The sequence below is a fragment of the Chenopodium quinoa genome, unplaced genomic scaffold (assembly GCF_001683475.1).
Source record: "Chenopodium quinoa cultivar QQ74 unplaced genomic scaffold, ASM168347v1, whole genome shotgun sequence".
In the NCBI taxonomy this organism is placed as follows: Eukaryota; Viridiplantae; Streptophyta; class Magnoliopsida; order Caryophyllales; family Amaranthaceae; genus Chenopodium; species Chenopodium quinoa.
The window spans coordinates 3,005,742-3,077,022 of NW_018745080.1; the positions used below are offsets into that span (position 1 = coordinate 3,005,742).

Consider the following 71,281-nt stretch of genomic DNA (forward strand, 5'->3'; position numbering starts at 1 on the left):
CCTTATGTGTAGAACATTACTACAAAGTACAGAGCATTCTCAATCAATAATTTCTTAGTATAGGTATTTAGAAATGTATATCCCAAATTCCCAATGATGTTTACTTGTATAGTTGTATCAGCCACGAAAATGCCATCGACCTGAACTAGTGGCCTAGTGGGGCTGTGGTTTAGATCTTTAATACTTCTTCCCAAAAAATCTGTTACAAATAATTCATCAAACTTAACAGCAGTATAGTACTATTTCATCCAGACTATATACAAAAATGTATCAGGATATTATATTCAATGTTTCACAGTAAAAGAAAAATGAGTATCCGACGAATCGACAATGCTCAAAATTTATGCTCAAAATCTATTGCAGAGTCATAATTCGTTATGATTCCCCATTTTTGTCAAGAGCTTTGCTAAAATACTGAGGTAAGTTGTAACAAACTAGTCCTAACATCAAAATTGCACTTCCAAGGACGAAGTATGAGCCCAAGCTTGAACTTTCAGGGAGATATGGCAATGGGAGGGAAAGAATATAAATGGAAATTGGCACTGCAAATTAAGATAAAAAAAAACCACTTAAAAAATGTAAAGTATGAAGTATAAAATCAAAGAATCGAATTTGTGGAGGGAGAAAAGAAGCACTTGAGAGTGAAAAGACAACCTGATAACATGGTAACAAGTGAAGACACAACGGCACTTGAAATTTTTAGTAGATTGAGGACTGATATGTTGAATGCTATGTTGCTGACCACATACAGAAGGGGTAGCAGCGGAGCTCCATCACATCCTGAAAGAAACATCCATAGCATTCTAAATTATTTCAAATAAAATAAACACTGTATTGGCTATATTAGGTTCTGAATTCGACCTTCCCCCCTCCCCCTTTACCAAAATTGTGCTGGTGTTTGTGCCTTGACAGACCTCCTCTCAGTCTCTCATTAATCCAAAAAGAAAGAAGAATGTAAGCATTTGTTGATTGTGAGCACAAAATTAAATTACCAGATCAGCCCGTCATAAAACAGAGATTATTCTACAGCTGATAAGTACACTAACTTGAAAAATGGAATACAAACATAAGACTAGTCGGTTGAATCCTTGAAAACTTTTTTCAGGTCATTTATTCGTCTCTTTCATAAATCGGGGTCAGAGCAGTTTGCTCACAGCCCAGTAGATTTACCCCAAAATGGGCATTCCTCCAAGTCTAAGTGCCTTACCTTCTCCTTGCCCCATCATCCAATGGTCGGAGTTTGCAATTTTGCATATATTTTTTCTTTTTAAAAAGTAAATAAAGACAATTCCTTGCTTCCTTTATGTGGATACACACAAGGAATATCACATTACAGCCTCTATATAAAGTGACTACAGACTAAGTCAAGAATCTAGATGAACAAGGAAGAAAAACTTCTAGAAAACTGTGAATGGTCACAACATCACCTTTTTTTATCAACCAATTCCATTGTTTCTTTACTTCTACTTTAACTAATGTTGACTACCAGAACCCTTTTTACACAGCAACTAGTTCAATAACCTCCAAATTAGATCGATGCTCGGACAGGTATGATATTCTATTCAGTCAAGAGAACTTGCCTGTGTTATTGGCTCCAATGTTCAAAAAGCAACCAGCTCCACTTTTTAGATACTGAGGCAGTTGATCAAATGGAATACCTTTCAAATTTGATAACAATGGGAGCAAAACAAGAACAAAAAGAGCCTAGAATACCCAAAAATAAAAAGAAATCGTCAATTTCTAATTTTCAAAGAAAAGAATGGACAAGGTATGTGACAAGTATTACCTGACAGCCAGATCCAAAGGAGTTGACAACAAATATGTCAAGAGACTTCTCCTGCATGATCAGAAAATCTTAAGGTTAATAAACCATGACTAAAAGGATTATAATATTAAAGAAAAAAGACAAAAGAGCATCCAGAAGTCTTCATCGTCTGAAGAATGATGCAGGACAAGAAGAGTATGAAATCGTAATGACCAATAATACCTTGAGCCGCGTTGCAGCATCAACAAATATAAATTCCTGTCCATAAAAATTGTGTTGTTAGTTTGAAGAACTATTATTGTCACACGTATGGACGTATCACGAGCTGTAGAAACTAACAAAATGAAAAAAAAAATATGACCTTCAAGATAGATGCGGCAGCATGGAAAGCACCTGAAGCAATCATGAGAGCTGGCCACGCAAATGCAATTCCAGAAAGGATTCGGTGACCATCAGACCCACTGCAGACAAAAAAAAAAAAAAAAAAAAAAAACAAACAGTAAATACAGGGATAAGTGGCTGCAAATGGTCATTTAGGACACCTGAAACACATAAAATTGACATCAGAATTGCTTTCTCGCAAACATGAATTCTGCAGTTAGCATGCATAAGAGAACTCATTCACAACTTCCATGATTCCAATGCCCCCCATCTCCATCTCCAATAAAAAAAATAAAGGAGACGAAGAAAAGAAAAGAAAAAATAAAATTGGCTGTCCTTCCAGACCAAACATACTTTTCAAATGCTAGCATTATAGGATAAAAAATATCTGTATTACTGGCAAGTTGCCTCTCATATAGTCAAGAGTTACTGGCGCACAAAAGGCAGGACATAAAATTTTACTACATTCAATTACCTATGGAATTATGAAAGTTGTGTGTGTGCATTACACCTTCAGGAGTGCTGTATGAGAAGTGCAAAGAGTCAAGGACCGAAAAGATAGCTTATTGAAAACAATAGTGGTGCATCAAATTAATTAGTTCATGATCTGGAAATATAGTTGAGAGCTTGAACATGCCTAGAAACTGCAACGACGACACCAGCAGCCACAAGTAAGCAGCCAACTATTTGCATAAATGAATAACGCCTGCCCAAGATGATATAAGAGAGACACAGTTGCCACACCAGAAAAGTCTGTGAGAGGGCACAAGATGAGGTAATATCAGAGATCAGATTCAACTGATTTTAAGGTCTTATGTTGCTTAAAAGTTAAAACATTTTCAACAGTTATGACAGGTAAATTTTGCATTAGATGTTAAAAACTCTGTTTCAGATCAGTATCACACCAGATATACATATAACCTAGCTCCTAGCAAAAAGATAATTGTTCAGATATCAGTCCATAAACATTGCAATACAAATCTCAGTAAGTACTGGGGATCCAACACTGAAGTTATAGTGCACAACTTCAATAGTGTCAAGGCTGTTATAGTAAGAGCTGGATAACTAATCAGTTGTGCCCAAACTGTGACAAAAGAATATCAGAATAAAGCCAAAGGGAGGAGTAGCCAGTAATTAAAGCTCACAGATTAAGGCACAACCTCTGCTAAGCCCAAATACAGATCCGTACCGTCAGCTGGGAGAAATCTGTATGGTTCCATACAGTATTGAGTAGAGATAAGTAAGACAGTTACTATAGGTACAATACTTACTATTGCCTCTTTAGGGTCAGTAAACATGACTTCCATTAATAACAGCTCACAGAAGCACATATGCTAACTACTTTCATCTGATTTCACGATAATTAATAAAGTTAATCCATTTGGTATAAATTTACTGATGGCAGCAGTTTGCAAATCTTGTTGGGTCATAGAGGAATTATAATTCAGTACGAGAACAAAGCCATAACCAGATAAATTATAGTAGTACAATCATGAAACCGAACATCTATTTCACTTGCAACTACTCAATTTACCTGATGCAAAATTGGTATCACTGGGCCAGGAATCATGGCTGCAAAAAAAATGGTACTGGTATAAGAAAAATGGTGACTAAGGAAAGATCTTTGGCAGAACCAGAGGGCAAAGACTGAGAGGGAGTAAACCATGTTTGTTTTTCAATAAGTTAATCTAACAATTTGATCACAATACAAAGGCGTGACCGGCATTCTAGATTGCAGTTTTCAATAGACATAATGAGAAACGAGAACAAGATGAATAAGGTGAAATACTATATATACTGAATATTTTTCGATCCCATTGCCACAAAATGCTTTTAAAGAGGTTTCCACCTAGGGAAGATTAGAGAGCAATAGAGTCAAAACCGTAAAAGGATGCAGCTTTATCCTGATTGCAATGAGGTTGTTTAAAATGGATCATAATATTAGAATTTAAGGAACATCTGTAACCGATTCTCATACAAACCCATGAAAACTAATGCATTACAAGTATCTAGTGAATAAGTCAATCAGTCAGCTGTACCTGCAGATGCCATGCCACCAGCAAGACCAAGTGCTTCAAGAAGACCAATGAGCACAAAACGAGATTTCGGAATAGCTAGCATTTCATCAGTCACTATGCCTGCACGGTGTCGAATGAACAATATAGCAAAGTAAATAGCCACATACCTGTGTTGCATAAATCAGAAATTCAGAACCTCTTGTAAGACCTGACGACTTACAAGTTACAACAACACTCAATCACAATGAAAGGATCTACTGTACACAAGAAACAACATTCATAACATAACCAATTTTTATAGTCGTTCATTCAATACAATTAAGGAAATCCTAGTCGTTCATACAGAGTAGCTGAAAATTAAAATTTAACAGTAAAAATAACAAGCGGAAAATGCATAAATCACTCAATAAATGCTTTAATTTACTTAGCTAAGAGAAATTAAAAACACATCAGAAAATCATTTACAACAACAAAGTCAGTGGATCAACCTCGTGGGGGCGATCCCCTTAATCCCGTCTACATCATAACCTTTGTGACTCTAGGCACCCTTCTCTATACACCATATATAACAATACCAAAATTACCAAAACCAGCTATTAAACCTTAATTCTATCATCACATTGAAGTTCATGATCAGCAATCACCATAATTATAGTACCCATCAAAAGTATTGAAAACATAAAAATCAGTAAAACTGACAATTAATTAAGTCTGATAAAATTAGCGATTACCCATAATCCAAAAGAAAGCAAATAAAAAAGGGGTGCAAAAAATGTTACCCAAAAGTGATGAATTGAGCCAAGAAAAAGGGGTAATTCTGAAGAGGAACAAGAGCAAGCTTGTAAAAAACCCTGTTAGAAACCGCTAAAATGGCGGTAACAATTGCCCAGAAAACAATTGATTTTGTACTGCTACTTTTTGAAGAAGAAGAAGATACAGGTTTACTAGAAGAAGCATTGACTCTAAATTTGAACTGGGTATTTGAGAAAGAAGGTGAAAAGGGGGGTTTGATTGGGGGACGATTTCTAAGAAGATGGTGATTTCGGAGGAGAGAGAAAGTGGGCATTTTAGTGGAAGATGGGGTTATGGAGGAGAGAGAAAGTGAGTTTTTAGGAGGTGTTGAACTTGAAATGGAGGAGAGTTTAGGGTGATGGAAGAAATGTAATGATAGCGCCATTGAAATTGGTAAGAGTATGGTTTCAGGAACGAAGAGTGGGGAAAGTTGGTTTTGCTTACACAACACAAGTGCTGTGGACACTGTGCTGCTGTTTCGTTGGAATGTATCGATCCATTAACAAAAAGTCACGTGACATCTATAAAAAGAACGGAAAAAAAAAAAAAAAAAAGGAATTTTAGTGGAAAGCCAAACGATACTCATATTTTATCAGGTAATATCCACATAACATGAATGTATGAACATACCCTCACCTATATTTCATGTTTTTCTTCCCTTTAACTCAATCTAACATTTTCCTTCCAACAAACCACCATCGAACGAAGGTAATATCATCTCCGGAGTTTAAGTCGTGTTTTTTTTTTTTTTTTTTTTTTTTAATGTTTAGGAGGAGGCCAAACGCCTGATTTTTTCGAAAATCCGGTAGTGGAATTTTCGAAATTTCAAGGGAGAAGCAAAAATTCTAGGCGTTTCTCCTTCTAGAATTTCAAAATTTCTAGGCATTTCTTTTTCAGTTTTTTTTACGATTTTTGTTTTTATCATAATTTTTGATTCTATACTCGGATTAAGACAAATAATATATCATTGGAAAGATCTAAATGTCTACTTTCTAACCCAATTGCAATCAGGTCAATACCATTTCTAGATCTTAAGATATGGTCGAAATAGTGCAAGGGTGTTGGTTTTGGACCAAATTTAGTATTTCGACCATATCTTAAAATCACGAAAATGTCATTAATAACACGGGAAACGTGTGAGTTGTCTGATTAAGATGATTAGAGGGTCCATTAGATGTAGTAGGTGTACTACTTGACGAGAATAAAAGTTAATGAATACACTAGGTTGATAATCATTCCCATAATTTAGATTTGGGTTTTTCTTTGTTAAACACGAATGAATCATTACTATAATTGTCATAAAAAAAAAAAAAAAAAAAAAAAAAACTTTAATTTAATCTTTGCTTATCCTATGTGAAAATTATGATTTCATGATTTATCTCGCGAAGACTTATGAATTAAATAGTTGAAGCTCTTTGTGTAGAACATTATTAATGATTAGTTAATGCTTAATATTTCTACTTTAACTCGTTAATAATGGATAAAAGTTAATGGATACTTTGATGTCTTCTTAATACATCGTATTAGAAATTTTCATTCATAAAAAGAATTTCAAGTCATTTAGGCATTTATATAACCCAACAAGACAATGGAACATGCTTTTTAAACTCCTTGGGTACATGTATCATGTATGGTTTTTTGAAGGCCAAAAAAAAAAAAAGGACAACTTGGTTTTATTATTAGTTGTAAAACCAATTAGCTGATTAATTGATTAACGCTTCCCCTTTACTAATGGAAGCTTTTTCTTAAAATAAGTCTTTTTTCGCACTCTCAAAGCTATTAGCTATGGAAAAATAAGATTTAACTTTATATAATACCTTCAGACTAAATGCAAATTGGCAAGACCAAAAACTGCCATGTATCAATTATATAGGTGGACAAATTAATAGAACTGTACATTATATTAACAATTTTACCAACTCAAAAGTCCACATTCCAACTTGCCCTCCCAATTACAGCTCAATGATAACTAAGGAAACAATTTTTATCTACAGTAACTCTCTCGTTCCCACTACCCAAAATAAATCAAGATTCTTAGCCAAATCCGAATCCCTCGCTAGCTTCATGGGTCGCGAGCAGTAACCTCTCCTGCAGATGTTCTTTAGAAGGATACTCGGGTAGATCTAACTGGTTGAAGCTGTTTGAGATTAAAAATCAAAGTTTAGTCATTTATAAAAAATCTAAGCACATCTTACAATGGGACAACTGACGAAGTTTGACCAAGAGATTTTTTTTTACCATGTATGCGCAGATGGTAAATGATCTGGACTTCCGTATGCTTTGTGTATTTGAAACTTTTGTGCGCCTGAAATGCCTTGAAGGGCACTGAAACCTTCAAGGGGAACCTGAAAGAATAACAGAAGGTATCAAAATTAGATCAAAAACCATTGTAAGAAGACAAGGTCTAAAATGAAATAACAAAAGGAATCACCCCATAACTTTTGGGCTAATCCAAACAAAATGCCAAAACTAAATCATATAAATATATTTATTAGAAAAAAAAATAAAAAAATCACCTTGGAAGTGCCAGTAACAAATTGCAGTAAGCGTGCCTTATCTTCCTTGCTAAATCCCTGGACCACCTCCCAGAACCACTGAATAACCGGAGATGCAGGACTGTACCCAGAATATTCGGTATTCGCTCTCATATCCTCCACTGCAAAACAAATATGGATGGTCAGAGACCAGAAAGAAAGGCACTAAAGAGAATTTCTTTGGGCCTAGGATGCGTGGTTAAAGAACACAATACTTACAATCAATATCCGGAAGCCCACTTATCAATAATTCAAGTTCTTTGTCATTGAAAATGGATATGAGGTCTCGAGCAATCAGCTCAGTGAATCCATCCAAGAAAGCATTAATTTGAGGACGAATTGCAGTTGTCAATCTGTGTTCCGCAACTAAATCTACATATTGATGCTTATTCTCCTCTGTGACTTTAATGTTTCGTCCACCAGGAATTAGCTCATAATCCGTCACCTGTATTTATTCAGCCAAGTGTAAATGTTAAAACCTTACCTTTGAGGGGGAAAACACACACACACACACACACACACACATGGTAAATAGAGAGAATTCATACCTGTGTCCTTTCATATAATATCAGTTTCTCTTCATCAGCATCAATGCTGAAAGTAAGATCTAGCACATCACTTATATCATGCTGCAGAAACATAGAGATGGTAAGAAAGGACATTCTAAAGAGGCAAAAAAAAATATGAAGGGGATAAAAGAAGCAAAGAAAAGTTTCACATATGACTTATAAAGAGGACACAGCAAAACAAGATACATACCTCAAGCATCCATTTAAGATTTTTGTAGTAGTCTGGATCAATGGCTTCTATGTCATGATAAGTCACTTTTACACCAAGGATATGCTTGTAAAATGAGCGAGTAAAATGAACATCCAAAAGCTGGCCATCGAAAAGGGCTTTGCCAACCTGTAATGTTTCATGTAGCTCAGCACCAGTAACTAAGTAAATGACACAAATTTGCATGGATGAAGATAGTATACTTACAACTCGCCCAACAAATTTGAAGTACGATAGATGCTCAGTCTGATACACAGAATTTGGGTTCGGCTGAAAGGTAGAATCATTGCCCACGGTAGTGAACAATAAGGCACCTTTGTCAAAGATAACCCGGGACAATGACTGATACCATTCCCTAGTTAGCCCTCCGGCATCAATACCTTCCTCTCCCTGGAAATGCACAGTCAACCTTCCCTTCAATTCTTGGGTAGACCTCATTCGCAGTTGATTGTATGAATCTTCAAGAATGTATGCTCTTCTCACTGAAATCCTCAAAGGACTGTGATGATGGTCATGTTGATGCTTTATCTTTGATCTAAAGTGAGCACGTTTGTTATCAAAATCAATGAAACGAGGAACCTTTATCATCAAGGAAAAGGACTTTTCAAGCAGCCCAGGGTTTTGCCGTATAAAAGCATTCAACAACTTCCGATGCTTCTCAGTGAACTTCACAAAAGCAGCACGCTTCTCATCAACACAGGAGACAGGGCCTGATACCTGCTGCTTGCTGGCAGAAGTACTGGCATCATCTACTTCTGGAACAGCAGCAACAGTGAAGTCCTGACTTGCACCAGGCTGTCCAGGATATATTTTCTCACATGTCACAAAGAAAGACTCGATGTAAGGTAGAACATTTTGGCTGCCAGCAGGAAGAGGTGGGCTTGCAGTGGAAGGTTTAGATTTGACAGCTAGAGATGGAGGTAGTTCAAGGCCAGACTCCGAATAAACCTCTATTCTGCTTATGCAACTGCTCAGCTCCAGCCATAAGGGTTCCAAAACAGAGTTGATTTTGCTAACAAGAGAAAGGGCAACATTGTGATCCTTTCCAACAACATTTTGCTGATCTTCTTGCTTCTCGTTCACAGAGGAAACAAGAGAGCTAAGAGCCTGTAACACCCTCAGTATCGCTGCTCCGTCAGAAGAAGTAGAATGTAGGAGTGCTCCTTCAGCCTCTCCAAAGGAATGCAACTCTTCCATGGCAGATTGACTTAAATTTTGCACCGAGTTTGCAAGCTCAGTTATGAATAAATGACAATGAGATGGAGTAAAAGCCACCAACTTCTTCAGCACATCAGCAACAAGTGCATAAGCATTATCTGACAAACTGAATAAAACCTTACGTTATTTTTAAAAAGCAAAAAGGCAACACAAATGAGCTCAGTAGAAATGCAGAACAACAAAAGATAATAAGACAAAGATATGGTGCAAAGTGACCATTCTCTGAAAGCCAACAAGGAATAGTGAAGTATGTTAAGCATACAATTTTGGAGAGCAATGGAACACACAAGTGACGCAACCCTATGAATAAAACAAGAGGAAATTTATGACATTAACAAATGATTTGAAGAACTTTACCCCTCAGTTGCAAGTAAAGAACATAACAGCCTAAGATCAGATTGAGGAAGGCTAAGCAGCGCAGTCTGAGCATCATAAGCCTCACTTGAACCAGATACTGAAGGTACCATAGATTCATCAACTTTAGATTCCACATTGACTTCAGAAGAAATAGCTCCTGAATCAGTAGGTTGCATCTCAGCATCGGTTGTAGGTACCTCAGAAGAGCCAGACGGCTGTTCTGGAGCAGGTAATCCAGGTTTATTTTGGCTAGATTTGCTTCCAGCATTGTCAATTATAACATCCAATAGACTTAAGAGCTGGCATGAAATAGAAAACATCATTATCGAACCAGAGCAAAAGATACAAATGAAACTAAGACAGAAACGCCATCAACATAATATCTTCACCTGTTCTAAGTGTGCATTGCTCCTCAAATAAAGAGGTTGATTCAAAAGTCCCAATAACAGAGCAACAGAATGCAACTCTTCATGCGCCTCAGAATTTTGAGCATCAACAATCATCAACGCTTTACCACGAACTTTATCTGAATTCTCAGATGCACAATGAGACTCAAGTGGCAATCTCAGTTCGAGCAGAATCTTAGCAACAAAGGGATGATTTCGAGCCAGGTAGGTTAGAGTTTCAAGAACTCGCCGAGAAACCAAAGGAGGGACTCCTAATCACCACATGAAAGACCATACAATAAGAGGAATAAAAGGAAGAAGTAAGAAAAATGCATTTCAAAATGTTGAACTTCATATCAAAACAAAAATGGAATAAAGTGAACATTCATATGTAAAGGAATTTGAACAGTCTACAAATTCAAGTTCCAAAGAAGCCTTGATTACAATTATACAGTGGATCTTCTCGTGAACACATCCACATAGAATCAAATCAAACAGAAGCAAGCAAAGCTCCATTAGTAAATAATAAATTCCATGAGTAAAATTACAATAAGTCTTACCATCAACAAACTGAGGGCGTGAATACATCACATGGCTTTGGCAAGCATACAACCGATATGAAGGCTCAGCATCATTTTGCTGACTGCCCAGCTTATGCTCATCAAGCATCAGCATCTCCATCAAAATTTTAACTAATGCAGTCCTGGTCTCGGAATGAGCACACAGATTCAAAAGAAGTCTCTGAAATGAGCCTTTATAGACTTGCTGCAAAGAAATAAACATAAGAATCTTTCAAAAACTAACAAATCAATAATTTCAGCAATCTTCAATGAAGCATTACACACCTGAACAACACGCAGCAGCCGTATCATTCCCTTAAGAGCATCCGTATCAACTAAGGGAGCACCATCAGCTTCAAGTAGTCTACCTCCAACTGAACGACGTGAAGCAATGGTACCAACAGCTCTGTCCAGGCCAGTTCCTTCACCTCTTCTGGAAGACTCACCTCTTCGGCTTCTTGGGTACATACCAAAGAGAGTGCGACTGTGATAACGATGAGCAAATCTTTCACGTAACATGTTTGCCTCAGCAACAAGAGCAGGAGTTAAATTTGCCAGCACAGCATCAGAAGATGTTAAAAGGACCTGGCAAAAATGTGAATTAATAAAGATGAATACATGAAAATCAGCACTTAAATTAATCTTTTAAAGATGTCTGCTACTTCACCTCTTCTCTAAGTTCTGAAGGAAAGGTAGCAATTATTGACACAGTATCCATCTCAACAGGTTGCCCTTCCAGCTCCTGAGATTGATGAAGCCTCTGTGCCTGCTGCTGCGCAAGAACTTCAGCTCGAATATCTGCCGGCAGTGCCGCAAGAAATTCAGGATCAATATCTCCGGTGTTCTGCTGCTCAGCATTAGCAGGCTGGGTAACTTGACCTTGCTGAGCAGATAAAACTTCAGCTCGCAACTCTTCTGGAAGTGCATCAAGGAATGCAGGATCGATTGAACCAGACTCACCATCACCCGTCGTTTGCCCCCCATCACCAGGAACACCTTCCTCAGCCTCCTGATTAGGGTTTTCTGCAACTTCACTTAAACTATGAAGTGGTGTATCCCTGCAACCAGCAGGGGTAGTCGCACCAAACGAAACAGTGTTTCTCCTGGTCCGAGTTCCCAGTGACTCACCCAACGGCATTCTGTCAGCAGAACCTTGCCTGTCTGCTCCATCATCATGACCATCAGCGCTCCCGATTTCAACATCAAGGCTTCGGAGACTTTCTCCCAAAGTTGCCCCACTGCCACCACTTTCTTGGCTCACTGCCTCAACATCTCGAACTGCCGCATCATTATGTTCAAATTGCAAATCAACAGACTGAGACTGTGCAACATCAGTTCCTTGATGAGGTGTAGACCCCAATCTATTATCAGAATTAGAGCTGTCCATTGCTTCAGATGATGGTACGGGAGGATAAGAACTTTGGCCATTTGCATTACTCTCAACTGGAGTATCTTCCCTCATACTTGTTTCAGATGGCTGCAGCTCACCAGCATCAATCTTTCTCTCAGAGTCAACACTGGTCCTGTTTTCATCAGAAGGCTTCTCCGTCTCTGGCCTCCTCAGCTGCGACACAATAAACTCCTCTAAGCCTTGTGGTATAGCAGATGAACTTGAACCACCACCTTGCTCATTATCATCAAGCCACAAATTAAACCTGTGACTTTGACGTCCATTTCGCGCAGAACGAAATATAGTCTCTAGCCGAGAAGAAGCACTTTCCAAGTTTCTATCAGAAAACAACAGATCACTTGTATTTTCTGAAAGTCAAAGCATGTGTTAAAAAGTCTACACTAAGAATAATAAGATAAGCAACCAACTGTAGAAAAAAAAAAAAAAAATCAAATGCAACACCAATCTACCTGAAGCCCTAGAAGTCGTCGAAGTTGAAGAAGGGTGTGACTCAACGAGCAGTGGATGTTGAGACGGCGCAGTGTTTTCACTTCGTCCAAGAAGATTGTATATGGAAGTAGAACGCCCTTGGCGCCTAGAGCCAAATAATTCTACAGGCATCACTTGCAGAGTTTCATTAGCAAAACTGTGATCTCTACCAAAAACCTCTATATGATCAAGTACATTGATCCCATTGATGCCTTCCTCCAGCCGAAGTATGAGTCCATCCTCATCATCCTCATCCTCCTCATCCTCTTCCTCCAAAACTTCTTCATCAAACTCATCTTCATCCATCTCATGGTCATCCTGATCAGTATCTGGATGGGGAAGGTGGTGATCTTCATCTTCTTCCAAATCATTATGCTCATCTTCATCTTCATCTTCATCATCATCTCCATCATCCGCATCATCTACAGACATCTCATCATCGTCGTCGTCATCTAGAGTTTCTTGCCCATCCGGTTGAATTCCAATTCTGATTCCTACATTAGCGACCCCATTCTCAAGGTCCCTTCCATCACCTGGTGTGTCATGCATGTAATCATCTTCGTTTGGAGCAAAGCCTCCATCGAGATCCTGATCATGCTCCATATCATCTGTTACAGCCTCAGAGCCACCATACATATGCCCAACACTAAAAGAATCGCCTCGAACATCAGTAACAGAATTATCATTCTCTTGAGAAGCAGCTGCTATAGCTTGCACACCCTCGCTACTATTTTCAGTTCTCTCATGCAAATTAATATCAGAGGGTTTGGCAGAACCCTCAATCTTACCTGCATGAGAATCAGCAGAATGTATATATTCCTTTGTTACCAATTCTAATGCTTTGGTGAGTCCAGTAACAACTGTTAATGAGTCACCCAAGTCAAGGTCCAACACTTGTAGGGTACGAGTCAATGATCTGACTAAACCAACATCAATGAAAGTAGCAGAAGCTTCTGACGAGATATATGAACCAGTTGGGGATCGAGCACCAAGCACATCATTAAGAAGTTCAATAAAGGCCAAAATTTCAGTGCCTGGTGAATTGAAACCCTCAGCAGATTCCACAAAGTCACTGAAAACTGAATTAATCTCTGTAAATATTCTCTTCCTTGCCTCAGCAGAACGCACACATGCAGCTACCAAAAATTGACTAGCCCTGGTTGCAAGCTTGTGCTTCCAGTCACCATCTAATTTCTTTTCTTTTTTGGGTCTTTTAGAGTAGGGGACAAATTTGTGAAGAACATGGAAAAATAATCCCCCAGAGGTGCAACCAGAAGAGCCATGCTGTGGCAGGTTCTTGCAGCTACTAATTTCAACATCCTTCCGCAACAAAACATGCACAGAAGCAGAATATGTGACAAGAATCTCTGTGAGAAGCTTTAACATAAACACAATTTTGGCCAGTGAAGCAGAAACATCCTGGTTTTGTGCTTCATTTTCTTCAGATTCACTCACAGGAGCCTTTCCTTTTCCTTTGTATGTAGCGACATCGATGTCCATTTTAGTTGTTGACTGCGTACCCAAAGCTCCAGGTAAGGAATCATCTTTCTTAGGGGGTTCAAACGTTACAACTGTATCCAGGAGAAGTTCGATTACATTGATGAAGCTTTGGGGAGGTTTCCTGTGAGCCTTAAAACTCTTGGATTCCTGAAGCTTCCCTTGCCCACCCCCTAACACCAAAGGTGAAAGACCACCAGGAGCAGGCTTCGCATCAATACCCAATGGTTTATCCTTCTCAGATGTTTTTTCCTTTTCTTTCTCCTTGTCCTTAGATTTATCCTTCTCACGATCTTTCAGTAAGACAATATATGGCCTGTCACCAACCATCTCAACTTGACAAACAGACTGTGCAGACCTCATGAACACCACCGGGTCTCTAGATATCACGGATGTCAAATTTGACAGAAAGTTGCGGACAGTAAGCCTTCCACTAGATTGTCTGTTTGTTGCAGTAACAATATTGTGCCTTATCTCAGACTCCATTGCCTGCTGAAGAGTCTGAGGATCTTCAAGAATATGACGGATGACAGTAGATGCAATATTGTCAAACCCAGAGAACAGGCTGCTCGTCGGTAGATTGAGAAGCAACGGAAGACCCCCAGCATCAAGAAAATGAACAGCAACAGAGTGGGTTCGTGTCAGTGTCGCACATAGCTGGAGAACAGCATGCATTGTCTCTGAGGGCATTTGCTTCCTAATACAGCTACAAGCAACCTCAACAAGCCTCTTCTGCTGATCAGAATCAACACGCTGTTGTAATGATTCCAGCGGCTTGTTTTGCTTATCCTCATCAATAACGACTGATTTCTGCTGGCCACTCTCAGTGTTCCTCTTCAACAATTCAATAACCTCTGGACTCAGCTTCTGATCCACTTGTAACAAACGATCAACAGCAAGAAATGCAGCAGTTACCCATTTAGGAACATGTGCATCTATCCCACCAGTTGATCCCACATCCCATTGCCACAATACATCAGAGACAAGCTCTACCAAGCCATTTTTCAGACAAGTTTCCCGGGACACAGCATCTTCATGAAGAATCAAAGCAAGAACATGAAACAACGCAGACAGCATAGAGCTATTCCCACCATCTGTTACAGAGTTACATTGCTTTATCTGGTCAACAATAAAGGAGATAACATTAGGTCTGTATTGACCATCGTTCTGGGAGCACATTGTCATAAGCAAGTCTCGAACTGGAAATGCTAGGGATTCCTTTGACTGCAAAAGCTTAACACAAGTCAACAACAATTTATCAATTGGTGGAAGCTGTGCCATCTCCTCTTCAAAATGCTGATTGCTTTCAATCACAGCATCTTCTTTTGATTCTGACTCCGGGTTTCCCAGAGACATAGCAAGTGCACGAGCAAGCTCGTCATCTTCTTGGACTTCCTCTGGATGATTGAACAGCCACTCCATTGCCAACTCAACACTGTTGGCTCCAACTTGTCTCAGAGCTTCTTCAGCTCTGGCCCTTGTAAACCCCATTTCTAAAATTGTTGTAATAGCTGCTTCATTTAGAGGTGGACCAGTTACACGGTTGCTGCTGCTGCTACTACTACTAACATTTTTCACTTCAACTCCAGAATATATATGCCTAATAATAGAGATAATTGAAGTGATGAATTCATAGCTGCAATCAACAAATTGTGGATCATTCCATACTGGAAGCACAGCCTTCAGGACCATAGACTGTAGAACCTTGACAAATGTCTCAGCATCCCGCGGAAATGGAATATTACCATTAGATAAAGGCTGAACAAGCAAGTGTTTAGTAAAGGGAGACAGTATATATGATGAGGTGACCAGGTGATCCATCAGCTTCCCATAGCTAGCAAGAGGTCCATAGAGCCATGAATGTGCAGACTCTTCCTTTTTCTCGTGTTTCAGATTTCCATCATCTGTCTCCATAGGTGATGCAGGGACCGTAAACAGCAATTTGCTTGTAGCTTCAAATGTAGTCAACACAGACTGAATGACGCCTTGCCCATACAAGCAATTTAACAGCACAGGATTACAGGAATCATGCCTGTCCATTAAGATGCCATCAATGAAATCCACAACCTTGCCAAAGTATCGGCACTTGCTATTTACTGATGCTTCAGATCCAGAAGGGCTCATATGACCCCCAAAATTCATATGTTCCAGGCAGATAGAGGAAAAGGTAGATACTACAGCTTTAGAAGAAGGTGATATATTAACAGCATCCTCACGTCGACGAGAAGGCAACATCATGGACTTTCCCAACTCTTGAAGTAGATGCATAATGTGTAACACGAGTGATCTAACCATATCGCAACAAGATGAAAAATAAATTTTTTGCTTATCCTCCTCCCTTCTAGAAGCACTATCAGTATCTGAACCACCTGACTCACGTGATTGCTGGCTGCTTCCCAGACGTAAGTTTGAGCCATCAGAAGTACTTCTCTGAATCCCACTTGCTCTACCAAGATCTCTATAGAGATTAATAAGATCAAAAAATTGGGACTCAACGCTCCAACCGGACATCCTTCTTCTGAATAGTGGATCAAGCAACTGCCTAAAAGAAGTGACTCTCTGTTCATCAGTCCCGCCAGAACTAGATACCTGCTGTGATTCTGGTGCAGAAACAGAATCAGCACCTTCTTGTACATCTACTTTAGCATCCTCAAGAAGTGCAAGCTGCCATAAACACTCACGATGCACTCTCCCAATATCCTCCAATACATCCTTGTTATCACCGCCAAATTCTGTAAGCAATGCAGATATCCACCGATTTTCTTTTGCAGCAGCGAGAAATAAAAGAAATTCAACAAGAAACAATGAAGAGAAAACTCCATGGTCAAGTTTAGTCTTAGAATCCAACAAGAATGACCCTCCAACCAGACTAAATCCAGTCAAAGCCTTCCTCAAATGATCCCTCAAAAATGAACAAAAAGTACGAGCTAGCGGAGTAGAGTGATGCTGGGTGAAGCCCTTGAAAACCATGGTGCTATGCAAAGCAATAGCCATCCCCTCAGAGGATTGGGCGATACTAGGCCGGAGTAAAAGCTTCAACAAAGCGTCAATACCAGACTTCTCTACAAACAACCTACAAGTTTCTGAATTCTCCATTGTCCTGTGAATCAGCACCATTACATGGAAGACGCTCAAGTTGATGAATTGATCGTCAGTAATTCCCTCCCCAGCAGAATCAGGAGTGACAATACTGGAAGAGCTTTCACTTCCACTTGCTTTCTCTCCAGAATCCATTTCCATAGAATTGCCCTCGTTGACCTTTTCAGAGGAGCCTGATGAGCTGCCCTCCCCAAAAGAAGAGATTTTGTTAATAATCTCAATAATAATATCAACCCCGGTGCTTCTGAGTGAAGATACATGACGCAGCAGCTCTTCCACACCATTTGCCAAAGGAACAATAGCTTCATTCATAGCAACAACATATTTCTTGCATGTGAAAATATCCAGAAGAAAACGCAATGCAGAACTTTCTTTAACTGCCTCCAAACCTTTGGTATTAAGGCAAATAGCACCCAAGCCACTAGGCACGCACGTGAGAGCCTTCGAAGAAGGTAGTACACCAGCAACAACTGAAGATAAAAATGCATCTGGCAGACCAAATTCATGTAAAATAGGGAAACAAGTGGGGTCTTTATGGAGGATTTCGCTCATAACGGTAACAGCTGAGCAATAAATATCACCACCAAATTTCCCAACATTACCAAATATCAAAGCCAAAGTGGATGGCAAGGTACTATCGTGAGAACTCTGGGAGCTGGATGCGTTTGTAGGAGCATAGGTCGCAGACCCAAGAGCCTTCAACAAAGCCCTAATGAGCCTCTTCTGACCATATAAATGATCCTCGCAAGAGCTTGAACCCTCGCCCAAAACCATCACATTATCATCTGAACCTGCTGTACCAATTACTCTTTGAACCTCTATATGCAGTCTCTGGGCTAAAAGTTCAACCCCTCCTGAATCTTTCAAAAGGGTAACAGCTGCATTACTGTAATCCATCAGCTTCTGAAGAGTTTTCACAGCGTAACAGACAAGGTGCATATGCGCAGGATCTGAATCCTCCAAAAGAGGCAAAAATGTTGGAACCATTCCTGAACCACGGATGATGCTCCCCGAACTTGAAGTAGATATAACATGAAGCAGATAGAATTGCAGAAGTGCCTCGACAAAAGCAAGAGATGAAGGATCATTAGAATTCTTCAGCGACAAAATTGCCTTCTGAAGTACATTCAGAAGAATCATTCGGTTTCCCCCAGCAAAATTAATGCTTGAACCACTCAGCATCCTGGCTCGATCATGAGATGATGAATATGCAGCCAATTGAGCTCCCAATGCAAGCATAGCAAGTGTTCTGACAGTTCCAGAAATAGTTTCCTCAGATCGAACTATCTTTATTAGCTCGTTAGTATATTCCGGCTCGTTAGCAAAAAAGGACACAAGCTCATCATTTGCATCGTTAGACTGCACAAGCACAATAAAAGCAAGAAGGCAAATTCTACTGTACAATCTGCCTGATCGGGGAGAACGAAAAGCATTTGCATATCTGATTCTTGTGAGCAGCGAGAATCTCTGCTCATATGGTACATTATACTGCTCAATGCATTGCTTAAGGAGCAAAAGATCATCCTCTTTCCTTAAATGCAGATCTGGCATATGTATCATGGTTGAACTAGAAGATTTTACATCACTACTGCTTTCTCCACTTCTTTGAGGACTAACCCCGTGCAATTCAAAGTACAAGGTTGAGCCTAGACGAGTTTGAGACTTTTCATCTTTGTCCTGTGCGTCAGAGGGAAATAAAGATAATCCCTCTTCTCGACTCTTCTCGTTTGCCACAACACACGAATACAAACCCAGGCCTTCTTCCTTGCTCCCCCATCCCTGGGCTAGTGACAATAGGCAACTATTGATAGAGCCAAGTCCAATCATCTTTCCACTTACATGCAACTTAGAGGGAGGTATTTTCACTAGTGCAGAAAGAGTCTCTAATGTGGCCAAAAGAACCTCAGGATCTGTTGATGCAAGAAGGAACTTGAAATGCTGTCCAGAAAGCAATAACAGTAAACAAGATTAGTTGGGCAAAGTTGCATGCATCAATTCAATTGTAATGAAGACTACTGATATAAACAGATAAACTAAAAAACTTCAGAGTACCTCTAGACCATCAAATGAACCCTTATTGTGACAGTTCTCAAGGATGATTTGCATCACCCTCAAGATCTGCAAAACAGCATGCTTCGGACATGGGGCCTCGTCCTCTGTAATAGTATCTGACAGGAGGAGGTCATTCCTTTGAATTAGATACGCCTTGAAGTATGTATCAAAGTGATGAAACAGTGGTCTCCAATGATGAAAATTCCCCTAAAAAGACCGGAAAAGATAAGTTGAGGCAAGCATCATACACAAATGTAAAAACGTCATTTCAAATAGTACCAAGAACCACCTTGTTGTACTCCCAGCGAAAACCAGACAATGGAATTGCCAGGTCTTGCAGTGGACTCTGAATAACCTTGTCAATAAATGCTTTGATTTTAGGAGGCTGCAAGGGAAAAAAAAAAAAAAAATCAACAAAACCCACCATTGAGATCAATTAACTGATTTGAGAATACAACAGTATCAAATCATAGTTGGTAAAAAGTCTCTGCCTAGAGCCCTGGACAATAAGCATTAATGATCCACAATATTACCCAATCCCTCTAATATCAACAGTTTCGAGTTTCGAGAAAGCCTTGACTAGTTCAAAGTGAATGAGAATGTGACACAATGAGAAAACAGAAAAAACCAGATTATCATTTAAATTACGGCAAGAAATTAAACAGAAAGATAGAATTCATCATACAACTATTGTACACAGAAGGAATGAGCTGATACTGGTATTGATCATACCAAAATAAAGCCTTATATATGAATTTCATAAGCAGAATAATAGAGCTGCTAATAGGCACTGATCATACATCTTTCATGTAAAAACACCAAGATAAAAAAAAACATTACTACGTGGAAACAAATTCGTCCAATTTATTTAGTATAAGATCTCAATCTATTCAAATGTATCCTCATCCTTATAATGACTCCATATTACAAAAACCAGAGAAACACAAGGTCCTATCAATCTAATCAATTATTAAACAAGATTCAGAATCTTCACCTTCACCCATTGATCACGATGCAAAAAAAAAAAATGGTAAAAAAATATCTTCCTCCTCTCATAAGATCTTGACACACATGGAAAACTTTATCACATAGCTGCAATTAATCTGATCCATAAGTTTAGTCAATTGCCTCAGCCATATTCACCTACTATTGTGGGGTGCACTAAAATCTAATTTACAGGTTTAATAATCTAATCAAGACAATTTTCACACCATTTCGTTTTACAATTACAATACCCAAATCACTCAAAAACCAAACATATATAGCTATCTTGCGGCGCTATTTCAAATCCAGGCACCATTTTAAATTTGCACAAATAGATAGACTTGCAAGTCACCAATAAGAAGATTCTTCCACAGTATTTTGAATGTTAATTCAACAAGCAAAGCATTTTTATTTACACAAGACTGACATGAAGCAAAATTATATTTAATTACAAAGTCACATACACAAACCCAATAAAGTTTCAAAACTTGTTAAAATTTTGATAAAAGCACAATCAACCCAATAACAAAACGTACATTAAACTGCTAATTAATCAAATAATATCCAAAACCCTTACAATTAACTATTTAGTAAACCCTAACAAACAACCCAATCAAAAATCCATCCCCACAATTAAAGAAAAAAAAAAACCCTAAATCAGCAATCAATGCCAAAAAACCCTAGTACAAAAACAAATCAAAAATTCAAAAAAACAACAACAAAATCAAATAAACTAACCGTCTCAGAATCAAGTTGAACAGAAGGACCAAAAGATCCTTCATTAGAAAAGAGCTGCCGAAGCCGCGACGGCAAACTCGATCTTAAGGTAGCCATTTCTGAAAAAATCCAAACTTTCCTTGATTAATTTCTCTGATATCTACCAAAAAAACAACCCAGAAATCAAAAATTAAAATCACAATCACACTTCATAAATTAATCATAAATTCCAAAAATTAAAACCCATAGATAAAAAAACCCTAAACACGAGGAGAGAGAAAATTAAAGAGTCAAAAGAAGAGTACCAAAGATTATGAAGAAGATGAAGATGCATACACATCCGAAATTTGTTCTTGGATTTTCGACTATACAAGAAGAGAGAGAAAAAGAGGAGAGAGAAAGAGAAGAGGCGGAACCCCAAAGCAAAAAATGGAGGAGAGAGAAAGAGAAAACTGGTGTTCCTTTTGTTTCTTTTCTTTTTCTTTTCTTTTTCTTTTTCTTTTTTTTTTTTTGGAGTTTTTTTTAAAGAGAGTTTATTTGAAAATGAATGACATTTTAGGTTTTTATTTTATTCATATAGTGTTATGAAAAAAAATGAAGAGTTAAGAAAATGGTAAGAGTATAAGTCGGTTTAAATGGTTACCTTTTTTTTTTTTTTCACTAGTTTAAATGGTTAATTAGGGTTAATATATGAGTTGTAAATTTTTAGTATACTTTTTAAGGTTTTTCTAAAAGTTGCTTGAAGTTAGGTCATAAATTTGTGTTTGTATGTTTTCTAGATGGAGGGTAGAGTTTAGAGGGTGTTTTTTACTAGATTGAAGCATGATTTGTAAGCAGATACAAAGTACGAGTGACTTATGTATTACGAGTAGATTAGTTGATAAAGTGTGCATTTCAGATGAAGTAGATTTATAAATATCAAATAATTATCTACTGCATAATATAGATTTGAAGTTTGCAGGGAGATTCATCTCGACATAATGTAATTTATTCCTTATTTAAATCTAATACATTATAAATGTAAAAACTATAATACGTAAATGACTTTATTTTGGTGGGATAGGTTGTTCAGTGTTTTCGATTTGCTTTGGATAGCATTCCAAAAAATATTGAAGTGAAGACCAAATTAGTAGAATAATGGTGTTGGATTGAAATAGAAGTTTTATTAAAGGGAAAGATATTGTGTGAGACCGGACTCACCGTGAGTCCAATATGTCTGACAGTAATTTTCTAATATCTGACAATAATATTCAAATATATGACATTAATATTCTAATATCCGACAATACTATTCTAATATATGACATTAATAATCTAATATCTGACATTAATAATTTAATAATCTAATATTCTAATATATGACAATAATATTCTAATATCTGACAATAATATTTTAGGGGCTTATTCATTTTCACAACTCTCTTCCTCTCTCCTTTGATTAGTTCTTCTCCATTCATCTCCCCTTATCTCCATTTTCTCTCTCATTTATCTCTGCAATGGTTTGCTTGCTCAACTCTCAGAGAAAATCTCAAACAGAAATCGAGATAATCTTCTAGAAATTTGACAAAAATGGCGATGGAAAGATCTCGGCATCGGAACTCATGTCGCTGTTACACGCCCTAGGATCGGCAACATCGCCGGAAGAAGTGAAGTGAAGATGGTGATGGATGAGATGGACAAAAACGGCGATGGTTATGTCGATCTAATCCTTATTTTCCTTCAATTATTGATTTTGAAATCCATGTCATCTTTTGTGGATTGCTATTGCGGTCATCTATTGTTCAACTGACTTCAAACCACCAAATTTGTCCAGAAAGTCATCATTTGCTTCCCCATTATATTATCGTCTGAGCTCTCTGTCGTACTACTATACACCGGATTTGGAGGCAATGCCGGCTCCACTAAGGAACTTCAAGAAGCTTTCTAGTAAACCCGGACTCACGGTGAATCCGTTCTACACAAATTTTTTCCTTATTAAAGATGTGGTTGGAAATGATAAAGCGTTGAAACTTCTTATTTTGTTAATATGTTGACGATAATATAAATTGCCTACACATAGTAATAATATAATAAATTTAAAATTACTATCAAGATGATGGAGACGTTTAGAGTAAAAGTCTTTTATCTATTAATACATATATATATATATAAATGAGAAGTTAAAAAGTTTTAGAAATTTTATGGAAATTTTGATAATAATCGTACTTCCATGTAAGAACTAGATAATGTAATTTATTTTTTCAACATCTTCATTTACATTTATTTAAATTCGTCAAAGTGAGAGTAGTAAATGATAAGTTTTCCAAATATTAATACTTATTAATTGTAAAATAAGTGAGAGACAATACTAAGGCCTTGTTTGGTTTATAAATAAAAACACGTGAAGTTGAAATTCCTAGGAATTGAAATTCTTTGGAGTTGTTTGGTTGACAAATTCATAGGAAGTAGAAATTCCCATGAATTTCCACTTCCCACGAAATGGAGGCATTTAATTACCTAGGGAGACCTAGGTAAGTGAAACTTCCCATAGGAATTTCCACTTCCTATGGTTTACCAAACACAATTTAGCATTTTCTAAGAATTCCAATTACATAGGAATATAATTTTTCAAGGAATTTGCATTTCCCACATTCAACCAAACGAGGCCTAAAAGAAACGATTGGACCAAACCAGGAGAAATTTAATTAGATTGGACTAGAGAGGTTTATTCTTAGAGTTAGAAAAATACTTTTCATGCCGAGTTATTATAAAATTCTAATTATCAGTACACAACCCATGCATATCTTAATTTTGAATATATGTAAATGAAGATGCTGAAAATGTATTCATTTATATTTAGTGACCTAATTATTCTATTGAGTTGAGTTTAATTTGAGAGCAAGGTATATATGAAAATATCAAATTATTACATAGGCCAAAGTAAAGTCCAAATTGGTAATACTATGTATAATGCATGTCTTCAACTAAAATTGAAAAAAAAATATACAAGACGTGATCGAAAATGAAATATTTTGCATTGTATTTTAATTCATATTTGAAATTTCTTATTTTGTTAAGTATTGGCGCGCATTGTAATTTGCTATTGCCATTTTTAATCTGTTATTAAATGACAAAATAAAATTGATTTTTTTTACAAGTAGATTTTTTCACTTTTACTAAAAAATTTATTTATCACCATCACAAGCGCACTTCCAAAATTTCAATCCTAACAAAATATCCCACCTTTAACCGTACCAGCAATATGTTTTATACATTTAAAAATAAATCGATGAAAACATTTTCTAAATTATGAGTTCCTTGGTCGGAGCGTAGACGGGCGAGCAGAGCCAGTTTTTAAGACCTCACTAATAAGTCTTAGTTAACTTAGTGAAAAATGATAGTTTTCAAATCAACTCCTTATTACATCAATTTAGCTCAGCTAATCCAAATGAACAAAATTTATAAATTTCGGTAGTTTATAATTTATCATCACCGGTTGTACTAAGCATGGTACAACCAATTGCTGGCGCAAAAGCTGACATTATGTCAATTTATGCGTTTTATTATCTAAACTTATTTTGTATAAACTTATGTTATCGTATCTTACTTTTTTTCTAAACAAATCAAAATAAGCTATGGAAAGCAAGTTCACAATACTTAATGTCGAGTTCCATTAATTCCAAGCTTTTGTTATAGACAAAGGTCATAGTTGCGTCGGTTCGCTCTATTTCAACTAATTATTATGCGTAGTATTTTTTTTTATTGCTTGCATAATCATACGAAATTAAACTAGACCAACAACATTAAACTTACCAATTGACTGTTGATGAAGTGGTGATTGGGACTACACTTGGTAGGAAGGATCGCGTGTTCGATCCCCACAACAATAATTGGGAGGGGATTGGAATCTAACCGCCCAAAACTGATCTCTGAATCTAGATCAGCTAAAACGGTGAATCAGGTGGAACACCAAAAAAAAAAATCTATTTAACTTGTTTTCATTTGTTTTTGATTAATGCAACAATTTTTATATGGTAACAACTCACTACAATTTTATTACTTATTTGTCTCACTAACAATTAAATATACCCTACTACTTATTAGAGTTGATAAACGTGTCGTGTCGTGTTCGAAGTTAAACAGGTTGAAGGACCTCAACACTAACTTGACTCATTTAATAAACCTGTCGTGTTGACCCTTTTAACTAATCGTGTTGAAATGTCTTAACACTAACCCGCTTTATTCGTATCCGGTACATGTCGTGTTTCTTCTTATTATAAGTAAAAATATTAGCCTCATTCAAAATATTTATCATAAATTCCATAAAATATTGATTATTTTTTTAAGCAGGTTGATTCGTGTTAGTTTTGTGTTGGAATTCTTAACCTTAAACCAACCTGGTTAATTAAACGTGTTATGTCGTGTTGACCCGTTTAATCAATTGTATCATAAATCCTTGACACTAACACTTTTTTCGTGTCCAACTGTGTCGTGTCAATTTTTGCTAAACTCTACGTAATACCTATACTTTATATTTCAAAATTCTTAATTTAATTCTCACTTTATAATTTTCCTAAAATCATGTGTCAAATCTAATGTTATAATTAATAAGTAACGGAGGAAGAATAATTGCAAAAAGAGAAAACATGAGGGCAATAATACAATGTATTGTAGGAGTGTAGGACACATTAGAAAATAGAGCATATAAATGTGGGGTTGCCACGTATATTACACCTCAAATAACACGCGGCAAACTACCTTCCCAAAAGCCCCAAAACACTGAAAAAATGAAGGAAATTCAATGCCTTTATATTTGAAAAAAATACATTGATAATTTGAGAGAACTTTCAAATTCATTTTGGGTGAAAAATTATGGAAGAAACCAATTTAAGCAGAAGAAATAGTAGGATGGAAGAACAACATAAATCTTGTTTCTCAAATATGAAAAATAGTTGCCTCACCTTTTGTGTTTCCGTCCAAGAATGTCTTGGCTATTGCAAAGCCTTTGTTGTTGGCCAGGTACCTTCTTTTTAATCTTACCTTTTTTTTTTAATTTACAATGGAAGTTATTAAACGATATTTCAATTGTATTTTGTTCACCTTATTTTTACTTATATATTGAAAAATACTCAGTAAATTTTGTTTACAAAGTGTGTGAGTTCCTCTATCTTATTTTTACTTATTTTAGGAAAATGAGTTCAAATAAATAAGTTATGATAGGTTAGTTCTATTGGGTTTGAGAGTGGAGAACGGTTTCAAGAAGGCTAAGGGGGTGCATAGCTTAGGAGATTAAGCTATGGGCTATTGCTTGGTGTAAAGCAATGGTGGATGTCAAAGGGCTGACTTCAAATGGGCATATCTCAAGATCTAGAAGTGATATCGAGATGATTCAAGTTGCAGGTGATAGCTCGTCTCAAGAGCTTTCCAACGCCTGGTCATAAGCTCGATTTAGTTAAGAATCAAGGGAGTTATGACCATTTTACGAAGACCTGTCTGAACAGTGCGGGAGTTCGACCGAACTTCTGAAAGGTTCGGTCGAACCTGTTGTAGATTTTCATTTGCAAAAGCTACTGACTCGAAGTTCGAACGAACCTCTGGAGGTTTGACCGAACCACACTTGGTTCGGTCGAACATGGGGTAGGTTTGGTCGAACCTCGTGTATGCCCTGTTTCCTACGGTTTTGCGACTTAAGCGATGTGGGTTATTTAAGACCGTAGGATTGTTTTATTTAGCCTAGCACTATATATACTCATGTATTTGTCATTGTAGAGTGAGAATGATATGAAGGGAAAGATGTAGAGATAGAGAGAGCCTCATGTAAACCCAAACACTTAGGGTTTAAGTGTTTGAGAGGGTGAGCTTGGGGTGGGAGCTTTAATGGTGATTGAAGCTTGTAATCTACATTGTTTTTCATCAAATTGTTACTCCATAGTGGATTGGTGGGTTTTTCTCCCGGTTCTCGGGTTTCCCACGGTAAATTCTCCTTGTCTTGTTTATTACTTGTTTTTCCGTCTTCATGGTTGTTAATTGTCGTTAATCGCAAACTTAGCTAGCACATTCGTAATCCCTTTCAAGTTCAAATTAGGGAAAATTTGGGAATAATTAGTATACTTAATCTCAGTTTTGGCTTCTAACATCTTAGTTATCAAACTATCAATCAATCAATGTCTCTATACACATGACTACATGAGTAGTAATGTAGTATAAACTTACCTCAAATATAAATTACTTGTGGTTATGACAAACAATAATGGGGTATATCCCCGTTACCGTAAGCAATTACCATATACTCCGTATTAATAGTGAAAGATACCAATGATGTCTTGGCCTAGTGATTAAGAATGCGGGTCTGTGTACAATTGTACGCTAAGTTGCAGGTTCAAATTCCTCACCTCTATTTGTAATTTGTATTGCCCTTGACCCTTGTGCGGCTCCTTGAGTAAAAATCAGATGAAAAGGACCTGACTTGCATCGAAGGTTAGCTAGGAATCACTTCATTTGCATCCATTGTTCGTATTCCACACGTTTGATCATATTGACTAACAATGGTGTGGTGTCTTCAACTTATTTTTGGTAAATTGATTTAAATTAAACTTTACTGCATTTTTTACATACTTCTGTTCAACTACATTGAACAAATTTGGGCTGGAAGTACTGACTTTGTTTTATCAGTTGAATTGAGTTGGAACTTTCGTACATCGTTAATCATGTGGAGTAGTGTCCCTAGTTAATCCCTGTGATTCCAATCTCATGTCTTTTTTCCCAATTACCTCTGCATAAACCCTGAATATATATCCAAAAAGTCCCGAAATTAGACTAAACAGTCCGGTCCTTGGTAATATTTTAGTGTACAATGTTCTCATGTTGCTCACTTTCTATGGGGTGTGTGTGCGTGTCTGCAGGGGAAAACATTGACGGCAAGAAACGAGAAGGAAGCAACAATAGCTGATTTACAAACAGCTAAGATGCAAGTAAACGCGACAGATGCTGCAGAGAAGAAGAAAAGGGAGATTCAAAATTCTAACTAAATTACTCGTGCAATCTTACTGCAGGTTAAAGGTATTGTGGTGCTAATTAATAGTTATTCCATATCATTTTGTATTGTTATTTGTTAATTGTGATTTATTTTTGAGTTTCAAATGTAATGTGTTTTCAAAAGGATATTGAAATACCTTGCTTGCATAATTATTGCATTATCAGATTTTTTACCGCCATGTTCACCTTTATTCATTTTATTGTTTCCATAAGACTAAGACGTACTACGTGTCTGCATATGGTTTTGAGGGAAACATTTTCAACTGATAATTATTTTCCAAAAGTTAATTACTCATATAAACAACTGTAAAGTTAAATGGTGTCAAACAAAAAAAAAAAAAAACTATTGAAGTTAAATAAGCCTAACTTTTTAATCCAAATCTGTGTGATTTTGAGATACAATCACCTAACTGTTAGAGATAGGGGGTACTACATATCATGGAACACGTGCATATAGAGCTAGCAAAAGTAAGATATATGTAGATAACCAAGAAATATATGGCAAAAATCACCTCATCTTTCTACACTAAAAAGAAAAATACATATACACATCAATGGTTAGTTGGTAACTCAATAATACTAATTAGACGAAAAAAAGTTTTAAAAAAGTGTCCTCTCCTAAAAGTAAATTGGTAGAAATAATTAAACAAGTAACAACAAAAAGGGTTAGAGAAATCAGCTCCCAAAATGTCACCAAAAAACAGCCCCCTAATAGTATTAGGATTGACCATAGTATATCAGGATTCAGGAGTATAAATTTGTGCAAGATGCATCATTGTTATTTTCATTGATTTGATCGAGGATTGAATCAATTTTAGACTTTTTAATTAGTGGGTTAGCTTTTTTTTTCTTTCTTTTATTACCCATGTCTTCACTTAGGACTGGTTGGAGGGCCTTCGAGCCGAAGATAATCATACATGATCCCTTGGAAAGGACTTACTCCCTTTGATTGAGTCAAAAATAGAGTATTGCTGCCTTTGTTGAGTTCACTTCCTTTGACATCTACGTTGTAAAGCCAATAAAGTCCATGAATACCATGCCTTGCAATTGAGTTATCATTACCTATTTTCCCAGTTGTAAAGATTGGAGGACTTGGTTTTGGCTTGTTGAATCGTATCTAGTAGACATGAATGACAAAAAAGCTACATTAGCATGCATCTAAGTAGTATACAATAGTACTATACAACTCTCATTAGCACGCAATTTTTGACAATTTTTCAGTCAAAGTTAGAAATCAAGCTAAAGTCGAAACATGTGATCAAGAAATGTTTATGACCCACTTTAAGTTAGATTTAGCCATTCAGGGTACGTTCTCTTCACCTAAACTTATTTGAACTTAACTTTGTAGATCTAATTAAACCCGACTAGCCTGATTTTCACCCTATGTTTACACGGTTACACCTAATGAGCCCTGAAACTTATCTTTTAAGGTGAACAGATTGCATCCTTATTATTTTTTTTCCCCTATATAAAAGGCTAAAAGGGAATGCATTTGTACCTGCAAGTCGGAATTGGTGGCAGAGGCTATAGCCAACCTGAGTTTGTAGGTTGCATCTAATGCAACATCATCCAGATTGAATTTGACTGACCATGTGGTTCCATTATACCTTCCACCTAATGGCCTGTAACTCCGTAGGAAACACATCCATTGAAGTTTGAGAAAACATGGTACAAGAATTATTTTTAAAAAATGGCATGAAAAATGTCCAAAATGAGAGGAAGTATTAACCTTGTGACTTGAGCATAGAACCAATCCTTTGAGTAATCACTTGCATTAACATCATAGACTAAGTCATCCTTTGGATATAATTCTGCATATCTTTCCCACAAACCGTATTGCCTAAACCTGTTCATAATCATAAGAAATCGGATTAAGTTGTAAAAACAATTCACTAACCTTATTGCCTATATTTCAAGAAAACAATACGAAGCATATATATATATACGTAGTATGAATATTAGTTGTCTCCAAAATTAGAGTTTAAGAGAAGTGCGAATATACCTATCAGGGTGATTAACATATAGCTTATTGACGTATTTTGGATTAGGATCAGGGATGAAGAATTCCCTTGCAAGACGATCAGGAACGCCTATTTCCCATAAGGTTGGTCCATCCCTCGGTGGCTCAAACACAACCTCACCCACATCTACATTCTGTCCTGAATTACCAATTAGTAGTAATTTAGCATTAATAGGCTGCTTATATCAAGTACTCCCTCCATCCAAAAATGCAAAGATAACACATATGGAGTTCCAATCGTAAACCAAGACTGTTTTAAAAAACGTGACAATTTTTTTTTGGAAATATATGGTTCTGTTGATTCCAAACAGAATGTTATATAACTTGTCATGTCACTAAGATGCAAATGAAACAGATTGATTAAGACTTTCATAATTGAAGATGATCAAAGAAAATTTACCTACTGTTATGTTGATAGGCACATTGTGTTTAAAGTCTCCAATAAAGCCATCAACCCAACCATGAAGGTTGTAGCTGCCAACTCGTACAAATGAAATTGTGAAATTCCCATGCTGATCTGTTCGTGTCCAGAATTGGTAAGTCTGTTGAAGCAGCACAAAAAGGTTTTACCACAATATATTTTCTAAGCAAGTTGTTAACGAGAGGATATATTATATAGGTATATACTCTGTACTTTGTACTTGATTTGAGATCAAAGTGAGTGATCAGTTTGTGATTCTAAATTGGTTTCAATGTGTCTAAGGACAACAATCTTAGTTTATCCAATTCTTATATATTGGATTGTTTTCTACTTCTAGAGTATTCAATGTGATCGTGCACGTTCATCCTTCATTATATTAATTACTATGTAGTGTCAAAGAGTTTTTAATTTTTTTTTTAATTTTTTTATCAACCCACTCCTCGTTTACGACATGAACCTCGTTATTTAAGGTTGTTGTGGATCAACATAGGTGAGGTCGAGACACTTTCGAAAGCATTGAGACAACAATGTTAGCTGATATAGGTTGAATATGAGAGTATTAGACAATATCTTTCAAGTAGCGGATAATGTTTTGACTTAACCAACGAACAATATAAAGTTAAAATGTAGTGTTCGAATGAAAGGGTAACGATTAATACAAAGATTAATATAACTGAGGAGCATAAAGCCCATATTAGTACCTTGCTATCCCTTTGCCAAGATCCTGCTTCTCCTGGTGGACCTAGTCCAATGAATGCATTTCTTGCTGGCCCCTTTTCTTTGCTCAGATATCTGAAACATTCATTTTGGTTCAACTTATGAGGAGGCTAACTGGGATATTAATTTTTTTCGGAGTAATAAGGTGTAAAAATACGGATTACCACCCTTGATTCTAAGAAAAATTTACATAAAGTAAAATAACATATTTAGGAATGCCTAAAATTATTTCTAAGAACATTTGGAGAGTTTTATAAAACTATTGTATCGAAAAAGTATAAGGTTACCCATTTATAAACGGTATGTTTTATGGGAATTTAATAGGAGATGTTTTCTTTGCTAGTTGGTTATATATTGTAGCCCTTGTAGGGTGATTTATGCATTACCATCTCTTGGTAGGATCAGAGTCAGTCCCTCACAAGGGAAGAATGTCGTTCTTATTAGTGGTATGTGGTACTCGATTCTGGTAGGATGTGTAACATGTGTTGATTGTGTTCATTGATTGATTTTCATTGCTATACACGAATAAGCCTATACAATGGGTATTGATTATATTCTTCCACTCCTTTCACCCAAATGTGATAAATCTCTACTGAAAATAATTGTGTTACAACATCAGTATGTATGTCACATTGCTCACATTTTTATTCACCACACTATATTATTTCATATAGGAGTGTAAAATAGAGACTTACCTGTCATGAACGAAAAATCGTCCAGTAACATTAACTCGTTCATTGGCTTTAGGGAAATCTTCTGATGTTGGGAAGCTGTATGGCCATTGTTTGACTTCAGATAACATCTTCAGAGATGAGATGAATAGAAATGTTAATTATGTAATTCAAGATCAAGCTAATTGCAGGAATTAATTTAATTTAAGTTTATTTTTGAGAATTATATGGAATGAAAAAAATTGCACCCTTTCTTTAGCATCATCCCAAAGCAAAGGAAGATCTTGTCCGGTGGTCACATTATTCATATACATAAACATAGGGCCATATATATGATTCCATGGTTCTCCTTCAGCAAATCTCGGTATTAGGTCTTCTCCTGAGTAGTGTGCACTTACAAACATCTGTTCATAATATTCAAATCAGTATCAATGTATTGTATACTATTTTAAAATGTTTGGAAAGTCGGGATATTTTCTAAATTGTACCTAGACATTATGGCCACACACCCACTGTGTCTATCATACACTAATAAGTATCTAAAAATACATACATCCACACCAATTCTAGATAGATGTAATGTGCATTTGCGCACTATCTACAATCGTTTAATTCCCTAATCATCGATTTATTGGTATGGTGTACTTATTTTTAGGTTTTTTTGTGCTTACTAGATATGAGGAAATCAATAAGTGCTTTAGTTATATCGCGGTGAAAGTATCCTTAATTATGTAGAATTGGGACAATGTGACGATTCATTCTAGAGTGAAAGTATACACTCAGAGAAGAAACTTACAGCAAGAGTGGATGGGCCGACGTGAGAGGTGAGGAATTGTTTGTTGGGCCCGCCCGAACGGAACTCATAGCTGGGAGTAATTTGCCAGAATCCAGTAGGCGGGTCTTTACTGATCCACCCATGTACTCGTATGTCTTGGCTTTCCATTGAATACTGGTACTTGTCATCCACCTGCCATAAAAGCCAAGCTTAAACCGATCTCAGGACTAGTCATGAAATTCAATCTGTCCGGTATTAGTTATCACGTACCGTTTAAATTACTCCCAATACAACGTGTTTCATATTTAAACTTTTGAATATGTCAATATGTTATCGGTTGTATTTTCTTGTACACGACTAACTTATGGGTGTGTTTTATATAACAATCTTGTTAATAGTCCAGTTTCTAATATCGAATACATATCATATGGAAGCATCGTATGCTACCGAACATACCTCTCCTTTAAATTGTGGATCGGTAGGATTCTTCAATATCACTGCTTCAGGATAAATAAGCTCTTCAGCTCTATTCTTCATACGATCCTCGGGTGCAGGCATTTCTCTTTGCCTATTATCTGCAATCACCATGTACTTAAACCTGGCCAAAATCACCATATAGGCATATAACATGAAAATCGGTTAAATTATACTAGTATATGACTACGTTGCATTCAATTTACAAATTCATACACCATTTAAAAAAATTGCAAAGGTTTCAAGCATACTTACTGCTGTCTTTGAAGCTTGAAAGCAAGCCTAGCATTAGGCATACCAAAAGCAGGCCAAGCTGCCCTCTCAAAGATACCGTAGGCATATATACCAGATACTCCACGAAGCATCACATACCTATACCAATTGTTCATATTACACTCGTTAGTTTCTGTTTGGAAATAGAGCAACAAATGAACACAATAACAGGAAGAACTCAATTGGTATGTAACATTTGAGAAATCTACTCACATTATTTACATACCCGTGGCATTAATCAAAGGCAAAACCATGTACGAAATGGATTTATGGTAACTTATTATGTAACTTGTCGTGCTAGCTATAGTTATTTTTCTTCATTTTACGTGTGACATTTTACTTTCTTGGAGAATACATTCCATTTTTACGATAACTGTGTGTGAGATAGGCTAACTTAAGACTCAATGTGTGACAATAGCAAGTGTAGCCATAAACCAGTTGGAAAACTAAAATGTTTTAGTTTGAGCAAAGCCGTAAAGGAAATAAGAAATGGTTCTTAGAAATTGAGATTTTATTTGAATAAGACACACAGTCTAATGAAGGTGTTTGAGTAATTTGACACAAGTTTCATTAAATCATAACCCTCTTATAAATACACAACACAAATGTCTTGAAGTTAAATCATACCTTTGATCTATTTCCATTGGAGCAACCTTTTTACCACCAGTAGCAGGATCGTATGATATCTTAAACGATAATTCTAATTGTTCTTCTTTTTCAAGAATAACTCGAAAGTCAGTACCGATTATCCTGTTGATTGAAATTTTAAAAAATAATTTGGGCACAATTCTAATATATACTACAGTAGTACTAAAATTGAATATGACCAAATGGTCCAAATCCTTGATTTGTGTAGAAATACCTAGTATATATACCGATTTTTCCTTGTTTTTTTTTTTCTCCAATTTATTTAAAGTAAACACGAAATGTAGATAATATACTACCTTTGGAAATTTCCTTTGGTTCCTTTTGTACCAGGTGGAGCCCAAACAACATCCCAATACCTAAATAGAACATTAACATTTACTCGTATATTAGAGGTAGTGAAAATTAAAACTCCGTAATACTTCGAATTAGTGATGTTAAACATTAACTTTTGTGTAAGCAATGTTGAGAAGTGTCTAACTAGTGCCAATAGTTGGTGACAACTTAATTGTTCTCGTGTAACTTTGTAATAAAAAAAAAAAGTTACAATGACAAAAAAAGCTTTCTTTTATATTAGTATTGAACATTAATAAGTATACCCTCTATCATCTTCTGGATTGACTGTATCAAGAATGTTATCAACTCCATTGTATTTGATGCCAGTGACAAATCCACCAGGTTTGGCTATTGTAGCTTGCAGAAATCCGTTATCCATAATTACCTACAACAAAACACACAACTTATTCTACTATGTTTTTTTTAAAACACTTGAGCTAAAATATATGGATAAAAAATGTTTATTGGTAGTGTCACATAACAAAACACTTCATATTAAGTACGTACTAGTTTTTTTCTTACAAAATGTACGTAGTTGTTCACAAGTTTCCCATTTAACTAAAATATGACTAGCTTACATATTTGTCTTGGACGGTGAGTTTGACTGGTGGGAATGATTTCGCCGGAGGTGACGATGGAGGCTCATCGGCTGGCTCTTCCGCAGCTGGCCCTTCCGCTGTTGGCCCTTCTGCTGTTGGACTTGCATCATTTGGCATTACTTTTGGTGTTTGTGGTGGTGTTGGTGACTTTGGCTTCAATGGTGCTTCTGGTTTTTTGCTGCCCAAATGAACAATTATAGTGATGGAAATAAATAAAACGTTTTATGGTGTCACATTTCTAATAACCTCATTAAACTATCCGTAATCCCATTAAAGTTGTACAGAGTATTAGTAATCCAATAACCCCGTTTACACTCAACTAATACATACCATTAACCTCGTATAAGGTCAATATTAAACTTTTTTGAACACATCACACTATTAACTAACAGTGTAACACGTCTCATCATATGAAAATTTGTGAGGCAAATTTGTTTTCAGCTTCATACCTCATACATTATTAATATTGGATATGAGTCTTTAACTCCTCCCTTAACATAGTACCACTTTCAAACAATTCATAAGAAATATAATTTTCCGAAAAAAAATAATTAAAGCTATTATTCATTAGGTACAATAAACGATATGTCACGTGTTGATGCATATATGACACACATTCTCATGCGAATCACACACGCGTCACAAATTGCCTAGGCATATGTATGTACATGGTACGCCCGAGGTGATGTAGACCAAATGAATAAAAGGAATGAACATAAAGCCATATGAAATACATAAGAAAACTTACCCATTGTTATACATTTTGGAGGTACAAGCAGCATTAACCGAAACACTGGATATATCATTGCATGAAATCATGAAGGGATAAAGTTTGGTCTTGAAAGGACCAGAAAAAAACTTGAGATCTCCACTAAGAGATAATTTAAGCTTCATATCCTCTGGTTTCACATTCTTTTTTAGTTCAACCTCATTTTTGGTACTTACTTTCAACTTTGATACACCCTTAGACTTTTGTACAAAATTTTGGACGTGGGTTTCCCCTAAATGTGCTTGTACACCATCCCAACTCGTGTCCATCACCATATTCCCAAAATCAACACCAACCAAAGGATTTTTGTTATCGGATTCAAAGAAAAAATCAAGATCTGTTGATAACACTTTTTGTTGATCGGTTAACACGTTAGCAACACTAAATTTTGAAACTTGAACATTTTTTACTTGGAAATTTGGCACATGAGCCTTCTTGAAGGCAACGAACAAAACTATGGCATTAATACATAAGGCAATTAGGATGATAACAATTAAGGCAATGCAAAAACATTTTATGTAGGCGCCCTTTCGTTGCCTAGGCCTATTTGTGTGAAAGTCATACTTGCCATGCGCAGGCGGTCTTGGGAGCTCTACAGAGGCTGAGTCCATTGGGGGGAGAGTGTTCTTAATATATGTTAGCCACTCTCCCTCGTCGTGATTTCTTTTTTCCTTTTAATTTTTGGTTTCACTTTGATTGTTGGAGGAAGAGATGAACTATTACGCCTAAAGAAAGGAAGACAAAGGTCCTAAACCGAAGTTTGATGTTTGTCAAATGTATCTATTGGTGTCAAAAGGTGTTTGCCTAAATTTAGTGTTTTTTTTCATGGTTTAAGCCAAGTTGTCATGGGTGGAGAAATGATGTAAGTAAAGTTGAAGGTTGATATTATCTATCCTTTTATTGGGCTTCCACAATTTCAGGAAAATTTTGTGATTCCACCATAAATTTATGGCATAATTTTCTCCATGTTTTGGAGCCTAAGCAAATTATAGATTTTCCATTGCAATATCTCTTTCCTTTCCTAGAATTATTACAAATGATACGTTCTAAATCAATTATTAAAATGATGATTAATCCATTTCATAGATTATTAACAAATCTTAACCAAGGGTTGTTAAAACATGAATGGATCAGAAATCGCTTTAATAGAGAAATTTTGAGGAAATTTTATACGGAGTACATTTATATGAAGCACATTCACGGTAAACTATTTGTGTTAAAAATAACTTGAAAGATGAAGGTTGATGTTGGCAATGCAAAAATTAGTGTGGTTTCTGTATGTCCAAAAACCGTTTGCGACTTAGAACATGATGGTTTGGGCAGCCTGGGCTGCTCAAACGGCATGTTTGAGACCCATAGACGGTTATGTAGTGAACCAGAATAAGTCTAGACCGTTTATGTAATATGGACTCCATAATGGTCGAGAACAACCATAGCTCCAACGAGTCTTATATGCAGATGCCAATAAGTGCATCTCGGATCAAACTCCAACCATCCTAGAACAATCCAGCCTGAACCAACATAAGTCTCTCAAAGGTAGGTATCGCGATGTAACTGTGACAGCAAACCCCCCTTTCTCCACAAATCATCCATTTTAGTGATTGTTTGGGTACTAAAATGGTCATACCCATTTTAGTCTTGGGTAACTCTACCCATATAAGCCCAAAGGCCATAAAAAAGGTATAAAAGGCCCCAAATAAGTCAAATACATCAATATGGCCTTCAACGGCCCACATATGTAATTTTAGGGCTCATAAACCCACTTATGTACTCATATAAATACCCCTCAAAGGGCATAAGGTAAAGAAGGAGGTCACTCTTATCATCTAAGATGACCATACTCCTCCACTCTCTCCCCTAAACTCCTCTCAAAATATGCATTGTTTGGCAACTAACTTGGGCGTCGGAGGCTCCGCCCGGGTTCAACCCCCGGGGCTCGGGGTTCATTTTGCAGGTCCATTCAAGGCCCAAATTCGAGGTTCTCAGACACCCCTCCAAGGCCCGGTTAGCTCATTTTTTGCCGAAACAGTGATTAAACTGCTACCACTAATCATGAATATAAATTCAGAGTATCAATTGCGCAGTGGAATTTGTTGAGGCCATTATAATAGTCCATTCCAATGTTTAGGAATTAAGTTTAAGATCAGATAATGATTTCACACGTTCGTCGTTCAATTTACAAACTAAATTTAGCTCCCAAGGCACACAGGCTAAGGAACAGCTAGTCATATTCATTAGAATCCCGACCAGACCAAGGTTGGCAAAACAAACGAACAATGGGCAGCTCTTGCTCAACCTAGGCTGTGGCCACCAATAATTGTTACGGAGTATTCTAATCTCTGTTCACGACGTTATCCCAAGGAAATGATGAAAAAGCATAAAATAATACTCCGTACTACGTATGTATGTATGTATAAATACAACCTAGCCTAGATAGAAGTTGAATGATAAGCAATAATTATAACTAAAATAGAGACAAAGTGGGACCAAATTACACTTGAAATAGCATGCAATACAACTAACACATACCCGCATGACGAAGCAAACTAAAGATGTCGACCTCAACACAAAGATATGAAAATGCTCCAAATCTGCTGTAAAGTTAAAGCACATTCAGTACACCAACACAACACAGAAACCACACTAAATCACTAATAATTACAGCCACCCAAAAGATCCCTCTAACAACAACACATTCACAAGTATTAACTCTACCCCACTCTCCAAGCCATACAAAAAAAAGTAATTAAAATAAAGCGAGCGAATACACGAGGGAAAAATTCGAAAAAAGAAGGGACCGGTTGAGCAGTTGTTGACTCTCCTAGGGCATACAACATGAATTTTGTTAATCTTTGTAAGGTAAGAGTCCGGAATTTTACGTACATTGACATGCCAATCTTGGATGCTTTGAGGTTCAACGAGAAGATCCGTCATCTGTGTCGATGAATGTGGTTGGATCGTTAACCTCTCTAATGCTAGGGCTACATAGTTCCTCAATTCGTTTGGTTACTTCTAGCATTGAAGGGCGAGTGTCAGGGTACTGAGCTGCACAGTCTACTGCGAGCTGTAAGAGTTGAACCATCTCCTCCTCGGCGTGTTGGTATCTAAGGAGCTCGAGATCAAACACCTCTGAAGCCCAATCATCCTTGACAACAGATTGTACCCATCTTGGGAGATCAACCCCTTCCTCATTTAACAAAGCATGTGTTGGTGCTTTGCCGGTGAGGAGTTCCAAGAGTAACACCCCAAAGCTGTAGACATCGGCCTTTTGGGATACTTTACGTGGCTCTGTGACTTCAGGTGCACGATAGCCATTGACACGGGTTGGAGTGGATGATGGCCCCACGAGCTGAGCTAGGCCAAAGTCAGACACACGAGGTTCGTAGGATTTGGTGAGGAGAACGTTGGATGATTTAATGTTTCCATGAGAGACATCTGAGCCTCTAGAGTGGAGGTAAGTAATCCCACGAGCGACTCCAAGGGCAATGCTTGACCTCAATTCCCAGTTAAGTGGTGTTCTACCGGCCCCTTTGTTTCCTATTAAAAAAAAAAAAAATTAATAGGACAAGCAACCATTAGATGGATGACCTTAAGGATTGGCAACAGCTAAAAGGTATGCTAGACAACGGAAAGTAGAAAGCATTTCATATCATTGGTTACAGAAAAAGTTTACATGAACTTCACTGCTGAAATAATGAAGACTGAAAAGAAATAAAAAAAAAACGTAGCCTAATAAGTAATCCCTCTGCCAGAATTTGTTATCAGATAATCCCAACCCTTTCAGAGTAGGAAGGACATGACATGATTGTATGTATAAAATCACTCATTATGATAGTTGTGTTACTTCTATCCCCTCCTGGGCTCCCGGTCACTTATTTTCAAGCAAGTGTATATTAAAAAGTCCAATAATAAATCAACACTACTAAAAGAAATGTGACAAAATTTACTAGACATTCTAAAACAGTACATGCGACTACCAATTCCAGATGGAGGTAGTAATGACGAGGATGGAAGAATAGTAATAGCAGTCCATAGCACAAAATGAATAAAAATGCAATAATAGTACAACCAAATATCAAATAAAAATCTCTCAAACACTAGAAGTGTAGAAAACCATTTCCAGAGCAAAATAAACCTATGGTACAGATGTGGGGTTGATGTTGTGGAAAAATAACAATAGCATACAACTCATATTTGATCCAAGTAATAATGGCTACAGTTTTAACATAATTCCAACAAAACAAATCTTTTCAACATAATTTAGGCAACAATTCAAGATATAGTAATGCCAAAGTGTAGCAACGGCACTAAACAGCTTCTTTTATGTTGGGCCCTTCATTGACTTGAGAAGGTATAGAAATTAGTCCGAATTTTATATCAGTTTTACACTCGTGAGGGTAAACTTCCTAGTTTTCTTCCCTGACAATCTACGCAATCCCCATTTATGAGGACAAAGTGCACAATATTTGCTAAAATGTAAGTTTAACAGCCTAATGATTTGAGGTCATACAGTACAATCTTCTCTTTCTTCTAGCTACAAGCGCAAATGTGCTAATTTTATATAACCTTCTCATTTCATCAAAAGAAACACAACCTTTTCGTCTTCTAACATGGGTTCGAATACCAGAATGCATGACCCTATAATTTGTGTCTAGATTGGAGTCTTTTTCGCTAGAGATTAAGGGCATAGAGAATCCTTAATAGGCGGTAAATGAACCCACACTATGCTCAATGATTAAACACCCTTAAACATAAATACAAAGACTATAATTAAGATCACCTAAAACAACTTGAAAATTGCAAGAAAGAAAACATAAACAGAAGGAGAATGTAGTTTAAGAGAAGTTGCTCACCATGCAAGAATGCGGACAAGCTTCCCGTAGGCATGTAATCAAAGACAAGAAGCTTCTCATCCCTACTGTAATAGTAAGCTCTGAGAGGCACCAAATTCTCGTGCTCCATTGCCCCAACAGCTTCTATCTTCTCCTTGAATTCTACCTCTCCAAGAATCACGTCCTTCAACCTCTTTACAGCAACCACCGTACCCATCTCCATAACCGCCTTGTAAGCTGTCCCAAATGTACCTTTTCCCAATACTTCAGCAGAAGCTCTCAACAGTTCCTCCAAATCAAACATTTTCCCACCAATCCCATTTCCGAAAAACACCAGCTTTTTAGTTACACCTCCACCATTCACCTCTTCTGCTTTCGTATGTCCAGGGGTCGCCAATGCAGCTGCTGCAACTGCGGGTACTGAATACCCACCTCCTCCATATCCACCATTCTCGACGTCCCCAGCAGGCTTCTCCTCCGGAATATCGAATCCCAATTGCTTATTGATTGATGCAAGATCAACTGCATTGCTTTCCTTATTCCTCTTCTTGCCACATACAAAGACTATAATCATCAAAATCAAAGCAAATGCCACCACAGCTCCAATCACAATCCCGGCAATCGCCCCACCTGACAATCCCTTCTTCTTCTTCTTCTTTTGTTCTCCAGTCAATATACCAGTACCTGCTCATCACACCAACAAACAACCACCTTGTTCTCAACAAAAAAAATCTCCTCAAACATAAGTAAACATTACTAAATACAGCATATAGTCAACCAACAAAAACTAGGGCCACTTTATAGTTTCTGGTTGGTAGTTGGTTCATTACTATTGTCACCAAAAATTCATCTCTCTAAAATCCAAATACTATCAACCAGAACTAAAAATAAAAACTAGTTTCCAAAAATTTGATTTTAGTTTCATTCAGAAAATCTCTAAATCAAAAACAATCAAACCCCACATACTCAAATATACAAAACCTTGACAATGTTGACATAAGACATAACAGATTTTAACCGGACTAAATATAGTAACAATTATCGAACTAACATAATTTCTTTAATTCTTTCCCTACTTGTAGCTTTCTACAATGATATAGACGAGATTCGATCCCACATACGAGTAAACCCCGAAAACAAGTAAAAACAAAAGGAAGAAAACCCATTACCTGCAGCAAGGCCAGGGCAAATTTGAAGGGGCTTTCCACACAATTTGTTACCCTGAAAAGCAGTGACAGGCATTGAACTAAGACTAACAGGAATTGAACCATTTAAATTATTACCAGACACATTAAATTGGTCCAAATCCAGCTTTAATTCTGGCATAAACCCTCTCAAATTATTTTCTTGAAGATACAAAGTCTTCAACCTACTCAAATTCCTCAAACTTCCAGGAACTTCACCACTAAAATTATTATTAGCCAAATTAAGCCGAACCAAATTCTTTAACCCAGAAAAAAATTCAGGGATTTCACCCCCAAATTTATTATCCTGCAAATAAATGTTCCTCAACTCAGAACATAAACCCAAATCAGAAGGTAAATTTCCAGATAATTCATTAAACCTAAGACTGAGAGTTGCGAGGGATGTTAAATTTGAGAAAACCCCAGTAGGAATTTCACCGGAGAGAGAAAATCCCGGCAAATGAAGGCCTATTACGGCGTCGTTTTTGCATTGAACACCTGACCAAGAACAGGGGTTGGAATTTGAACTAGTGTTCCATAAAATTGTCCGACCACCTACTGCAGAGGAGAGAGAAATTAGTGCGGATCTACTTGATGAAAGATCTGATAATGCAGATGGAATTAGTGTTACTATCAACAAAAATAGCAAGAAATTTGCAGTTATTTTACTACCCATTATGAAAAAAATGGTTTTTTTTCCTTATTTTGGAAATTAATGGAGGAAATTGAAAAAAATCAAAACTTTTCAAATGGGTAGTTTTATGAACAATGCCATTGTTGAAGATGAAGAAAAAAGATGGGATTTTTCAAGGGTTTTAGTTTTTTTTTTTGGTTTTTGAGAATTGTGAAGAGTGTTAATTAGAGGAGAATTGGGAAGAGGGTAGCTTAAGATTGAAGATTTGGGGAAAAGAGATGAAATCTCAGAGAAAGTAAAAGGGAAATTAAAGAGCTTTAAATTAGTGAAGTGAAAAGAGTGAGTGAGTGAGTGAGTGAGTGAGGAGAGCAGGTGAGAAAGGGGGAGAGTAATAACAGGCTGTGTGTAATTAAAAACCCTACCTGTTACCTGTTTTTAGTGAGTGATAAAAGTAGCCAAGTAGGTGCCAATTGCCACTCATATTGTCCTTTTTTTCTATTTTCTCTCTCCTCTTTTTTTCATTTTTAGGGTGGTGTCTTTCTTGGAGTCATGGTTGGTCAATTAAGTGCTTTTTGGCCTTTTTCTATCTTAAAATTACTTTATGTACATTGGTTCATTAGTTATTTTAAAAATATATTTTAGGTTTGAAGTAATTTATACTTATATATTGGATGGTTGTGGTTCGTGCTTTGTATTAGGGGTTGTTTAGGCTTGAATAAGTGGTTACTGATCGTGTTGTGATTGTCTTGTCAAGCCACGTTGTTTGTACTTTAAAAATATTAGTTATCTTGTTGGGCTGATGTCGTGTTGTGGTTTTACAATGAAAAGATGACTTAGATGCAACCTACATATTCACACCCAAACTCCCATAATAACATGCTTGTAAAATAATACTCAAATCCTAAAAACTGGCGTTGCATCAAATTTGACTAATTATTTAGAGATTAATAGTTAATACGAAGTAAGTAGTAATATCTTGTGTAATAATTCTAAGTGGTACATTGCTTTGCTACCTTAGACCATAGTTTTGGGCTTTGTTGTTTTGAGATTTCAATGACATGTTGTCTAATGGACTCCTTACTTGTTGGCCCAACATTGGAGTTTTTCAATTTCAAGCAAAAGTCTTGCCTTGTGAGGTGATATGTAAAAAGCTTAATATTATTCTTAACTAGCTTAGGCTCCGTGTCATGCACGATAAGTCTAATTTTTTATTATTATTTTTTAAGAAAATAATTATATCTAACAAATAAAAGTGATGCTTTAAAGTAATTTCTTTAATATAAATAATATGAATCAATTTTATTACGTAGTATTACATTTTTGGCAAAATCTAATATCACTCTGTTTATCAGATAATTAAAAAGGAGTTGGAATAATATTTTAAGTAAATGTGTATGGAAGAATTATGAACGCCAAAGAAAAAGAAATATTTTTGTCATAAAGATAATATAAAAGATTTGGAATGATATTAAAAAAAATTAAAAAAAAAAAAAAAAGTTGGTTAAAAAGGGAAGGGAGGTTTTGGAGGGAAAAATCAGCACCAGGATGTGACACACCGACACGTATCACTTGCGGTGTCTGTTTTAGTATTAAGTTACTATTGATTGGAAACTCTGATTCTTGAAGCCTTGAAGGTGATATTTGTATATCATCAGTTATAAAGTGTTAACGAAAGATTATCCTGTCAATCCACGTCGTCACGATGATGGGTTAAAAGAGCTTCTATTTTTTGTTGTATTCAATCTTTTGTTATGGCTAATTTTAAACAAGCAACATATCTTATAGCCTTCCTGAGACTCTAAGAGAACAGCACAACAATGCTACCATGTTGTATGGTCGATTGTCTTGGGTTGTGACTTGTGGTGAGACCTTCTGGTCCCTATAAGGCTATGACCCTATAGTTGCTCTTTGCCTTCCCCCCTTATTACATGTTACGTTGGGTCATCGGGGATTTTATTGTTGGCTCGATCCATTGCCATCTATAAAGCTCGATACATAAATAGAATTAATTCAAACACATTTTTTTTAAAATCAATTTATGGCGCAATGCAAGACTGAGTGCGCAACCTAATGATGTTTAAGGGCAACATGAAAAGCCTAGAAAGCATTTCGTTCCTCTTGCTGGCCATCTTTCAGAGGATCTAATAGCTATACAGACCTTTTACAAAGGCTGAATTTTAGTTCAGTACTTTGTTTATTGAATATATTCCTAAGTTTGTTATCCATTTGCATTGCATACATAGTTGGCATTTGACAGACAGACTCAGATTTTTATAAAAAAAACTTCTATGGGGTCACATCGAATTTTCAGTTTTTGATTTTGAGATCTTAAAAATCGTATGATTCAAGTTATACTATAGGCAAGTTATCAAGATATTATTATTATTATTATTATTATTATTATTATTATTATTATTATTATTATTTTCTTATTATCTCAAAAACAGACAAAGTCATACAGCCTCCAATAAATTAGTGAGAAGCCGAGATACTATTTGGGCCCCCACTCCTCTATTATTATTATTATTATTATTATTATTATTATTATTATTATTATTATTATTATTATTATTATTATTACATTTTTATTTTTATTTTTTATGAATGCCAACTAATTTAATTGGTTAAAGTTTTGAAAATGGTGTCTTAAAATCAAATTCCGTTTACATCACTGTACATTATGACTTTCTTTTGAAACTAGGTAAGAAGTCAAGTAGACTTCTAAACGACGACATGAAAGTTTAATATTTAGTACAACGTCGATGTGTGAAAAACTGACGTAACTCGACTACATTCAATCTAATTCAAAAGTGACCTGATCCAAATTTCATCTTATAAAAACCCAATGAATTAACATGATTCAAACCCGAACCAAACCTAACTTGATTCAACTAGACCCAATCGAACTCGATCTAGTCACTCGAATTTTGAGGGTATTTGACTATCAAGTGGGATCCTTCGGGATGGGTTTGGGGCTTCGGCCTCGAGTGAGTCAAGAGCCATAACAAAAAAGTGTTATATATTTTTTTATTTTTTATTTTTTAAAAGAAAATTAATTTATTAATAGAAGAGTCATACGACATCTACAATATAAATCAAAACTAGCAAATACAATACAAACTGAATCAAATAATATTCTAATTTGACAAAACTACGATCGTTGTTATCTGAATCTGACATTTTTAAATGCCCTCTTTCACACCGCTTTTTGATATAGCTTTTCACAAGGGGGTCTTTCGATCTATTGTAGTTTTGGAATCGAACACCATTCGATACAATTGATTGTAGATGTAGAATTAACCTCCATGGCGACACAGCACAACTCCTCATCAACAAATCGATTTTTCTTACGAAATTAAAGAACATAGCCCCAAAACTCTCAAAAAGAGAGAAAATTAACCCGATATACGGGTAGAAAAACTCTCAAATAGAGAGACTACAATTATTGTGAGCATAAAGTAAAAAACTAGTAGAAAACTAAGAGATTAGGGGCTTACCATCAACCAAAAGGTTGGTGGTAGCCCCTAGAAACAAGATTTTTTTTAGGGTTTTTGAAGAGGAAGAGAAAAGAGGAGAGGCGAAGATACGAAGTACAATTCTACGAGTTGTTATATATTTTTTTATTATACTCTAATATATATTAATCAGACCCTATGTTACAAGAAAAAGTGGTTGTATATTTTTTTTTTTATTATACTCTAACATATATAAGGTTACAAATGTACTAAATATATTAGTCTAATGAATAGAAATTACCCCTTTTAGTAAATAAAAGGTTATATAAATTGAATTTTGTACATGATTTTATTCTTTTAGAATTTCAAAATACTATTGTGATCTTTCAGTTTTATTTGAGAAATTTTGATGTTAAAATGCTTTTTTTTTGGTGCAACTTAAACCCTTAAAATATGTTTTGAGTTAATGCTAATTCAATATGCAATAACAATAACCAAATTGGACTCCTTAAATACTATAACGATTAGCTTTTTTAAGTTGTAACATATACCGTATTTCATTATTCTATATAAGATATGTCGCATTTAAATAAGGAGGTTATACAAATGAAGACTTTTTAAAGTTGATTTATTACATAGAATGAAATTCACGCCAATGATGATTTTTTCAAAGCGATGTTAGTAAGGATTTGAGGAGAAATAATACATTTACAAATTACAATTTTATATTCCGTAACATACAAAATTCCTTTGACAAGTAAACGCTTTTTACTTGTTTGAAGTTGATCCTTCAACAAAATTTATAGTAATTCATTCATAATTTTGCTCATGTATGACATCTTACACTAAATGATTATTTCGGTTGCTAACAACTTATCATTGCTAAATTATCCATTGTGTTTACAACTAATTTCATGAATCAGCATCCCCTGTTAATAGATAATTGAGTTATTATTATTAATATAATTATTATAATAAGATTGATAAAATGATAGTAATAATAATAACTTAATATAATCATGATATTTTATTTTGCAATAAGCAAAACTATTTTATCAAACTAGTACCGTGTAATATTAAAACAAAAGGTATAATTATTTGTTACATTTTTCCGAATCTAAATGAAATTTCAATTATATTTTCGTCACAAAAAAAAAGGGTTGAATTTATAATCTAATACTTGTGATCTTATTCAACGCTTATTATTGATGTGAAAGTCTATTGTTATTTACTTGATTACCTTTACTTATTCACCTTAATTTCTTATTACTTTCCATTGATTGTGTCTTTCTCACATTATCTATCTTAGCAAGGGTAATAACAAAAAGTTTAAAAGGGAAAAACATGTGCTTTAAGGAATTGAACTCGACATCACGTAACATGTCAATGTTTGCATATCTATCAATTAATCTAAGCCTTAATCATATAGCTGCTTGTGTTACTAAAAAACTTTCAAATATCATATTATGAATTGTTGTGTCGTTTTCCGATATGTGCTTACCAAACATAGCTACTTTATTACTAAAATATTTTTAAACAATATTGTTCGAAATTTTTGGGGGTTTTCTGCCATTGTCGACGACCTTAAACCATTTTCGACCATTATTACTGCTGTCGGCCATCAAGTCGATCTCCTATTTATTTATTATTCAATATGCCTTCGATACTTTTGTGCCTTTGACAATTATTGTATTCCACCACAAAATCCAAATTCATTTGAAATCAAGAGGAAGAACAAGAATACCATTTCACTACTTCAATTGAAAATGGGTATATTCTGCAAATAGACCTATTAATAATTGGAGACGATTAATGTAGGAAGAGTAAGTCAATTAAACCGCAAAATATGTAACAAATATGTTTTGCAAATAATAACACAACCTTTACATTGTTAATTGGAATAGTTAGTGATTTGAACACCGCAAAATCGAAAATTCTGAAACTGATTTAAGTCGAAAATTCTTAATGTTCTCACGTATACTACGATTATTTTGTTCAATTAAACCGACTAATATGAGCGATGGATGTAAATTCAAGATTCTGCAATGATATGCACCAGCTTCAAGGTTTATTTTTCCATCTGCCATGGTCGTCGTTTCGCCCTTTCTTTGGAACAATGTTCATTGAATTGAAGAAATGAACAGATTATTTTTGTAAGAAAAAATAAAAATAAATTAAATTAAAGATATTAAATTACTAGCATTGGAAGTGACAAACTATTTGAATTTTAAACATTAGATTAATTTAAAATTTCATTTTAAATTTGAATGAAATTTCAAAGTAGTGGAATTTAGGGGTCATTCTAATTAACAATGAAAAATTGCCATACAACATTGTATGTGGTCTCTAAATACAAAGGTTGTATGTGTAGCATTTTCCCTCTTTTATTTCGGCTCACTTACTTCACCAAAAAAATATTTCGGCTCACTTCTCCTTGGCTCTGAATTTCATTGTGCCTTTGTCCAAAATCCCCCCCCCCCCCATCACATAAGTATGATTAAACGTACTTAGTTGAAGGGCATCAATTAATTCAAGCAAGCGTAAGGTGGGTCCAATACTCCAATGGTCCATAAATTGTTTGAGATTTGATACCAACTTATATAGTTATATATTGAAAAACACTTGAGATTCCAAACTATATGGAGAAAATTGGGGATATCACGCGGGTGGAAGGAGGCTTTGGACCAATTAGACCAACCTTAATTCTCGAATTCAGATTAATATTTGGGTTATGTTAAAAAAAACTATTAAAAAATAGGAGTAATATAAAACTTAATAGTAATACAAAATATGGTCTGGGTTAAATTGGGTTGTTCGAGTTTCTTTCAGTAATTTCATTTTAGGCTAGGTTCACATCGAATAAGATATAACAGCTCTACATATATACTACAGCTTAGATTATGTATGGCAAAAAAAAATTCATAAACTTCATTGCCTCATTGGTAATTATCTTACGGGAGACAAGTAGTTACATTGCCACATTTGATCGAATGCATTTACCTTTTACTTGACAGCCAATTTAACTTTTTACGAAACAAGTATCACTTATTGTTTTATGAGTTTATCGAAGTCAATGTACGGTCAATTGTGAGCTTAAATACTAATGTAATAATTAAACTTCTTTAAAACTTGTATATCACCTTAACTCCATTTAAATATCAATAGAAGATTAAAATAATTGCTTCCAAAATCTCCAATAGCATTGGCCTATGAACTGTTTGCGTCAAACATGTCTTTCCAAGCAAGCGTAACATCGAAAGCAACTTTGATTGCCAAAGTTTTCTATAATATTGGAAGCCCACCATTAACTTTAATTAAACAAACTTTATAATCTTACTTTACTTAAGAGGAAAGGGGAAGGATTAGATTTTGCTAAAGATACCTATGCCTTCCAAAAACAGTGGATTTCGTAATCTTAAGCAACTCTGGATTAAAAAAAATAAAATAAAAAAAATAAAAAAAACTCTATATTAAATTCATGGTTTAACCCCCCCTTTTTTTTTTTTTTTTTTTTTTTGTGGCAAGAGTTTAACCGTCAATTTATTGATATGAATATATGATGATATTCATGAGCATATAAATAATGCTTCTTTGACCATATTTTTGTATGACTTTTATTTTTCCGTGGACTTAAATTTACCTTTAATTAATACAAGTATGTTCCCATCTTGCTTAAAACAAAGTTTAATATTTCGTCCCATTAAAATAAATGATTATTATTTTCAGTTTTAAATTTTAAAAACCATGTTTATTTGAGTTTGAAGAGCTTTAATTAGCTTAATGGCCCATTTGTAAAGCAATCATAAGTTTCAATGACTTTGTTTGTAATTTGGTGAGGATATTCCATGTTCATTACTATGTCAATGAAACTTCTTCCTCAAAGCAAGGGGATGATAATACAATTTGTGATAAAAAGTGATGTATTTGAAGAAACTTCTTCCTCAAACATGTATTTTATGATGATAAAATGGATATTGGCATGAAATTCCGTTGGCAAACATACTTGTAAAACCATTACCAATACCATCATTTGTATCCACCAACCAAACGGAAGTAATTATTTTGAAATCGGTTATAACAGTATTAGATGACGTAGTTGTAGAATGTAGCTTCTTATTAGAAAGCTTGTTTGTAAGAACATCAAAAACGATAATTATGTCAACTTCGAAGTCATAATGATATGTTTCGCTCGAATGAAAATTTGTTCAAGGATTATACTATTACATCAGTTGCCTTTCAGTTTAATATTGATCGCTTGTAGTATTTGTACTTTTCGAACTTCGACACCCTCCTCTATGAACGCTTTTGCATTTTACAACTGCATGTCTACATCATTACATACTCTTGTAAGATGTAATACTCAGTATAGAATAACTGGAATTTTAAATTTTTAGATCTTGCTCTAAGGCCACTCCATGCTTCACCAGATTGTTCGTACATAATTTTAGTCCTTTCATCTCTTTTCAATGGATAAAGGGAACTTTTGTAATTTAGGCACCGAACAAAAAACATTGTTAATTGTCAATGTGTTGCCAATTGAGCCATACGGAACTACGGAGTAAATAACGAAACAACAAAACGACCAAAACAAACAAAAACAAATGCCTACAAAAATCACCTCATTTTCAACACATTCTGACCTTGCGCAAACAAAACACAAATGTAGTCATCTTCAACAATCCCAACCATGAAGGCTCGTATGGTTCTGAACAATATAGTTATCGTATTCTGAAAGATATCGAGAAATGAGATCCACAATATATCTTTGTTTCACATAAGCATTGAAGATTATGGCAAAAAACAGAGCCACATGAGAAGATCAAAAACCTGAGGCTGCAGCAAGGTGTGACCCAGAAAAATAGTAGAGTATAGAAATTAAACATTCTGCAATCCGCAAAGATTACATACCATAATTCTCGAAAAATAGTTACAACAAACAATAGAAATTCCAAGCTTAGGTCCCAAAAAAAACCACAAGCTCCTAAACCCTCTCCATCTCTCTCGACCAAATCAAATCAAATCATACACCACACTAATAAGTTTTTTTTTTTCTTTTCTTTTTTGACCAAACAGAAAGAAAAACAAAGAGACAACAGGAGACTATGTAGGACTACAATCTCAAAACTTATCTTCTTAGAAGCACTTTCGGTGGACAATTGATGGGCCAGATTCATCGTATTCTCCCTTGGAGATCCACATCTGTAAAAACACAACATCACCAGTTATATGCTTTGAAATTAAAACACTGCAACAAAACACTAACAATTTGATACTTAAACGATGCAGTACCTGTTGGAAGGTGCTGAGCGACGCAAGGATAGACCCTCCTATCCAGACACTGTACTTCCTCTCAGGAGGTGCAACAACCTTGATCTTCATGCTGCTGGGAGCAAGAGCTGTGATTTCTTTGCTCATACGGTCAGCGATTCCAGGGAACATAGTTGTACCACCACTGAGCACAATGTTACCGTATAGATCCTTCCTGATATCGACATCACACTTCATGATGGAGTTGTAGGTAGTCTCGTGGATACCTGCAGCTTCCATACCGATCAATGATGGCTGGAAGAGGACCTCTGGGCAACGGAATCTCTCAGCTCCGATGGTAATGACCTGACCATCAGGAAGCTCGTAGTTCTTTTCAATGGCAGAGCTGCTCTTGGCAGTCTCTGATTCCTGCTCAAAGTCAAGAGCAACGTATGCAAGCTTCTCCTTAATATCACGGACAATTTCCCGTTCAGCTGATGTTGTGAACATGTAACCTCTCTCGGTAAGGATCTTCATGAGATAATCGGTAAGATCACGTCCGGCAAGATCCAAACGGAGGATGGCATGGGGGAGGGCATAACCCTCGTAAATGGGAACTGTGTGACTCACACCATCACCAGAGTCGAGCACGATACCTGTTCAATGGACACAAATGAGATGATAATAAACATGACAGCAGACAATTATACAAGGAAATTAGGTGAACATAACAGCTTTATTAGGTACAAACCTGTGGTTCGACCACTAGCGTACAGTGATAGAACGGCCTGGATGGCAACATACATAGCGGGCACATTGAAGGTCTCAAACATGATCTGGGTCATCTTCTCTCTGTTAGCCTTAGGGTTCAATGGTGCCTCAGTAAGCAACACTGGGTGTTCTTCTGGGGCAACACGAAGTTCATTGTAGAAGGTGTGATGCCAAATCTTTTCCATATCATCCCAGTTGCTCACAATACCGTGCTCAATTGGGTACTTCAAGGTCAAAATACCTCTCTTGGACTGAGCTTCGTCTCCAACATATGCATCCTTCTGTCCCATACCAACCATGACACCAGTGTGTCTGGGACGACCAACAATACTTGGGAAGACGGCCCTTGGAGCATCATCTCCGGCAAATCCAGCCTTTACAATGAAAAACGAAAGCACATTTAGATCCAACACAAACCATTAAACAGTAAGAAAAATTGCATAGTAGTGCAAGAGTCTCATCTTACCTTGACCATACCAGTTCCATTGTCACAGACAAGGGGTTGGATCTCCTCTGCATCAGCCATCTCGATTTATATACTACATAAACACAGTCAACACGTCAATACAAGGTTATTGTGATTTGTAGGCACAATAAACAATGGACTCTATCACCCATATCTCATTATCAGACTAATTCAACATGAAACAATCAACTAAACACAATCAATATGTAATTGTTAGTTCAACATGACTCAATCTTGATTATCACAGCAGGTTTGAAACTTCAATGATGATACATGGCGATTAGTCAATGCCAATTGAATTTTGTATTGAATTCTTAACTCTATTCGCACCTCTGCACCAAACTCAATCACACCACATTTCAAGCTGCCAATTGTTCTTACAAACTAAATCACTCAAAAAGAACTACAATGTCAAACAACCTTACAGCAACAGAGAAAGACCAACCTCTTACGAATTTCTAAATTAAAAGACTGAAAAGGAGCAAATTACTTTTTAGATCTCTAATTCAAGCTTTAGTATTTGTTACATATTTCTCAACATTCTATTCATACCTACTTACACGATCATATACTGAATAAAGTGAGTCTAATAATAATCAATTCATCCGATCCAATTAAAATTCAACAACATGAATTCTAAGCATTCTACAGCTTTAATATGAACATATAATCATACTTAAAACAAATAGCTTGTCAACTAATTACAACCGCACTTTCAAATACTACTTCAAACATCTCCAAATGACAGAAATCTAGCATTCAAGCAAAACAATTCATCTAACAGTATACTCGTAAGATTTTAACATCTCCGAATGACAGAAATCTAGAATCAAACTTAGCAATTCATCAACAGTCTCACATCTCCAAATCGCAATCAGCTCATCTAATTAAAATCGCAAATCGATCCAAATGACCGTAATCGAGCATTTAAGCATCTCCAAAATACTGTATATAATGTCATTATCAATTACAGTAAACCCTAACATTTCAATAATCGTCAAATATCATAAATCGAACAAAAAATTACACAAAATCAACAGATTTCAGCAGATCGAACTAGTCAAATCACAATCAATTCAAGTCAACTGAACCAAATACTTCAGATCGGAAACTAATCCACCATCAACAATACTCAATCGAGCAAAATATCATCAAATTCAAAGCCAAAAGAAAGATCCAGAATCACAAATTACAAAATAAAAATTGAATCTAATCTAAAAAATTAAAAACAAAAACAAAAAAGAGGATCCGAAATTCAAAGTGCGAGAACTTTTAAGCCCTTACCTTGAAGAACGAAGCGAGCTTGCGGCTGCGAGAGGAGAGAGAAAGTAGAGTGAGAAAGTGAGAGATTAGAGAGAGAATTTAGAGAGAGAAAGTGAGAATTTTGAGAGAGAGGCGATTGAATGAGTGACTTGCTATCCTTTATGTTAAGAAGAAGTCCGAAATGAAATGCAAATGAAATGTAAATGCGCCTTACATTTATTTCATCTTCATTTCAAATATTTTTAAAAAAATTTGAGGGTTTTTATTTTATTTATTTTAATATTAATAATTTAAAAAAGAAATAAAATAATTTTAAAATAGAGAAAATATTTGGGGAAAAATGAGGACAATGATTTAAGTTCCAGGGAGGAGAGAGAAAGAGAGGGCGGGCGGTGTGACATCATGTGAGCTGGAAGCACGTACTCGTCCACGTGGTCACTTTTTGCTTTTTAATTTTTATTTTTTTTTTTTTTATTTTTGGAGAAATTAGATTATTTATATTTAATTATTTTGGGGTTCTTTTGAAATAGACATAATTATTTTAGAAAATTGATATTATAAAAAATTTGACAGAATGTTGTTGTGAATTCATGTGCTAGAAAATATTGAGAGAATGTGGAACCACGTTGTGTTGGGGTTATTGTAGTTATTATTTTCCAACCCCTTTTTAAGTTGGGTGTTCATGTTTCTTCCTTTTGAGGAATTTTTTTGCCCTACATGTTATTTGTTCGAAAATCGTTGTCGAGTCTGTTATTTTATAATGTTCGGGGAAAAATTGGTGTGTTTTGGTTTTTAAATAGAAGTTAATTATATGTTAAAAAATCTCTACGTAATATCTAATTAGAATAGAATGGAGAATGGTTGAGGATGAGAATGGGACAACCATTAGTCTATTACTATACAAAGGTATTCCAGTGAAATATGTAATAAATTATCATATGGTGATGAGATAATTGTATAATAGCTCAATAGAAAGAGAATGTGAGATTTAAAAGTGTGACGCCTAGTGTATCCTATGAAGAATAGATGACTTACTATGTAGATTTATACATTAATATTAACCATGAGGACAATTTATCATGTAATATGTGTGTTATGAAGTATACATGAACAATTAATGGTAGTCATCATAAGGTTTCCATTCATATAAAACTAAGGAAAGGGGTAGAATAGTCCTTAAATTGACATAGATCGAGTTAGTCTTTAAACTTGCTAGGGGAATGAAATTTGGTGCCATAATATGAAGTGTTGTATGATTATGTTGCACGCCTATCAGCTTATGTATGGAATGAAGGAATGCTCCAAAAGAAGGTCTCACGAACTATAGAATTGAATCATTTTTTAATTACTACTCAATTTTATTTTATGCTCCTTTGGTATGTTGAACTGTATATGTTAGACGAAGAATTCCTTTTGACAAAATTGGTTTTTAACACTTTTTTAATATATCGGCAAAAGCATGATAATGTCTTCATTGCTCAGGGATTTCTTATTATTTTTAGAAGTTTTATACACAGGTAACCAAGTTTGGTGTAAACACCTAAACTCATCGGCACCTATAGTTGGTTTGCTTCATAAATCATAAATAGATTTGGTAAATTTCGTTATAAGACTTGTATAGTTGTACTTGCAATATAATGTTAGGTTCATTTGATTAATAATCAAAGGCATCAAAGATTGCCAAGGCTTGGAAAATCAAGCTTTTGTTTGCACAATGCTCTTCCTTTCCTCAAGTGTCTACTTTCATATATGCCAAAGGTGAGATGATAGATTATTACATTGGTAGTATAGTTTTAGTTTCATAAAAATTTGAAGATCATGAAGAAACTACCACTAATATTAAATGAATTTCCTCAAACCAGATTAGTTTTGACAATTATCATGACATATTGTGGAAGTATAGATGTGAATGGAAATTGTGGAATATTATTTTGTTGAAAAAATATATGTAATACAAAGTATATCCGATAAAGTATATTTTTTTAGAATATGAAAGAGGGGCAGTGGAAATAATTATTTTTTAAAAATAAAAGTCTATAAAATTATAAAGTGAAACATATAATAAAGTACTATATAATTTATGTGAACCAAAAATTGTAGAACAAATGAATAAAATAGAAAGGATAAAAAAAAAAAAAAAAAAACATGGGTAGCAAATAATATTATTTTTGATCTTCAACTACACATAAATGGGATAACATATACTCCTATAGAATTCAACAAAAGATGTCCAGGGTTAAAACTCATTTAAAAGAATGGGCAAGAAAGAGGTATGGAAACAATAACAATAAGCTATAAGCAAATGAGGAAAAAATAAAACAGCTCGAAAACAGTCTTCGCATCCAACCATATAATCCAATTCTTGTCAGCCACATGAATAGGATGATTAAACAAAGGGAAAAACTACTTTTATACGGTCAAAAAACTTGGAGGAACATTAGTCGAAAAAATTGGCTAACTCAAAGCGATAGAAACTCTAGGTTTTTTCATCATCGAATGAGGAAAAAAATTGCAAGTACTACAATTTATAGATTAAAAAACAAGCACGATGCTTGGGTAGACACTAAAGATGAAATAAACTCTCTCCTTATTAATTCGTTCAAATCTAGATTCAAGTCAGATCATAGTAATCTAAGACGTTTTGATTGGTCATTTATTGAATCCATAACCTCGCTAGAAGATTGTAATTAATTCTCTTATAACCCCTGTAACATGTGAAGAAATTAAGAATGCCTTTTATGATATGAACCCTCACAAAGCTCCAGGCTCTGATGGATTTGGAGCAAAATTTTTCCAATCATATTGGCCAATCATTGAAAAAGATATCTATTTAGCAATTCAAGGTTTCTTTCACCATGGTCACCTTCCGCCCTTTTTGAATCACACTCTTATCACTCTAATTCCAAAGACAAAGTTGCCGAAGACCCCTAATCATTTTCGTCCAATAAGTCTTGTAAATACAATTGTAAGGCAATTTTGAAAATTCTAGTCAACCGTTTATGTCCGATTTTGAAAGAAAAAGTAAGTCCTCTTCAAAACGCTTTTACTCCAGATCGTTCAATCCATGATAATCTTTTGATTGTTCAAGAAGTTCTTAATAATTTTCATAAATCTAGTAACAAAACTGGATGGTGTGCTCTTAATTTAGATATGCAAAAGGCTTATGATAGAGTAGAATGAGATTTTCTATGGGAATGCTTAAAGGCTTTTGGTTTTCCCCAACAGTGGATAATGTGGATTAGTGAGTGTGTAACAAAAGTCTCTTACTCTTTAAAGATTAATGGCACTTCCACTAAATGGTTTAAACCGTCACAAGGTTTACATTAAGGAGATCCTCTTTCCCATTACCTCTTTATTCTTTGCATGGAAGTTTTAATAAGAAAACTTTTAATCGAAAGTCTTAAAAGCAAGCCGGAATAGGCTTTAAAATTTGCCCACGATCCTTTAACATCCCCTGTCTCTTATTTGCAGATGATAGTCTAGTTTTTTGTAAAGCCACGACTATCTCTTGTAATAAATTAAAAGCCTTACTTGATGAATTCTGCAAAATTTCAGGTGAATTGATTAATTTTTACAAGTCATCGATTATTTTTTCGAAGAAAATTCCAAATTCAAGGCGTATCAATTTAGCCAGCCATTTTAACATGACTCCCAAGGCTTGTTTAGGCCGTTACCTTGGAGTGCATTTTAGTTCTTATTATCATAGAAAGGTGACTACAAGCTTATCCTTAGTAAAATCGAAGAAAGAATTAAACATTGAGAATCTGACTTCTTATCTATATCTAAATTCAGACGACATACCCTAATTCAAAGCAATCTAGAGGCTTTGCCATCCTACTTGTGCTCCTTCTCTTTCTTGCCAACTGACATTACAACGGAAATAGACTACCTACATTGAAATTTCTTTTGGAGACAACAAAAAGATAAAAACAGTATCCCCCTTATAGCATGGGATAAAATTTGTAGACCAAAGAGTGCAGGAGGTCTAGGCCTTCGTCGAACCTTACCACTTAATAAAGCTTTTATCGCTAAATTAGGCTGAAAATTTATGACTGACCCAAATAATCTTTGGGTGAAAGTTATTAAGGATAAGTATCTTCACAATACATACCTTTTTGAGTACAAAAACAGGTTAAAAGACTCCCATATATGGAGAAAGATTCTTGCTCAACGTGAATTATTATATTGAGAAAAGGTATTTGTTGGAAAATAGGTGATGGCAAAGATATTTTCTTCTGGATTGATAATTGGATGGCTAACCAAAGCCTTTTAGAGCTTCTTGAGATAGATATCAATCAAGTTGATCTTAACACTAAAGTGTCCAACTTTATTTTGCCTAATAAGCGGTGGGATAGACAAAAATTAAGGGCCATTCTTCCTAAAATCATCACAGCTCAAATTAGTGGTATTCCACTACCTCTTAATGATATGGTAGATACCCCCGTTTGGGGGCTCACTACACATGGAAACTTCACAATTAAGTCGGCCACTTGGCTAGCTCATAACCTCAATCCCGATAACAATAATTGGCCCTATCGATGGCTTTGGAAAATAGATATACCCCCTAAGCTTTAAATTTTTTTATGCAATTCATAATAGTTTAGGTATTCGAGACACTCTTCACAAAAGAAATATTATCCCGTTAAATATGTGCCCCTTATGCAATCAGCTAATTGAAATAATTGACCATCTTTTCATTAGTTGCACTAGAACTAGAGAAGTTTGGAACCTCCATTTAACTAAAAAATGGTTAGATTGTACAACCTCTTTTTAAATTTAGTTGAAACAATAATGTACTTAAGAAAACATCCCAACACTTTAAAGAAATTTATTTTCTTTATTTGGAGTATATGGAAAGAGCGGAATGCTATTATCTTCCGCAATGAAACCTTTGACATCTTTCGGATTTATCACCGAGCGCAATTTGCGTTCAATGAGTGGTACCAAAAAAGTCGATCTCATAGATACCTTTTTTTTCCATGGAATCTCCCATCTCGAGATCCCATAACCATTCTCCTCACATTCATTCTCCACCATTCATTCTCACTTCATGGAAGACACCTCCCAACAACTTCTTCAAACTAAACTTTGACGGTTCGGTTCACAACAACTCAGCAGCAGCAGGAATCATCATCAGAGATAGTAGCGGAACCTCCATCAAGGCATCTACTTTCAACCTTGGCAACACCAAAGTATTTATAGCAGAAGCTACAGCTCTTCATAGAGGAGTCCAACTAGCTCTTCAAAGTGGCATTCAGAACATTCAGATTGAAGGTGATAATCTATTAGTCATCAACTCAGTGAAAGGCATTTGGGCAATCCCTTGGCAGATCGAGCATATTATAAAAGATATTTGGTCTCTCCTCACTCAGTTTCATAATTGGAGTATTCAACACATTTACCGAGAGGCAAATCGAGCAGCAAATTAGATCGCTAATGTAAGTCATTTAGTGTCTGATAAGATGGATATTGATGTTTGTAATAACTCTAGTCTATTCCCTATTCTTTCTTCTGATACATTAGGAATTTCCCTCGTAAGGTGGGCTTTCTAATGTTATTTTCCTTACCTTTAAATAAATAAATAAATATATATATATAACACTCCGTATATACATAAATAATTACTCGTACAATTGATATTAACTTATAAATAAATTGACAAATTCGGTCTCAAGTCCACCTAAGAAGACATTCATATATATGCTCTAAATTAAGTTCACGCCTTATCAATGCCATACTACCTGAAAACATCCAAACCGGCCTTATCAAGAATTTGAACAAATTGATCTGATAAATAGAATATTAGACATGCACTAGAGGAAGATATATCATGAATCAATAAGGTGGAACAACTTTGATTACAAAATTAATCAATTAATCCATAACTAGTTGGCATTGAAGAATACTATATTCCATATGTACATATATAATACAAGTAGGTGGCAATATTTGTCATTGCATAATTTGAATTTAGTATTTAACTTTCCACTAGTGCATATTACACTTAATCTATCACAAATTACTCTTAGCTGCTAGAGTGTCCACATTAGGTATGTAATTTAAGTAGCTAAAAATACTCTGATGGTTGCGGGTTCAATAAGGTTCCCTATTTAACGTGTTAATCTTTATAATTACTGCCTCTTGACGATGAAAATAGTGAACAGAATCCTTATTTTTCAACTTTCTTTACATTTAATTTTCCTACACATTGTTGCATTTCTTTATATCACACTTTATAGTGTCTTGAGAGTCAGAGATATATTGTCTAGAACATGCAACGATTTGGCCATTCTTCTTTCTTTCTTTCTTAAGGCTTGGATCAAATAGTCATTCCTTTTGTTAAACAGTCATCATTCACACAAGAGCACGATTCAGGGAGATCCATGTAATTACCAATTCCTGCGTGGAAACATTCGCCTTAATAAATGATAGAATACTCACAATATTGATTTGTGGCTATAAATTTCAAGAACTAGATTATTGGCCCATGTAATATACCAATTGATAATCGTAACATACACCAGGTGAAACAAAGTACAATACAATTGATGGGTTTTGCAAATTTTCACTTACCTCATGATGCTACAAACTTATTTGTTATTAATGCAATACTATCTAGATTTAATTTATAATAAATATTCACCTGATTTTTAAGAGGAGAAATTGCTCCATATCATTGATGTCAAATGCTATGGTTTAAAATTAATTCGGACCATCTTTGCCAAAATTTTTACACTAATTAGTAGTCACTAGATGAAACCCATGCAATGTACGGTTTATTTTTATTTTTTAGAACAAATATTTTTTTGATTTTATGTGATAAATTTTTTTATTTTTTCGTTGTACGTAGTATATATCATTTTTAATATTTTTTTAAATAAATTGTGAATTTTCTGTTATACATTTAGATAAAATTCCTAATTTTAAAAGATAATATATTATATTTAATTAATTTAAATTTTAAAATCTCATTCGTCAATTTTGTTTATGTGGCATTTGAATTATTTAATTTTAAAGGAATTTACAAATCTCTTATTTGATTGAATATCACTAAAATTTATATCCTACATGGCACGTTAAGAAAATTTTATCCTACGTGGCTCTCTAAAAACTCGGGAAAAAACTCCCCTTTATATATACTAGAATTGTGCCCGGACGATGCCCAGATGGTTGATAAAATTTTAAGATAACATTTTTATTTGAATGTTAAATGCAGTCATATAATCCGTTTTGATTATGTAGGATATTTAGACATACGATATCTTATGGCTTATATTTATATAATAGCGTACTTATTGTAGTTTTGTTTGTAAATAGATATATATGTTATTATTGACTTGAAATTATTTTTATTGAGCTTAAATTATTTTCACTGAATTGAAAGTAAGTATTTTTACCAAATTAAAATTATTTTTATTGATTAAAACTTATTTTTATTGATTATCTATTTTTTTTCTTAAAAAAATAAATTAAATAACAATGCATTTTGTGTGCAGCTAGCCACACCATCTGGCCGGACAAAGTAACCCATATAAAACTGACCGAGTAACTTCTGTAATACTAACTGATGAATAACCTCTAACGTTGACTAAGTAACCTTTATCTATAACACTGAGTGAGTAACCACTATAACAGTGACCAAGTAACCCCTATAACACTAACGAAATAACTCTTATAATAGTTGGTGACACGAGTTGACCATCTACATACAGTATAAAAGTTTTAGATTAAATATATATTATAAATGGATCTTATTTTAAATAACTTTTTAAAACAAATTTGATGATGGAAATAGAATTGAGTTATTAGAATTCTACCGATAATAAAACTCTATATAACAATTTTATCTTATAATTAAAATTTATCCAAAAATCGCTTACTTAGCATTATACGTGTCACAATAATACCTATTTATCGGCTACGTGGCGCGACATTTGGCGAAAAACTGGAATGTCAAGTGTTGGTGTCTCTAGCCTGGCTGCAAGACCGGCTTTATTTATTTATTTATTTTTATTTTTTTTGACAATAGCAAAAGAAATAGACCGGCTTTATTTTTTAGTGATATATACGATATGATACGTTGTGTTTTTATACAACTAATATTTTTTTTCTTATTTTTGTGATAAAATTTGTTACTTTATTTATTCGTTGTACAATATCATATTATCATTTAATATTTTTATTTTATTTATTTAAAATAAATTGTGAATTTTCTCTTATTCATTATATATTTAAATGAAATTCTTAATATCAAAAGATAATATTTTATATTTAATTAATTTGAACTTTAAAATCTCATTCGCTAATTTTACTTATGGCTTTTGAATTATTTAATTCCAAAAGAAATTACAAATCTCTTATTTAATTAGAGTTAATGCCTATTTATAATAATAACAATTCATAAGATGAAATCATATATATATATATATATATATATATATATATATATATATATATATATATATATATATATTAGATAGATTGTAACAAAAATGGTTTCAATTTCCCCATAAAATTATTAAATCACCGATTTTTATTGTTTATTTTTTATCATTGTTTTTGGCTGTTAGAAAAGCTTGGATTGTCATAAAGATTCTACTAGAAAAAAATATAAACATAAAAAAAAAGAATCTCCTAATTGTACAATGGACTAACTATGTAGGGCCTAATTAGGCTGAATTAGATTGATTGGCAATAAGGCGGCACCGGCCTTGAGTTTGGTTTATAGCCTTTTTCTCTTATTCCTTTCTTAGCTTGCTTACTTGGAGTTAATTTCAACGAATTCCTGAGTTTTCATTGAATACTTCCCTATATGCTTTGATGACATCTTCAACAAATTGTCTAAGGATGAAATCATCTTAGTTATCCCCACGGGAAGTTCTATGTGATCCATTATGATTATATCGCCAGTAAAAGCGACCTATGCCTTGTAGGCTAACGTGCTGTGTCAGCGTGTCTTGTGTTCAAGTGCGTTATGCCTAAAACTAATAAAACGGGACAAAATTAGTCTTGTGGTACCGGGGTCGTTCTGCCCTGCAAACCCCTATTTTTCTCAAAATTGAAAAAAATAATAATAAGTGGACCGGCCTGTCATACGGGCTCGTGCCAAATTTTAAAGATACATGTTCATGCACAACCTATGGCCCACATATGTGTATCTAGTGCCATATCGGATTTGAGATAGGTTGGGCCATTTTTCGTGCCGTGTCTGACAAGCCTTCATGCCAGTTCGACCTAAGCTCATCTCTAATATATTTGTTATATCTTAATTTGTGTTGTAAATGTTTATGGCTTGAATGAATCTATTGTACTTTAAAATAAAAAAGTCGACAACAAGGTCGGTTGATACGAGCAAAAACCAGTCTCATTCACCTTACCTTATAAAAAATAAATAAAAGGGTGTCAATTTAATAAATAGGAGTTGAGCAACACGCATTGTCAAAGCATACAGTAGGAGAGGAGTACTAGTGGTAAGAGGTAGGATGGTAGTGGCTGGGATTATTTGGAAGTTAAGCTAATTGGGGAATACCGGTAAGGTTTAAATAGTGGCTGAGATTTTTTGAAAGGTAAGCAATCTCAATTCCATTATTTTCTAAACTTGGACAATTTTTTATGACTTGTCTCCTAAGGGAAGTACCACTCATGTTTTTAAAGTTAAACCCATTTTACTCATAGTCTCATACTACTAGGAATTGAAGTGCTCTACTACTGTAGGAGTGACCAAAACCTTGATTTAGTTACGTATTGTTAAAGTTACTACCTATAGATACGTAAACTTTACTTTCAATATATATTTTTTTTTTTTACTATTTTTTTTAATCTTCTTTTTATCTTGCATTTCTTTTTAAAATAAGTGTTGTTGAATATTACTCCCTTTTTATTTTTATTTTATTTTTATTTTTTAATTTTTAAATGCATCAGTTTGACCGATACATTTGTCAAGATATAACTTTGATCATTAATATTTTTAATTCTTTATTAGTAAAAATTATAACAAAATTATATTGTGAAAGTAGACATTGTGACGATTCTAATGATATATTATATAATAACATTTATTTATTTTATAATAGCAAAAAAATTAAGTCAAACATGGTATGTGAATAGTGTAAAAGTCAAACTGATGAATTTAAAAAAAAAAAAACGGAGGGAGTAGTTTATATTTATGTTCCATTTGATTTTCACTTGTCAAGTCTAGCTTTGCAGGCTACGCTTAATGAGAGTAAAAGGAAAGGATAAGAGAATCTCTAATCCCTAAAGAGCTTATATTGAGTTTAGATATTATGATTTTCAAGTTATGAGATCGAACTCTTATCATTACGCTAAAGTGATGCTCATGTTTTTCTTAGGCTAATAGACTGAGACTAGTAAGTAGTCGAGAGTAAAATACCAAGAAAGTTATTGTCACCCTAGCTATCTTATGTTAAAATGGCCTTCAACTTTCATGGCATGTAGCATGTTAAAATTGGCCCTACATTTTCTCAAACTATCAAAAGTTGCCATTAAGAGTGAATGAAAATTAAACTGTCAAAGTTTGGAGGTCAACTTATTGTACAGTTGGTTGAAGTGAGGTGACTAAGTATTTTTTGCCTCAAAGTTTCCAACCATTTTAAATCAAAATGTCGCTAGCTAATCATAGTTCTATGGACTATGGAGTATATGGAAAGATAGAAATGCCTCTATTTTAATGAAGAAACCTTATAATGAATATCAACAAAGTTTTCATGTTTATGAAACTCCTATCCAAAATCCACATCCAAATAATTCTACTTTTCCTAAAGCCAACATAATTTATTAACTTGTTGCATGGGAACCTCAAACAGGCTACACTAAGCTCAACTTTTGATGGTTTGGTCAAAGCAAGGCTTCAACAAGGGTTGGAATCAAGAAGATACAAATTGAGGGCGACGACCTTCTTGTAATGAACATCATATTGAGCCATTGAGGATGACAAGCCCTTTGTTAGTCTGACAGCTTGACTTAACACAAACGAGGTTTGCCTACGTAGTGTATCGTCTGAATTAAACCATGGGTTTCGGTTCCAAAATTACCATCTTAGCTCGATACAACACGAATTTAGTGATTTTATGCCCGCGCCACCCCATGCACACCGCTATCGAAAATCTTGACCTAAGTCAGCCACATGTATATTGGTCTCATATCCAATGAACTAAATTGTCTCATAACAAATATCCAAAATACACCCTCATATTAGCAGAACATGATTCCAAGGACAATGAGACATGAAACAACAAAGATGCCATCTCTATTTGTCAGCTTCAATGTATTTCCAAATAATCTACTAGTTCAAAATATTCTCCCTTAAATCGAAACACAATCCATTTTGTTGCTTTGTTTCGGTGTATAATTGGTCATTTCAATGATTTCGTGCTCAAACACCACCTGAATAATGACCTTATGTTCATGTACAAAAAAGTTTCAATAAAATTTTTCTTCTTGGTTTCAAGTGTTATAACACTTTCCTGCGAGCTCTCTAGTGTTTGGATGGGACAATTTATGACCAAGTAAATTTTATTGGCCTTGCATTTTCTTTTCTTCCTCTATTTCAAGACTCCGGTGCTCGGGTCCAAGATTTTCTAGCTCAAGTTGTAGTTCAAAGCATCATACTTGTAGCCTAAGACAGCGCTCACACGTAACTACCTCACTAATTTGAGTATGGAGTACTCCGTAGATCATTACCTCACTAAATTTGAGTACTCGAGTATGGAGTACTCCGTCGTTCATTACACCCTTTATCTCCTTTGGTTTGCTCCACAACGATAATTACTTTTAAAAATTTTGGTTGGGTAGAGTTGGTAAGAGAGAAAATTAGGGGATCAAATGCAGTGAACGTAAGAATCAAAAGGACTCAGATAATTTATTGTATGGGACTAACTCAAAAGGGATAAAGCATAAAAGTAAAATGGGCAGACTTGGAAGAGAGGATGGTGATGGGGGTAGGCATGGAGGACCATTAAACATGGATGAAGGGTAGATCTGTCTTTTTTAGTAAAAAAAAATTACCAGTATTTCGTCCCTTAGAAAGATTGCCCAATTTTCATTTTAAGTCCATCTTTAAAAGATTGCCCAATTTCATTTTAAGTCCATCTTTAAAAGATTGCGTCATTTAAATTAGTTAACATAATTCCCACAATCTCTATTTACTATCCGTCTACCCCACAGTAAAAAAACTCAACAGTCAACACAACTCTTATAAGATGAAAGATGTGGATGTGAGTCATGGGACAAACTCGAAGGGATAGAAAGAGTATAACTCAAGACAATTGTAGGAGATCATTCAGGCAAGTCTCTAGAAATACAAGGGACAGTTTTGTTCAAATTGACACAACCCAAAACCCTAATACCAAAGCACTACCAAAACTTGAAAGCTCATGAATAGTGTGATTCAAAAATACACTTCAAACCCAAAATTAAGACTTGACCAAACCAAAAGGGACCTATTAAAAATAGCAAGTAATAGAAACTTCATTCTTTTTTTTTGAAGACAGCAACTTATTCAATTATACAACATCAGTGAAATTAGAAAACACACTATATAATGGGTACAAAAATACTATTCAAAAGTCCAAAATTCAAATGTTAAATCAACTGGGGCATGATGAGTAGTTAAAAAAAGACTGAAAAAATAAACCCTACAATAAATTACGGAGTATTTAAAAAACAACACTAATGTATACTATAACACATAATATAAAGAACTACACTTAACAGTTGAAATAAAAACATTAAAATGTAAAACAAAATCTCAAATCAGAAAATGTGTTTTCTTTTGTCTGAAAATCGCCTTTGTAGGTAATCAATACAATGTACAATGGAAAACTCCCATTCAAGACAAATTCAATAAGGAGGCTAACAAAACCCTTAATTCGAGCTTGATGTATGAAGGACCAAACTCCTATCATAGTTAACAAACCACCAAACGAAGTTACAAACGAAATATCATTAAATTGCAGTTACAAGCACCCAACAACAGTAACAATTCTGTTCCTTAATATCCTACAATATCCGTAGTAACTAAGCTTAACTTCATCTCAACCAAACTAAAATTATACAAGACTTTAAAAGTTCCACCAAACTGGTATGTTCCTAGAGGAGAGAGAAGGGGGAGGGGGGGGATTTAGGCCAACAATTTCAGAAACACAACTTAGAAGCACTTACGATGAACGATTGATGGGCCAGACTCATCATACTCACCCTTGGAGATCCACATCTGCAAAATATAGAGAATATATATTAATGTACTACCCTGAATAACTCTACTAATTTCCCTCGATAGAATCATGAAGGCATTGGAATGTTGTACAAGCAGAAAAGGGAGAAGGGGCAGTACCTGTTGGAATGTGCTAAGCGATGCAAGGATAGATCCTCCTATCCACACACTGTACTTTCTCTCAGGTGGAGCAACAACCTTGATTTTCATGCTATTAGGGGCAAGAGCAGTAATCTCTTTGCTCATACGATCAGCGATACCAGGGAACATAGTTGAACCACCACTGAGCACGATGTTACCGTAAAGGTCCTTCCTGATGTCGACATCACATTTCATGATGGAGTTGTAGGTTGTTTCATGGATACCAGAAGACTCCATACCGACTAGTGAAGGCTGGAAGAGGACCTCTGGACAACGGAATCTCTCAGCTCCAATCGTGATCACCTGACCATCAGGTAGCTCGTAGTTCTTCTCTATCACAGAGCTGCTCTTGGCTGTCTCTGATTCCTGTTCATAATCAAGAGCAACGTAGGCTAGTTTCTCTTTAATATCACGGACAATTTCCCGTTCAGCAGATGTTGTGAACATGTAACCTCTCTCGGTGAGAATTTTCATGAGATAATCAGTAAGATCACGACCAGCAAGATCCAGACGGAGGATAGCATGAGGAAGAGCATAACCCTCGTAGATTGGCACAGTGTGGCTCACACCATCACCAGAATCGAGTACAATACCTGTTAAGACGACAAAAAAATTCAGGAAACAAGAAGAAAACAAAAATGAGAAGGAAAAAACAGAGCAAAAGCAAAAATTTATATAGTCAGAAAGTAGAAACATTTAAACATCTGAAAGAAAGAGAACAATGACAGCAGAACAGCAGATGGCTACAAGACCTACAACATCCGAAGTATAATTTTAAAAGAGATCATTAGAATACATAGGTGGGGCTTTTTAAGACAATATGGTCTAAGTGAGGTGAGAAGCTAGAAGGCTAGAAGTAAGAAAGGTTATAAAAATCAGGTTCATCACTTTGTTCACCAGGTGATTCTAAATGAGATTGAGAAGGTTCTGAAATGCAGTGATATGCCCTTTTATCAGATTTATGTAATTTCCATGCAATGAAGTTTGTCAGCATAGAGGAACAAGCAGAAAAAATAGGAACATAATCAGGCTGGCAAGAGTTTTGACACAGAACGTATTGAAAATGGGACATGAAACCTTCATGAAGGTTCTGTGCAATGAAAATTTTAACGTAGTAGAAATGCGGAATCACCAAATAAATGGTACGATACAAAGATCAATGATTTGTGATTAAATCACTACCAACCTGTAGTACGACCACTAGCATAGAGTGAAAGAACGGCTTGAATGGCAACATACATAGCAGGAACATTGAATGTCTCAAACATAATCTGAGTCATCTTCTCCCTGTTAGCCTTGGGGTTCAGTGGGGCCTCAGTCAGCAAGACGGGATGCTCTTCAGGAGCAACACGAAGTTCATTGTAGAACGTGTGGTGCCAGATCTTCTCCATGTCATCCCAGTTGCTAACAATACCATGCTCAATTGGGTATTTCAATGTCAAAATACCTCTTTTAGACTGAGCTTCATCTCCAACATATGCATCCTTTTGGCCCATACCAACCATGACACCAGTGTGCCTGGGACGACCAACAATACTTGGGAAGACTGCCCTTGGTGCATCGTCTCCAGCAAACCCAGCCTGCCAAGGAAAGTACATCACATTAATTCAAAACTCTTCAAATTTCTCAAAAAACATTATAAGTAAGCTATATAAAGGGAAAAAATACAAAATAAAATGTCACCTTAACCATTCCGGTTCCATTATCACAGACAAGGGGTTGAATATCCTCTCCGTCAGCCATCCTTCTTTATACTACACAAAAATAGTGTAAATCAAAAGGTTAAGAAAACATCAATCCCAAAAACTAATCCCTTACCGTACCCTACACTTCTTTTAAACTAATCCCAAAAACTTGAATGATCTGTTTAGATTGCTTCAAATGTAATGAGTAAAATGCCTTTTCGGAAAAAATTAACCACTTGTCTTTTGAAAGAAACTTCAGATATACAAAATATCCAACTTTAAGAAATCATAAATGGCTCATAGACTGGATCTAATTTCTAGTTTGTTGAAATTTCAAAATTAACACCTTAGTTGAAATAAAATAGTATATCTATCACGAAGTAATGTTAGACAAGCAAAATGTGATGGAAACACAATGTTAATATATTTTCAACAGTTTACTTAATCTGATAGAGACTTAAAATTCAGAAAACTTAGGAGAAATACGTACTTTTTGATCTCATATGGTGAAAAAATCAACCTGCAACTAACTTATATTTGAACATACAAGAGAATTCCCAATGGAGCTCAAAGTAAAGAGCATATTGTAGATAGTTTAATTCTTATGCAAGGGCAACAATATGTAGACTTTCAAATTCAAGTAACACAAATGCTTCTTCGACATTTGCATCATCTATAAATCTATAATGATTAACATTTTCTCTTCCTTGTTAATATTTCACATTAAACATTATAACCCAAAACCACCATCATCCTAATGAAAATTACTCGCCTTTTAATGATCTATAATGAAATGCAACAAAATAATGATACTACAACTTTCAACAGTCAAAACAACATTAACTTTGATCCAATCAAAGAGAAACCAAACTACACACTAGCAAAATCAAGAGCCTCTAATATAACTGCAACATCAACATCCGTATCCCTGAATAGTAACCCTGACAAGTGCCTAACACTTACATAAGGTTGTTGGTAGAGTGGCTACAAATCGCACCTCCCCACCTAGCCACTCATGAGCTTAAAGTCCATTTCTCCTCAACTTAATATCCATGGTTAGGGAAGGTGGCCTCTTTGGGTCTTTTGTTTAGTTTCCAGACTTGGGCCACTTATCTCATTACCAAGATCCAAATGGGCTAGGATTCCAGGAACACCGGTTATTAAAACAAAAAAGGGAGATAAGACAAGAATAAAGCTAGCATGAACAACGACTTTCTGCAAATTTTTACAGGTTCACCTGTTGTTAGCTCCTGCTTGTTTGCCCATGGGAAATTAAAACTAGTTACGCAAGACCTATATGGATCAAGTGACTCGAGATACTTGACACCTCATTTTGGATTAGAAGCAAACAGAATTTCCACAAAATGTTAAATTTGTAGACTAATTTCACATCTAAGGGTCCGAGATAACGTTGATTGGAGCACAACACATTCCAATAGTACTCTGTACTGGGAAGTGCATCTAATTCTCCCCTCACTCTGTTATCAAAAGTCAAGCAGTACACCACATACCATACATCACTTCACATGTTCTACTGCATCAAAAGGAGCTATTGAACCAACTCAATTAATACACATAGGACTAGAGCCAAAAGATTAAACAATCAATCCCTTAGATTCAAAACATATGACGTCGTAAAAGAAGAAACTTCATCCATTATTCTCTCAATTTTATTTCACAAAAATTAACCACGCAATATAATTTTAAAATTTTAGATAAAATGTATAATTGTAAAAATTACCAGTCAAAGTTATATTTCATAATTCCAAGGGCACCTCATATTACGAAAAGGACAGCGTTTAACACAAAAATCCAACCTACCAACCAACAAGCCGAAAGCTACCGGTTATGACTTACGATTATATACAGCTAACAATCAATCCAAAAGCTACCGGTTACAACTTACGATTATATAGAACTAACAATCAAGCAGAAAGCTACCAGTTATGACTTGCGATTATATAGAACTAACATTTAAGCCAAAAGCTACCGGTTACGGCTTACGATTATATAGAACTAAAGGCGGCGGTGTACCTTACACATTTAGACCTCCCCAAACCCCACCATAGACAAGATTCTCTAGTTATCTTTTTGGGAGTTTACATGCAAACTACTACGGAGTATTCTGATTTACACCTCCATAAATCACTCAGAAAACTACAACAAATTCCAACATACTGTTTAACCTAAAACCCTTAAAACAAACAAAGAACAACTCTTTTTTATACTGTACTAATATTTTTGGTTAGATTTTAATAAGCTATGTTTTTATAATTATATTAATTCAAGCAAAACATAACAATAGATCAGACCAACAAAATTTCTACAAATTTATACATTATTTCAAGCTCATGCACGAAAATCGATTAAACAAATTCATTTTTACAAAATTATAAACACAACAAATTCAAAATTTAAATCAACAGAAACATGAAAAATGTTAAACAAGATTTAAAAAACAAATTGAAATGATATCATAAAAATAATAAAAAAAAAAATCCGAAATTAGTAAAAAGAATATACCTTTAGAGTAAGGAAGATGCCCTGCAAAATGAAGAACAGAGAAGAGAGAGAGTGAGAGGAGAGAGAAAGAGAAGAGAATTGGAGAGAGTGACAACGAGATTGGCGGAATATATTGATGG

At 35.2% G+C, this 71,281-nt stretch overlaps 6 protein-coding genes across 8 annotated transcripts in view; all 6 read right to left on the reverse strand.

Moving 5' to 3' along the window:
• Positions 1-258: 258 nt before the first annotated feature.
• Positions 259-5,997, reverse strand: LOC110709814 (protein CLT2, chloroplastic-like). The gene is made up of 10 exons (XM_021888068.1): positions 4,944-5,997; positions 4,186-4,331; positions 3,681-3,718; positions 2,784-2,899; positions 2,127-2,226; positions 1,988-2,023; positions 1,787-1,837; positions 1,581-1,704; positions 655-780; positions 259-542 (listed from the first exon to the last, which is right to left on the reverse strand). The coding sequence occupies exons 1-10, from the start codon at positions 5,339-5,341 to the stop codon at positions 376-378; spliced, it is 1,302 nt and encodes a 433-aa protein (XP_021743760.1). The 5' UTR covers positions 5,342-5,997; the 3' UTR covers positions 259-375.
• Positions 5,998-6,739: 742 nt separating this feature from the next.
• Positions 6,740-21,463, reverse strand: LOC110709815 (E3 ubiquitin-protein ligase UPL2-like). Of its 2 annotated transcripts, none has more exons than XM_021888070.1 (17): positions 21,322-21,463; positions 21,038-21,135; positions 19,605-19,700; positions 19,316-19,522; positions 12,649-19,201; positions 11,456-12,546; positions 11,074-11,373; positions 10,789-10,993; positions 10,232-10,500; positions 9,843-10,141; positions 8,475-9,591; positions 8,250-8,396; positions 8,039-8,119; positions 7,710-7,935; positions 7,473-7,612; positions 7,195-7,301; positions 6,740-7,093 (listed from the first exon to the last, which is right to left on the reverse strand). In XM_021888070.1, the coding sequence occupies exons 2-17, from the start codon at positions 21,131-21,133 to the stop codon at positions 6,991-6,993; spliced, it is 11,037 nt and encodes a 3,678-aa protein (XP_021743762.1). In that variant the 5' UTR covers positions 21,134-21,135; positions 21,322-21,463; the 3' UTR covers positions 6,740-6,990. The 2 variants fall into 2 exon arrangements, with proteins under 2 accessions (XP_021743762.1, XP_021743761.1); XM_021888069.1 differs by having other exon boundaries at positions 21,038-21,176.
• A 6,448-nt stretch (positions 21,464-27,911) lies between these two features.
• On the reverse strand, positions 27,912-36,819 carry LOC110709818 (probable rhamnogalacturonate lyase B). The gene is made up of 16 exons (XM_021888074.1): positions 35,710-36,819; positions 34,941-35,139; positions 34,626-34,747; positions 34,326-34,385; positions 34,009-34,131; positions 33,364-33,480; positions 33,091-33,232; positions 32,656-32,826; positions 32,108-32,263; positions 31,884-31,990; positions 31,173-31,263; positions 30,451-30,592; positions 30,033-30,189; positions 29,760-29,876; positions 29,529-29,652; positions 27,912-29,147 (listed from the first exon to the last, which is right to left on the reverse strand). Exons 1-16 carry the CDS (start codon positions 36,339-36,341, stop codon positions 28,902-28,904), a joined length of 2,706 nt encoding a protein of 901 aa, XP_021743766.1. The 5' UTR covers positions 36,342-36,819; the 3' UTR covers positions 27,912-28,901.
• A 1,392-nt stretch (positions 36,820-38,211) lies between these two features.
• LOC110709817 (probable inactive receptor kinase At1g48480) lies at positions 38,212-43,106 on the reverse strand. The gene is made up of 3 exons (XM_021888073.1): positions 41,732-43,106; positions 40,584-41,246; positions 38,212-39,267 (listed from the first exon to the last, which is right to left on the reverse strand). The coding sequence occupies exons 1-3, from the start codon at positions 42,420-42,422 to the stop codon at positions 38,645-38,647; spliced, it is 1,977 nt and encodes a 658-aa protein (XP_021743765.1). The 5' UTR covers positions 42,423-43,106; the 3' UTR covers positions 38,212-38,644.
• Positions 43,107-50,681: 7,575 nt separating this feature from the next.
• Positions 50,682-53,739, reverse strand: LOC110709820 (actin-7-like). The gene is made up of 5 exons (XM_021888076.1): positions 53,604-53,739; positions 52,320-52,392; positions 51,834-52,227; positions 51,125-51,738; positions 50,682-51,034 (listed from the first exon to the last, which is right to left on the reverse strand). Exons 2-5 carry the CDS (start codon positions 52,377-52,379, stop codon positions 50,969-50,971), a joined length of 1,134 nt encoding a protein of 377 aa, XP_021743768.1. The 5' UTR covers positions 52,380-52,392; positions 53,604-53,739; the 3' UTR covers positions 50,682-50,968.
• A 12,612-nt stretch (positions 53,740-66,351) lies between these two features.
• LOC110709821 (actin-7-like) overlaps positions 66,352-71,281 on the reverse strand; it is a 4,958-nt gene continuing 28 nt past the window's right edge. Inside the window, exons 1-5 of one of the 2 annotated variants that reach the window (XM_021888077.1) lie at positions 71,163-71,281; positions 68,638-68,708; positions 68,141-68,534; positions 66,934-67,547; positions 66,352-66,813 (exon numbers count right to left, since the gene is read on the reverse strand). The exon at positions 71,163-71,281 is cut by the window's right edge and continues 28 nt beyond it. In XM_021888077.1, the coding sequence (XP_021743769.1) occupies positions 66,748-66,813; positions 66,934-67,547; positions 68,141-68,534; positions 68,638-68,697 (1,134 nt within the window). In that variant the 5' untranslated portion in view covers positions 68,698-68,708; positions 71,163-71,281 and the 3' untranslated portion in view covers positions 66,352-66,747. Of the gene's footprint in view, positions 66,814-66,933; positions 67,548-68,140; positions 68,535-68,637; positions 68,709-69,602; positions 69,785-71,162 lie in introns of those variants that run through there. The other variant, XM_021888078.1, reaches the window with a different exon arrangement.

What these genes read in the sequence shown, in the direction of transcription:
- LOC110709817 (XM_021888073.1), bottom strand. Translation starts at nt 42,422, where the DNA reads ATGGGTAGTAAAATAACTGCAAATTTCTTGCTATTTTTGTTGATAGTA. An exon ending in TTGCCCTGGCCTTGCTGCAG is followed by an intron (nt 41,247 to 41,731) that starts GTAATGGGTTTT and finishes TGTGATGAGCAG; the next exon opens with GTACTGGTATATTGACTGGA. An exon ending in CTTGTCCGCATTCTTGCATG is followed by an intron (nt 39,268 to 40,583) that starts GTGAGCAACTTC and finishes TTTTTTTAATAG; the next exon opens with GAAACAAAGGGGCCGGTAGA.
- LOC110709820 (XM_021888076.1), bottom strand. Translation starts at nt 52,379, where the DNA reads ATGGCTGATGCAGAGGAGATCCAACCCCTTGTCTGTGACAATGGAACT. An exon ending in ATGGAACTGGTATGGTCAAG is followed by an intron (nt 52,228 to 52,319) that starts GTAAGATGAGAC and finishes TTCATTGTAAAG; the next exon opens with GCTGGATTTGCCGGAGATGA. An exon ending in CGCTCAGCACCTTCCAACAG is followed by an intron (nt 51,035 to 51,124) that starts GTACTGCATCGT and finishes GTGTTTTTACAG; the next exon opens with ATGTGGATCTCCAAGGGAGA.
- LOC110709815 (XM_021888070.1), bottom strand. Translation starts at nt 21,133, where the DNA reads ATGGCTACCTTAAGATCGAGTTTGCCGTCGCGGCTTCGGCAGCTCTTT. An exon ending in TTCGCTGGGAGTACAACAAG is followed by an intron (nt 19,523 to 19,604) that starts GTGGTTCTTGGT and finishes CGGTCTTTTTAG; the next exon opens with GGGAATTTTCATCATTGGAG. An exon ending in GTTCATTTGATGGTCTAGAG is followed by an intron (nt 19,202 to 19,315) that starts GTACTCTGAAGT and finishes CTTTCTGGACAG; the next exon opens with CATTTCAAGTTCCTTCTTGC.
- LOC110709814 (XM_021888068.1), bottom strand. Translation starts at nt 5,341, where the DNA reads ATGGCGCTATCATTACATTTCTTCCATCACCCTAAACTCTCCTCCATT. An exon ending in TGATACCAATTTTGCATCAG is followed by an intron (nt 2,900 to 3,680) that starts GTAAATTGAGTA and finishes GCCCTCTCACAG; the next exon opens with ACTTTTCTGGTGTGGCAACT. An exon ending in CTGCCGCATCTATCTTGAAG is followed by an intron (nt 2,024 to 2,126) that starts GTCATATTTTTT and finishes TTTTATGGACAG; the next exon opens with GAATTTATATTTGTTGATGC.
- LOC110709818 (XM_021888074.1), bottom strand. Translation starts at nt 36,341, where the DNA reads ATGGACTCAGCCTCTGTAGAGCTCCCAAGACCGCCTGCGCATGGCAAG. An exon ending in ATCCACAATTTAAAGGAGAG is followed by an intron (nt 32,827 to 33,090) that starts GTATGTTCGGTA and finishes CTTTTATGGCAG; the next exon opens with GTGGATGACAAGTACCAGTA. An exon ending in TCGGCCCATCCACTCTTGCT is followed by an intron (nt 32,264 to 32,655) that starts GTAAGTTTCTTC and finishes TATTATGAACAG; the next exon opens with ATGTTTGTAAGTGCACACTA.